The sequence below is a fragment of the Pleurodeles waltl genome, chromosome 8 (genome assembly GCF_031143425.1).
Source record: "Pleurodeles waltl isolate 20211129_DDA chromosome 8, aPleWal1.hap1.20221129, whole genome shotgun sequence".
Classification (NCBI taxonomy): Eukaryota; Metazoa; Chordata; class Amphibia; order Caudata; family Salamandridae; genus Pleurodeles; species Pleurodeles waltl.
Genome location: NC_090447.1, coordinates 375,972,803 through 376,044,891, shown reverse-complemented (window position 1 = coordinate 376,044,891; position 72,089 = coordinate 375,972,803).

Sequence of the window (72,089 nt, the reverse complement as noted above, 5' to 3'; positions counted from 1 at the left end):
AAACACCTGGGGTCATAAATGTGACGTTAATTCTTGCCCTCACTGATTGCCAATTAAGTTAATGTAATACTGGAGTTGTGCAATCATACATTGTTTTTTTTAGCTGGAGCACATGCTGGCTATGAGAGATTTTAGATGCTCCACTAAGGAGGCTAGGGTCACAGTAGCTTGCATAACAGCATAGAAATGTATTTGATTTAGCTGGGATATTGATTTTAAGAAAACAGGATTTCATGTTACTTTTATTGTATCATAACATTTGGGACGGAAAAGTCATCCACGTGGTGGTGGACGTCCACCTCTGAGTGCCCCAACTGCCATGATATCTGGATCCCTTGTGCTGATTTTTGGTTATGGGTGAACACACGGAATGTGTGTGCACCTTGACTTTGGCATGTGCAGTCCTGTTTGACTGGGACTTGTGCACCAAGCATTACTCTCTGAGTGGTGGAGGGCTACTGCTCTTACCTGCAGTTGACATGAACATGTGGTGACAGCATACCCGGTGTGTAATTTTATGAATTTCAGTAGTGTGAATAGACCTTTTTACCTGCATCCCTAGAGCGGTACCTATCGGGTAGTCATATATAGTCATATATAGTTCTGTGGCTCTGCAACTAACTCACTCTTGGCCTGCATGGATTTTGTGTCGTGCAGGACAGTACATGATATTTGCATGTGCTGGCTGGATTTTGTAATCCTGATAATGGTACATACTATGGAGGCATATGGGTTCTATTTTGGGAGTCAAGAGCATGGAGAGGCTACTGAAGGTGAGTACTGTAATCCCCAGACAGTTAATGTGGATTGCTGACATTCCTGAGGTATGGAGTGCAAAAATACTCACTGGAAGAAGGGTCACTATGGGAAGCCGTTCCTGTCAAAATTACAACTCCCTATATAGGACACCTCCTGGAATGCATAGCGTGTTGCAAAATGAATATGACATACACCAGAATGAATGTACTATGTGTCAAAATAAATATGATACCTGGCAGAGTGAATCTGACTTGAACCAAAACAAATATGAAACCAGGCAAAGTGAATATGCTACTTAGTGATTATTATGAATAGCTCACACTCAGAATTGAATAAGAGATATACTGAAATATATATCAATCGTACTGAAATAAATATGGCCCTCACTGTAAATAATAAAGCAATCACTGAAACACATACAATTTTTGTCAAAGAGTATGAGACATTTCTTGAAATGACTGACATATGCCAAGAAGAATATGACACACATTGGAATGAATATGACAGCTTGAAATGAATATAAGGTACTGAAATGAAAATGCATTATTCTGAAAGGAATATAATGTGCAATGAACATTACATTTATAAAAAAATTAATATGGTTTGCATTAAAAGTAATATGATACACATTGACATGATGATAATATGTGTTGCAATTCGTATGAGTCATGTTAAAATCAATATCATGTGTTAATGTGAATGAGACATCTATTGAAAGGAATATGACACATGCTAAGATGAATATGACATGAAATGAATATGAGCCCTTTTGAAATAATTCAACATGCCTTAAACTGAATATGACCAATGCTGACATTAAAATGAAACTTGTCAAAATGAATGTTATGCTTTGAAATCAATATGATACACAGCGACATGAATATTGCATATTTTGAAATGAGTTTGACCTATGTTGAAATGGATATGACCCATATTAAAATCATAATGTCAGGTGTTAAGATGAATATGACATCCACTGACACGAATATGCCATTCATTTAAAGCAGTATGACACATGTTAAGATTTATATGAACCATTTTCAAATGAATATGATATCTGATGAAGTTGATATGACCCATTTCAAAATTAATATGACATTCATTAAAATTAATATGACACTTATTGAAATGGATATGAAACTATATGCGATAAATATAGCATGCTTTGAAATGAATAAAGCACATATCGAAATAAACACAAGCCATGTGTAAATTAAAATGCTCACTGTTTAAATATGGCTTACCTTGAATCGATGTTGATTTGCTTTAGAATTAGCAATACATATTGAAATTAATATTACATAATCTGAAAGGATATGGTATAAACACAAATTAATTAACTAAAATAAATATATGTTTTCAACTATGTGCTACATTTAGTTTTTGCTGGCTTTTGGACCCTGAGCACTTTACCACTGCTGACCAGTGCTAAAGTGCAAGTGCTCTCTGTCTAAATTGACCTGATGATTGGTTTATCCATGATTGGCATAGTTGTTTTACCAGTAAGTCCCTAGTATAGTGCAACATGTTTGCCCAGGACCTGTAAACCAAATGCTACTATTGGGCCTGCAGCACTGATTGTGCCAGCCACATCAGTAGCCCTGTCAACATGTTTCAGACCTGCTACTGCAGCGTCTGTGTGTGCAGTTTTAAACTGCCATTTCAACCTGGCAAGTGCACCCACTTGCCAGGCCCAAAGATTCCCTTTTACTACATGTAAGGTACCCCTAAGGTAGGCCCAAGGCAGCCCCATGGGCAGGGTGCAGTGTATTTAAAAGGTTGGACATATACTGGGGTATTTTACATGTCCTGTTAATGAAATACTGCTGTAAGAAAGTACCATCTTCCTTGGCATGTTACCCCCATTTTTACCTGTATGTCAGTATGTTTTTGCCTGTCTCACTGGGATCCTGCTGGTCAGGACCCCAAAGCTCATAGTTTATGGCCTAATGTGTGTGCCTGTATAGTGCTTGACTGTGTCACTGAGGCTCTGCTAACCAGAACCCCAGTGCTTATGCTCTCTCTGCTTTTAAATGTGTCACTGTATGCTAGTGACTTCATTTACCAATTTCAGTTGGCACACTGGACCCCCATAATAAGTCCCCAGTCCTAGGTACCCAGGGCGTTGGGGTTACAGGAGATCCATATGGGCTGAAACATTTCTTTTGTCACCCATAGGGAGCTCAGACAAACTCTTGCACAGGCCTGCCATTGCAGCCTGCGTGAAATAGTGCATACACTATTTCACAGCCATTTTCACTGCACTTAAGTAACTTACAAGTCACCAATATGTCTAACCCTCACTTGCTGAAGGTTAGGTGTAAAGTTTCTAAGTGAGAGGGAACCCTTGCACTAGCAAAGGTGCCCCCACATAGTTCCGGGCCATTTCCTGGGACTTTGTGAGTTCGGGGACGCCATTACACGCGTGCACTACATATAGGTCAATATTTATAGGTAGCTTCACAATGGTAGCTCCAAATATGGCTATGTAACATGTCTAAGATCATGGAATTGTCCCCTCATTCCAAATCTGGTATTGGGGAGCCAATTCCATACATCCTGGGGGTTCCAGCATGGACCCCCAGTACTGCCAAACCAGCTCTCCGAGGCCTGCACTGCAGCTACAGCTGCTGCCACCTCACAGACAGGGCCCTGCCCTCCTGGGGTCTGAGCAACTCAGTCCCAGGAAGGCAGAACAAAGCATTTCCTCTGAGAGCATGGTGTTACACCCTCTCCCTTTTGAAATAGGTGTAACAGGCTTGGGAGGGGTAGCCTCCCCCAGCCCCTGGAAATGCTTTGAAGGGCACAGATGGTGCCCTCCTTGCATAAACCAGTCTACACCGGTTCAGGGACCCCTTGTCCCCTGCTCTTGCGTGAAACTGGACAAAGGAAAGGGGAGTGACCACTACCCTGTCCATCACCACCCCAGGGGTGGTGCCCAGAGCTCCTCCAGTGTGTTCCAGACTTCCGCCATCTTGCTTTGCAAGGTGTGGGGGCACTCTGGAGGGCTCTGAGTATCCAGTGCCAGCAGGTGACGTCAGAGACTCCTCCTGATAGGTCCTTACCTGATGAAGTAGCCAATCCCCTTCTCAGGGCTATTTATGGTCTCTCCTGTGGGTTCTCTTCAGATTCTGCTTGCAGGTTTTCTTCAGCAATCCTATGCAACTACTTCTTCACCCTCTGACCTCGGATCAACCGCAGCCTGCTCCAGGAACTGCTGTAACAGCAACAAAGTATTCACAAGGGATACTTTTCTTCTGCAACTTCAGCTCCAGCCAGCAACTGCAACAGCTTCCATGGTGTGCACGCTCTGGGGACTTCCTGTCTTCATCCTGCACAAGAAGGACCGAAGAAATCCTCTGTGGGATGACAGAGTCACTCCCCTGCTCACGCAGGCACCTTCCAAGATGACGACCAATACCCTTGGACTCCTCTCACAACGACAAGGCTGCTCCTAAGGACACAGAGGGTGGACCCCATTGACATAGGCTGTCCTGAGGTCCTGCTGATGCAATTTGGAGGAGGTATGACCTTGCCTTCCCTAAGAGTGACGGTACCCCTGTGTACTGCATCTTCTTAACCTCCTGAGGCCTCTGTGCACTATTTGCAGAATTCTTTCGTGCACAGCCTGGCCCAGGTCCCCAACACTCCATCCTGTGACGCTCAACTTGCTGAGTTGTTCTCTTTGTAGGTTAGAAACATATGTTTAAAGGAGTGTTTTGTGGTACAGGTACATACCACAGAAACCTACTCTGAAGTTAAATGAGTCTGCATTTGCTAGGCCACATGTCCACACATGCACAGGGAGTATACTTTCCGTGCCCACCATGCCAGCCCTTTCATTGTCACTCAAGTGTAAGGGTGAAGTCTGTACTATGATAGTTGCCTGTTGGGACTGTATGCATTGAGTCAGTGTTGCAGACTGCAAATGTGTTTGTCCAGTCAGGCCTAACCACATTGCTGTGTGGTGTTTCATTGTGGCTCACATCACAGTACATGTTGCTGGAGCATCGAATACCTGATGTCATTAGGCTTGCTTAGTCATTGTAGGGCTTGAGCAGGGTAGTGGGTTAGTCTGCAGATGAATCCAAAAGTGTGTAGTCATGTCTCTATACTTATTGGCATGTGCTTCACACTTGTGGTGTGTTGACAAATTGCCCATTTTATGCTTGGTGTTTCTGACATGTGTCACGCAACCATTTGAGCAAAAACTTGTGTTTGTAATCGCTTGATTTGTCTCTTGTATCCATATAGGTAAACACCCATCAAAAGAAGGAGATTTGGACAGCCATTGCCCAGGAGGTTCAGACCCTGGGGTTCCATAGCTGGCAGGGTGCCCACTGTTGCAAGAGGTGGAAGGACCTGAGGTGCTGGGCCAGAAGATCACAGAGATTCAGATAGGGCTGTCCTCCCAACGTGGGCGGGCACACCTCAAAGCATATTAAGCAAAATACCAGGGCACTCCATAAGGTAGTCCAAGCAATAAGGTAACAAAGTCCATAAAGATTTTTTTTTCTTCTTCTTCCAATGAATAACCTTTATTTCTGGTAAGTATACACAATGCACAAAACAGCCAACACGTGTTTCGTCCAAAGGACTTTTTCAAGGCAAAATATAATGAATGAAGATGAGATCGTACATGAGAGGACTGAGATGTCAGAGTCCATTGAAGAGAAAGTGGCGTTCACAGGTGAAAATGGAACAGCAAATCACTGTAACGTGGTTTATCAGGAAAAATCTCAGGGCATCAAGTAGAAAATATCATGATGGAATGTAAAAGGCCATGAAAAGCCCAGAAGGAGTGGTGTGAAGCAAAGTCGGTCCGAGTAATCCGACTTTCAACCAGCGTATGTCATGTAAACGAGCAAAAGGCACCTCAACACTGTATTTTGGACTCACCAGCCTTTCATCATAACTACGGATGTGCGGATTCTATAGCATCAACCATCTGTTACACCTTGAAGCATGATCCCCCTAGGGGCTCGCATTCTGGCAGTAGCATACCCGGACCTTGATGGGCATTTGCAGGGAGCACAGCAGCCACAATGAGTACAGGACATATTACTGCCTGTCACACAGCCAAGTTAATGTGTTAGGTGCTGACATCTCCTCCTGATGACTGGGGATGGACCATGTGTGACACACAAGATGAGTAACTGTTTGTGTAGATATGTAATTTGGTGCATATTGATGTGCCTTGCCTAGTAGCCCAGGGACCTAGATCACAGCTGAATACAATCCACAAAACAATTGCTCTCTGAGGACAACACATTGCTTTGTACAGTAATCAATCAAGGAAGGTTTGTTGTTGTAGTGGGTCCAAATTCTACGCAACAGACCACTACTCCTCAGTGTTACAGTCCAAAGAAAAAGAAGTGATGGATCATTGTCCTCAGCCATGTGTCTGGTTAAGTGAGTAAATTGGCATCTGCTCCCAAGAGGCCACTTGTTTACAGTGTGTGATGAGTGCTGGTACCTCACTACTGTCTGACATGTGAAGGTGGCATCACACATGTGACAGAGCATACATTGTTCTTTGGGTGCAGCCACAGATCAAAACTTTCCCTTGGTAAGTGGGGAATGTCCATTGACATGATTTATGTCACTGTTTCACTGTTGCCAAAATTCCTTGTGCTGACATGTTAGCATATGTCCCATTCTCTTTTAACAAAATGAGTACACTGTTGTTTCATGCTTCGTCTATCTGTATTCACAGGAAGATTTCTGTATTCCCTCACATATAGTTGCATACCAACCTGTCTTTGGAATTGGACATATGCAATTGGGCTACATATTATGTGGTGCCCCCGACAGGAGTGTGTCACCATTGATTGTTGGCTCACACATACTCTCACCCGTCATTGCATGTCATTTGGCATGTACAACTTCAGTAGCAATGAGAGATATGACATGTAGGACTAGAGTTTTTACATACAATGTCCATTTCCATGCCATTGATGTGGCATCAAGTGGCAAAGTGCACTGCGCATGTTAAATGGGAAAGATTTGTTGCCTGACTGTTAGCACATATCCTGGAGTGACTTGCAGTTTGGTTGGAATCACATGTGGTTGGGTAGAACCATTCATCCACGGACATCTAGGTTTGCAGGACCAAAATGGAGACAGTGATGTAGCTTCCCATTGGGCAACATGTCCAGGGCCTTCTACAAGTTCTTGAAAATCCCTGTGCCACTCCAATATACAAATAACTAATGGCTTCTACTGATGCAATCAGAGTTTGTCATTGTAAGGGGTGCCATATAGTAGTGGTGATTTTCCGGGGGCTAGCTGTTTCATTGTGTTATGTATTTCAGCAACATATCTTCCTGTCAATTTGCACATTTTGACTACAGTGTACATTTCCATGCCAAATATGTAGTATATCTGAGCAACATTAGTACTACCTCCATGACTCAATTAGGACAATTTACACATGGTGAAGTGTGCATTGTTGACATGTTTCCAGTGTGACGTGAGTATTTCCATGTCACCTTCTTCAGGATACTGTACTGCTGTCAGCAACATGGCAGGATTTGGAGCATCATTTCTTATTGTTGTGTTATTGAGTATGTGACAAGTAGATGTCTGCATGACATTATGTGGGATCTGTTGGAATAAACTTGGCATTGGCCTACTGTAAGGAAATGCCTCCTTGGCATGGTTGCCCCCTGACTTTTTGCCTTTGCTGATGCTATGTTTACAATTGAAAGTGTGCTGAGGCCTGCTAACCAGGCCCCAGCACCAGTGTTCTTTCCCTAACCTGAACTTTTGTATCCACAATTGGCAGACCCTGGCATCCAGATAAGTCCCTTGTAACTGGTACTTCTAGTACCAAGGGCCCTGATACCAAGGAAGGTCTCTAAGGGCTGCAGCATGTCTTATGCCACCCTGGAGACCTCTCACTCAGCACAGACACACTGCTTGCCAGCTTGTGTGTGCTAGTGAGGACAAAACGAGTAAGTCGACATGGCACTCCCCTCAGGGTGCCATGCCAGCCTCTCACTGCCTATGCAGTATAGGTAAGACACCCCTCTAGCAGGCCTTACAGCCCTAAGGCAGGGTGCACTATACCATAGGTGAGGGTACCAGTGCATGAGCATGGTACCCCTACAGTGTCTAAATAAAACCTTAGACATTGTAAGTGCAGGGTAGCCATAAGAGTATATGGTCTGGGAGTCTGTCAAACACGAACTCCACAGCACCATAATGGCTACACTGAAAACTGGGAAGTTTGGTATCAAACTTCTCAGCACAATAAATGCACACTGATGCCAGTGCGCATTTTATTGTAAAATACACCACAGAGGGCACCTTAGAGGTGCCCCCTGAAACTTAACCGACTATCTGTGTAGGCTGACTAGTTTTAGCAGCCTGCCACAAACCGAGACATGTTGCTGGCCCCATGGGGAGAGTGCCTTTGTCACTCTGAGGCCAGTAACAAAGCCTGCACTGGGTGGAGATGCTAACACCTCTCCCAGGCAGGAATTGTCACACCTGGCGGTGAGCCTCAAAGGCTCACCTCCTTTGTGCCAACCCAGCAGGACACTCCAGCTAGTGGAGTTGCCCGCCCCCTCCGGCCAGGCCCCACTTTTGGCGGCAAGGCCGGAGAAAATAATGAGAATAACAAGGAGGAGTCACTGGCCAGTCAGGACAGCCCCTAAGGTGTCCTGAGCTGAGGTGACTCTAACTTTTAGAAATCCTCCATCTTGCAGATGGAGGATTCCCCCAATAGGGTTAGGATTGTGACCCCCTCCCCTTGGGAGGAGGCACAAAGAGGGTGTACCCACCCTCAGGGCTAGTAGCCATTGGCTACTAACCCCCCAGACCTAAACACGCCCTTAAATTTAGTATTTAAGGGCTACCCTGAACCCTAGAAAATTAGATTCCTGCAACTACAAGAAGAAGGACTGCCTAGCTGAAAAACCCCTGCAGAGGAAGACCAGAAGACGACAACTGCCTTGGCTCCAGAAACTCACCGGCCTGTCTCCTGCCTTCCAAAGATCCTGCTCCAGCGACGCCTTCCAAAGGGACCAGCGACCTCGACATCCTCTGAGGACTGCCCCTGCTTCGAAAAGACAAGAAACTCCCGAGGACAGCGGACCTGCTCCAAAGAAAAGCTGCAACTTTGTTTCCAGCAGCTTTAAAGAACCCTGCAAGCTCCCCGCAAGAAGCGTGAGACTTGCCACACTGCACCCGGCGACCCCGACTCGGCTGGTGGCGATCCAACACCTCAGGAGGGACCCCAGGACTACTCTGATACTGTGAGTACCAAAACCTGTCCCCCCTGAGCCCCCACAGCGCCGCCTGCAGAGGGAATCCCGAGGCTTCCCCTGACCGCGACTCTTTGAACCTAAAGTCCCGACGCCTGGGAGAGACCCTGCACCCGCAGCCCCCAGGACCTGAAGGACCGGACTTTCACTGGAGGAGTGACCCCCAGGAGTCCCTCTCCCTCGCCCAAGTGGAGGTTTCCCCGAGGAATCCCCCCCTTGCCTGCCTGCAGCGCTGAAGAGATCCCTAGATCTCCCATTGACTTCCATTACAAACCCGACGCTTGTTTCTACACTGCACCCGGCCGCCCCCGCGCTGCTGAGGGTGAAATTTCTGTGTGGACTTGTGTCCCCCCCGGTGCCCTACAAAACCCCCCTGGTCTGCCCTCCGAAGACGCGGGTACTCACCTGCAAGCAGACCGGAACCGGGGCACCCCCTTCTCTCCATTCTAGCCTATGTGTTTTGGGCACCCCTTTGAACTCTGCACCTGACCGGCCCTGAGCTGCTGGTGTGGTGACTTTGGGGTTGCTCTGAACCCCCAACGGTGGGCTACCTTGGACCAAGAACTAAGCCCTGTAAGTGCCTTACTTACCTGGTAAAACTAACAAATACTTACCTCCCCTAGGAACTGTGAAAATTGCACTGTGTCCACTTTTAAAACAGCTATTTGTGAATAACTTGAAAAGTATACATGCAATTTTGATGATTTGAAGTTCCTAAAGTACTTACCTGCAATACCTTTCGAAGGAGATATTACATGTAGAATTTGAACCTGTGGTTCTTAAAATAAACTAAGAAAAGATATTTTTCTATATAAAAACCTATTGGCTGGATTTGTCTCTGAGTGTGTGTACCTCATTTATTGTCTATGTGTATGTACAACAAATGCTTAACACTACTCCTTGGATAAGCCTACTGCTCGACCACACTACCACAAAATAGAGCATTGGTATTATCTATTTTTACCACTATTTTACCTCTAAGGGGAACCCTTGGACTCTGTGCATGCTATTCCTTACTTTGAAATAGCACATACAGAGCCAACTTCCTACATTGGTGGATCAGCGGTGGGGTACAAGACTTTGCATTTGCTGGACTACTCAGCCAATACCTGATCACACGACAAAGTCCAAAATTGTCATTAGAAATTGATTTTTGCAATTTGAAAAGTTTTCTAAATTCTTAAAAGACCTGCTAGGGCCTTGTGTTAGATCCTGTTTAGCATTTCTTTTAGAGTTTAAAAGTTTGTTAAAAGTTTGAATTAGATTCTAGAATCAGTTTTAGTCTCTTAAAAAGTATTCCAACTTTTAGAAGCATAATGTCTAGCACAGATGTGAATGTGGTGGAACTCGACACCACACCTTACCTCCATCTACAGATGAGAGAGCTAAGGTCACTCTGTAAACTAAAGAAAATAACAATGGGCCCCAAACCTACCAAAATACAGCTCCAGGAGCTTTTGGCAGAGTTTGAAAAGGCCAACCCCTCTGAGGGTGGCAACTCAGAGGAAGAGGATAGTGACTTGGAGGACAATTCCCCCCTACCAGTCCTATCTAGGGAGAACAGGGTCCCTCAAACCCTGACTCCTAAAATAATAGTCAGAGATGCTGGTTCCCTCACAGGAGAGACCAACACCTCTGAAATCACTGAGGATAGCCCCAGTGAAGAGGACATCCAGTTAGCCAGGATGGCCAAAAGATTGGCTTTGGAAAGACAGATCCTAGCCATAGAGAGGGAAAGACAAGAGATGGGCCTAGGACCCATCAATGGTGGCAGCAACATAAATAGGGTCAGAGATTCTCCTGACATGTTGAAAATCCCCAAAGGGATTGTAACTAAATATGAAGATGGTGATGACATCACCAAATGGTTCACAGCTTTTGAGAGGGCTTGTGTAACCAGAAAAGTGAACAGATCTCACTGGGGTGCTCTCCTTTGGGAAATGTTCACAGGAAAGTGTAGGGATAGACTCCTCACACTCTCTGGACAAGATGCCGAATCTTATGACCTCATGAAGGGTACCCTGATTGAGGGCTTTGGATTCTCCACTGAGGAGTATAGGATTAGATTCAGGGGGGCTCAAAAATCCTCGAGCCAGACCTGGGTTGACTTTGTAGACTACTCAGTGAAAACACTAGATGGTTGGATTCAAGGCAGTGGTGTAAGTAATTATGATGGGCTGTACAATTTATTTGTGAAAGAACACCTGTTAAGTAATTGTTTCAATGATAAACTGCATCAGCATCTGGTAGACCTAGGACCAATTTCTCCCCAAGAATTGGGAAAGAAGGCGGACCATTGGGTCAAGACAAGGGTGTCCAAGACTTCAACAGGGGGTGACCAAAAGAAAGGGGTCACAAAGACTCCCCAGGGGAAGGGTGATGAGACAACCAAAACTAAAAATAGTAAAGAGTCTTCTACAGGCCCCCAAAAACCTGCACAGGAGGGTGGGCCCAGAGCCTCTTCACAAAACAATGGGTACAAGGGTAAAAACTTTGATCCCAAAAAGGCCTGGTGTCATAGCTGTAAACAGCATGGACACCAAACTGGAGACAAGGCCTGTCCCAAGAAAGGTTCCACTCCAAACTCCCATCCAGGTAACACTGGTATGGCTAGTCTCCAAGTGGGATCAACAGTGTGCCCAGAGCAAATCAGGGTCCACACTGAAGCTACTCTAGTTTCTGAGGGTGGGGTGGATTTAGCCACACTAGCTGTCTGGCCGCCTAACATGCAAAAATACAGACAGCAACTCTTAATTAATGGGACTAGAATAGAGGGCCTGAGGGATACAGGTGCCAGTGTCACCATGGTGACAGAGAAACTGGTTTCCCCTGGCCAATACCTGACTGGAAAAACTTACACAGTCACCAACGCTGACAATCAGAGAAAAGTACATCCCATGGCAATGGTTACTTTAGAATGGGGAGGGGTCAATGGCCTGAAACAGGTGGTGGTCTCCTCAAATATCCCAGTGGACTGTCTGCTTGGAAATGACCTGGAGTCCTCAGCATGGGCTGAGGTAGAACTAAAAACCCATGCAGCAATGCTGGGTATCCCTGAACTGGTGTGTGTGAAAACAAGAGCACAATGCAAGGCACAGGGTGAACAAGTAGAGCTGGAGTCTGGAAGAATGGCCCAGCCTACCAAGAGGAAAGGAAAGTCAGTTGGGAAACCAACTGCAACACAGCAAAAGAAAGGGAACCTCTCTTCTCAGGAAGATGTTCTGCCCTCTGAGGGAACTGAGCCTTTGGAGCTTGAACCTTACCAGGTTGAGCTCTTAGGCCCAGGGGGACCCTCAAGGGAAGAGCTGTGTAAGGGACAAGAAACCTGTCCCTCTCTTGAAGGCCTTAGGCAGCAAGCTGCTGAAGAGTCCAAAGGCAAGAAAAATGGAACACATAGGGTCTATTGGGAAGATGGGCTCCTGTACACTGAGGCCAGAGACCCCAAACCTGGTGCCACTAGGAGAGTGGTAGTGCCTCAGCTGTTCAGAGAGTTCATCCTAACATTGGCCCATGACATTCCCCTTGCTGGACATTTGGGACAAACCAAGACGTGGGAGAGGTTAGTCAACCACTTCTACTGGCCCAATATGTCCAACATGGTTAAGGAGTTTTGCCTCTCCTGCCCCACCTGTCAAGCCAGTGGTAAGACAGGTGGGCATCCAAAGGCCCCCCTCATTCCACTTCCAGTGGTGGGGGTGCCCTTTGAAAGAGTGGGTGTGGACATAGTTGGTCCACTGGAACCTCCCACAGCCTCAGGAAATATGTATATCCTGGTAGTAGTGGATCATGCTACCAGGTATCCTGAAGCTATTCCCCTTAGGTCGACTACTGCCCCTGCAGTAGCCAAGGCCCTCATTGGTATCTTTACCAGAGTGGGTTTCCCTAAGGAGGTGGTGTCTGACAGAGGTACCAACTTCATGTCAGCATACCTAAAACACATGTGGAATGAGTGTGGAGTGACTTATAAATTCACTACACCATACCATCCACAAACTAATGGCTTGGTTGAGAGATTCAACAAGACATTAAAAGGCATGATCATGGGGCTCCCAGAAAAACTCAAAAGGAGATGGGATGTCCTCCTGCCATGTCTGCTTTTCGCTTACAGGGAGGTACCACAGAAGGGAGTAGGGTTCTCACCCTTTGAACTTCTGTTTGGTCATCCTGTAAGGGGACCACTTGCCCTTGTTAAAGAAGGCTGGGAGAGACCTCTCCATGAGCCTAAACAGGACATAGTGGACTATGTACTTGGCCTTCGCTCTAGAATGGCAGAGTACATGGAAAAGGCAACCAAAAACCTTGAGGCCAGCCAACAGCTCCAGAAGTTTTGGTATGACCAAAAGGCTGCACTGGTTGAGTTCCAACCAGGGCAGAAAGTCTGGGTTCTGGAGCCTGTGGCTCCCAGGGCACTCCAGGACAAATGGAGTGGCCCTTACCCAGTACTAGAGAGGAAGAGTCAGGTCACCTACTTGGTGGACCTGGGCACAAGCAGGAGCCCCAAGAGGGTGATCCATGTAAACCGCCTTAAGCTCTTCCACGACAGGGCTGATGTCAATCTGTTGATGGTAACAGATGAGGATCAGGAGGCAGAGAGTGAACCTCTCCCTGATCTTCTGTCATCAGACCCAAAAGATGGTACAGTAGATGGAGTGATCTACTCAGACACCCTCTCTGGCCAACAGCAAGCTGATTGTAGGAGAGTCCTACAACAGTTTCCTGAACTCTTCTCCTTAACCCCTGGTCAGACACACCTGTGTACCCATGAGGTGGACACAGGAGACAGCATGCCTGTCAAGAACAAAATCTTTAGACAGTCTGACCATGTTAAGGAAAGCATCAAGGTGGAAGTCCACAAGATGCTGGAATTGGGAGTAATTGAGCGCTCTGACAGCCCCTGGGCTAGCCCAGTGGTCTTAGTCCCCAAACCTCACACCAAAGATGGAAAGAAAGAGATGAGGTTTTGTGTGGACTACAGAGGGCTCAATTCTGTCACCAAGACAGATGCCCATCCAATTCCAAGAGCTGATGAGCTCATTGACAAATTAGGTGCTGCCAAATTTCTAAGTACCTTTGACTTGACAGCAGGGTACTGGCAAATAAAAATGGCACCTGGAGCAAAAGAAAAGACAGCATTCTCCACACCTGATGGGCATTATCAGTTTACTGTTATGCCCTTTGGTTTAAAGAATGCCCCTGCCACCTTCCAAAGGTTGGTGAATCAAGTCCTTGCTGGCTTGGAGTCCTTTAGCACAGCTTATCTTGATGATATTGCTGTCTTTAGCTCCACCTGGCAGGATCACCTGGTCCACCTGAGGAAGGTTTTGAAGGCTCTGCAATCTGCAGGCCTCTCTATCAAGGCATCCAAATGCCAGATAGGGCAGGGAACTGTGGTTTACTTGGGACACCTTGTAGGTGGAGGCCAAGTTCAGCCACTCCAACCCAAGATCCAGACTATTCTGGACTGGGTAGCTCCAAAAACCCAGACTCAAGTCAGGGCATTCCTTGGCTTGACTGGGTACTACAGGAGGTTTGTGAAGGGATATGGATCCATTGTGACAGCCCTCACTGAACTCACCTCCAAGAAAATGCCCAAGAAAGTAAACTGGACTGTGGACTGCCAACAGGCCTTTGACACCCTGAAACAGGCAATGTGCTCAGCACCAGTTCTCAAAGCTCCAGATTATTCTAAGCAGTTCATTGTGCAGACTGATGCCTCTGAACATGGGATAGGGGCAGTTTTGTCCCAAACAAATGATGATGGCCTTGACCAGCCTGTTGCTTTCATTAGCAGGAGGTTACTCCCCAGGGAGCAGCGTTGGAGTGCCATTGAGAGGGAGGCCTTTGCTGTGGTTTGGTCCCTGAAGAAGCTGAGACCATACCTCTTTGGGACTCACTTCCTAGTTCAAACTGACCACAGACCTCTCAAATGGCTGATGCAAATGAAAGGTGAAAATCCTAAACTGTTGAGGTGGTCCATCTCCCTACAGGGAATGGACTTTATAGTGGAACACAGACCTGGGACTGCCCATGCCAATGCAGATGGCCTTTCCAGGTTCTTCCACTTAGAAAATGAAGACTCTCTTGGGAAAGGTTAGTCTCATCCTCTTTCGTTTGGGGGGGGGTTGTGTAAGGAAATGCCTCCTTGGCATGGTTGCCCCCTGACTTTTTGCCTTTGCTGATGCTATGTTTACAATTGAAAGTGTGCTGAGGCCTGCTAACCAGGCCCCAGCACCAGTGTTCTTTCCCTAACCTGAACTTTTGTATCCACAATTGGCAGACCCTGGCATCCAGATAAGTCCCTTGTAACTGGTACTTCTAGTACCAAGGGCCCTGATACCAAGGAAGGTCTCTAAGGGCTGCAGCATGTCTTATGCCACCCTGGAGACCTCTCACTCAGCACAGACACACTGCTTGCCAGCTTGTGTGTGCTAGTGAGGACAAAACGAGTAAGTCGACATGGCACTCCCCTCAGGGTGCCATGCCAGCCTCTCACTGCCTATGCAGTATAGGTAAGACACCCCTCTAGCAGGCCTTACAGCCCTAAGGCAGGGTGCACTATACCATAGGTGAGGGTACCAGTGCATGAGCATGGTACCCCTACAGTGTCTAAATAAAACCTTAGACATTGTAAGTGCAGGGTAGCCATAAGAGTATATGGTCTGGGAGTCTGTCAAACACGAACTCCACAGCACCATAATGGCTACACTGAAAACTGGGAAGTTTGGTATCAAACTTCTCAGCACAATAAATGCACACTGATGCCAGTGCGCATTTTATTGTAAAATACACCACAGAGGGCACCTTAGAGGTGCCCCCTGAAACTTAACCGACTATCTGTGTAGGCTGACTAGTTTTAGCAGCCTGCCACAAACCGAGACATGTTGCTGGCCCCATGGGGAGAGTGCCTTTGTCACTCTGAGGCCAGTAACAAAGCCTGCACTGGGTGGAGATGCTAACACCTCTCCCAGGCAGGAATTGTCACACCTGGCGGTGAGCCTCAAAGGCTCACCTCCTTTGTGCCAACCCAGCAGGACACTCCAGCTAGTGGAGTTGCCCGCCCCCTCCGGCCAGGCCCCACTTTTGGCGGCAAGGCCGGAGAAAATAATGAGAATAACAAGGAGGAGTCACTGGCCAGTCAGGACAGCCCCTAAGGTGTCCTGAGCTGAGGTGACTCTAACTTTTAGAAATCCTCCATCTTGCAGATGGAGGATTCCCCCAATAGGGTTAGGATTGTGACCCCCTCCCCTTGGGAGGAGGCACAAAGAGGGTGTACCCACCCTCAGGGCTAGTAGCCATTGGCTACTAACCCCCCAGACCTAAACACGCCCTTAAATTTAGTATTTAAGGGCTACCCTGAACCCTAGAAAATTAGATTCCTGCAACTACAAGAAGAAGGACTGCCTAGCTGAAAAACCCCTGCAGAGGAAGACCAGAAGACGACAACTGCCTTGGCTCCAGAAACTCACCGGCCTGTCTCCTGCCTTCCAAAGATCCTGCTCCAGCGACGCCTTCCAAAGGGACCAGCGACCTCGACATCCTCTGAGGACTGCCCCTGCTTCGAAAAGACAAGAAACTCCCGAGGACAGCGGACCTGCTCCAAAGAAAAGCTGCAACTTTGTTTCCAGCAGCTTTAAAGAACCCTGCAAGCTCCCCGCAAGAAGCGTGAGACTTGCCACACTGCACCCGGCGACCCCGACTCGGCTGGTGGCGATCCAACACCTCAGGAGGGACCCCAGGACTACTCTGATACTGTGAGTACCAAAACCTGTCCCCCCTGAGCCCCCACAGCGCCGCCTGCAGAGGGAATCCCGAGGCTTCCCCTGACCGCGACTCTTTGAACCTAAAGTCCCGACGCCTGGGAGAGACCCTGCACCCGCAGCCCCCAGGACCTGAAGGACCGGACTTTCACTGGAGGAGTGACCCCCAGGAGTCCCTCTCCCTCGCCCAAGTGGAGGTTTCCCCGAGGAATCCCCCCCTTGCCTGCCTGCAGCGCTGAAGAGATCCCTAGATCTCCCATTGACTTCCATTACAAACCCGACGCTTGTTTCTACACTGCACCCGGCCGCCCCCGCGCTGCTGAGGGTGAAATTTCTGTGTGGACTTGTGTCCCCCCCGGTGCCCTACAAAACCCCCCTGGTCTGCCCTCCGAAGACGCGGGTACTCACCTGCAAGCAGACCGGAACCGGGGCACCCCCTTCTCTCCATTCTAGCCTATGTGTTTTGGGCACCCCTTTGAACTCTGCACCTGACCGGCCCTGAGCTGCTGGTGTGGTGACTTTGGGGTTGCTCTGAACCCCCAACGGTGGGCTACCTTGGACCAAGAACTAAGCCCTGTAAGTGCCTTACTTACCTGGTAAAACTAACAAATACTTACCTCCCCTAGGAACTGTGAAAATTGCACTAAGTGTCCACTTTTAAAACAGCTATTTGTGAATAACTTGAAAAGTATACATGCAATTTTGATGATTTGAAGTTCCTAAAGTACTTACCTGCAATACCTTTCGAAGGAGATATTACATGTAGAATTTGAACCTGTGGTTCTTAAAATAAACTAAGAAAAGATATTTTTCTATATAAAAACCTATTGGCTGGATTTGTCTCTGAGTGTGTGTACCTCATTTATTGTCTATGTGTATGTACAACAAATGCTTAACACTACTCCTTGGATAAGCCTACTGCTCGACCACACTACCACAAAATAGAGCATTGGTATTATCTATTTTTACCACTATTTTACCTCTAAGGGGAACCCTTGGACTCTGTGCATGCTATTCCTTACTTTGAAATAGCACATACAGAGCCAACTTCCTACACCTACTATTGTAAGACAACAGGTAACAGGTATGCTCCATGAGTCAAAGCATTGAAGGTGATATGGTCTTCTACATGACCAATTGTTATTATGATTGCACAACTTCACCCATGCAATTGGAGATCTGAGACCTGATTTTTCTGTGGGCAACTGTTGACAGCTCATATGACATACATGCATATGTATGATTCATGTAGGAGCCACCTTGAAGTCGTTTTTTGCTGGGGCCTACTTTACATCATGGTACTGTTTGTAAATCATAGCTTTTGTTCAGGTGTGATCAGGAACATGTAGAGACCCTTTTCCCCTTTGTATTTGGAGCATCATCCCAGGCAAGTGAAGGAGACAGGACAAAACAAGGTGGGGAAGCATCTGGCCACGGTACCTCCAGTCATGACACCACCGACACGGAGGGACCCAGTGGCCGGGAAGGTGAGGGAAGTGCCACCGAGGACACAGGATCAACCTCGTCATCTTTAGATTCTACCTCCAGTGGCCACTCCCTAGTGGTGGGGGACCCATCAGGACCTGTTCCTGTACCATCCTTGTCCGCCACCACCAGTACTAGCACCACCCTTCCTCTTTGCTCCCCACACAGTTGGCCATGCCCACTCACCTAAGAGGGTGGGCATCTCCTTTGCCCTAGGAACCTCAGTGCCAGCCCCTGTTACTTCTGCTGCCCTGAGTGAGAAGGCTATTGACCTCCTGAGGAGTATCAGGAGGTCAGTTGCCTTCTGTGGGGCAGACTGCCATTGTGATTACCATTTAGGGGTTGGTAAGCCAACTTCAGACAAATGCTTTCCTGGAAGACATTCATAGTGACATGTCAATCAATCAATCCATCAATCAGGAATTTTTAAAGTGCACTACTCACCCGTGAGGGTCTCAAGGCACTGAGGAGGGGGAAGGAGAAAGGGGGAGTGTTCCTACTGCTCAAACAGCCAGGTCTTGAGAGGTTTCCTGAAGGTTAGGAGGTCTTTGGTCTGGTGCAGGAGGGTTGTAAGAGTGTTCCAGGTTTTGGTGGCGAGGTGCAAGAATGATCTACCGCTGGTTGTAGTTCTGCGGACGCGTGGGAAACTAGCGAGGGCGAGGTCGGCAGAGCGGAGATGCCGGGTCGGGGTGTAGAAGGAGAGCCGTCCGTTGAGGTATTGTGGTCAAATTTATTGTAGGCCATTTCTGTCCCCCCTGGGGCCGGCTGAGCTAGAGGCCAAAAGCTACAGATAGGCACTTTGCAAAAAACACCTCTGTTTTCTGTCAAAAAATGGGATGTGTCCACGTTGTGTTTTGGGCCATTTCCTTTTGTGGGCGCTAGGCCTACCCACACAAGTGAGGTACCATTTTTATCGGGAGACTTGGGGGAACGCTGGGTGAAAGGAAATTTGTGGCTCCTCTCAGATTCCAGAACTTTCTGTCACCGAAATGTGACGAAACTGTGTTTTTTTAGCCAAAGTGTGAGGTTTGCAAAGGATTCTGGGTAACAGAACCTGGTCAGAGCCCCACAAGTCACCCCATCTTGGATTCCCCTAGGTGTCTAGTTTTCAAAAATGTGCTGGTTTGCTAGGTTTCCCCAGGTTCCAGCTGAGCTAGAGGCCAAAATCCACAAGTAGGCACTGTTTTCTGTGAAAAAATGTGATGTGTCCACGTTGTGTTTTGGGCCATTCCTTTCGTGGGCGCTAGGCCTACCCACACAAGTGAGGTACCATTTTTATCGGGAGACTTGGGGGAACGCTGGGTGGAAATTTGTGGCTCCTCTCAGATTCCAGAACTTTCTGTCACTGAAATGTGAGGAAAATGTGTTTTTTTAGCCCAGTTTTGAGGTTTGCAAAGGATTCTGGGTAACAGAACCTGGTCAGAGCCCCACAAGTCACCCCATCTTAGATTCCCCTAGGTCTCTAGTTTAAAAAAATGCACAGGTTTGGTGGGTTTCCCTAGGTGCCGGCTGAGCTAGAGGCCAAAAGCTACAGGTAGGCACTTTGCAAAAAACACCTCTGTTTTCTGTCAAAAAATGGGATGTGTCCACGTTGTGTTTTGGGCCATTTCCTTTCGTGGGCGCTAGGCCTACCCACACAAGTGAGGTACCATTTTTATCGGGAGACTTGGGGGAGCGCTGGGTGGAAGGAAATTTGTGGCTCCTCTCAGATTCCAGAACTTTCTGTCAACGAAATTTGAGGAAAATTTGTTTTTTTAGCCCAATTTTGAGGTTTGCAAAGGATTCTGGGTAACAGAACCTGGTCAGAGCCCCACAAGTCACCCCATCTTAGATTCCCCTAGGTCTCTAGTTTAAAAAAATGCACAGGTTTGGTGGGTTTCCCTAGGTGCCGGCTGAGCTAGAGGCCAAAAGCTACAGGTAGGCACTTTGCAAAAAACACCTCTGTTTTCTGTCAAAAAATGGGATGTGTCCACGTTGTGTTTTGGGCCATTTCCTTTCGTGGGCGCTAGGCCTACCCACACAAGTGAGGTACCATTTTTATCGGGAGACTTGGGGGAGCGCTGGGTGGAAGGAAATTTGTGGCTCCTCTCAGATTCCAGAACTTTCTGTCAACGAAATTTGAGGAAAATGTGTTTTTTTAGCCCAATTTTGAGGTTTGCAAAGGATTCTGGGTAACAGAACCTGGTCAGAGCCCCACAAGTCACCCCATCTTATATTCCCCTAGGTCTCTAGTTTTAAAAAATGCACAGGTTTGGTGGGTTTCCCTAGGTGCCGGCTGAGCTAGAGGCCAAAAGCTACAGGTAGGCACTTTGCAAAAAACACCTCTGTTTTCTGTCAAAAAATGGGATGTGTCCACGTTGTGTTTTGGGCCATTTCCTTTTGTGGGCGCTAGGCCTACCCACACAAGTGAGGTACCATTTTTATCGGGAGACTTGGGGGAACGCTGGGTGAAAGGAAATTTGTGGCTCCTCCCAGATTCCAGAACTTTCTGTCACCGAAATGTGACGAAACTGTGTTTTTTTAGCCAAAGTGTGAGGTTTGCAAAGGATTCTGGGTAACAGAACCTGGTCAGAGCCCCACAAGTCACCCCATCTTGGATTCCCCTAGGTGTCTAGTTTTCAAAAATGTGCTGGTTTTGTAGGTTTCCCCAGGTTCCGGCTGAGCTAGAGGCCAAAATCCACAGGTAGGCACTGTTTTCTGTGAAAAAATGTGATGTGTCCATATTGTGTTTTGGGCCATTCCTTTCGTGGGCGCTAGGCCTACCCACACAAGTGAGGTACCATTTTTATCGGGAGACTTGGGGGAACACTGGGTGGAAATTTGTGGCTCCTCTCAGATTCCAGAACTTTCTGTCACTGAAATGTGAGGAAAATGTGTTTTTTTAACCCAGTTTTGAGGTTTGCAAAGGATTCTGGGTAACAGAACCTGGTCAGAGCCCCACAAGTCACCCCATCTTGGATTCCTCTAGGTCTCTAGTTTTCACAAATGCACAGGTTTGGTGGGTTTCCCTAGGTGCCGGCTGAGCTAGGGGCCAAAATCTACAGGTAGGCACTTTGCAAAAAACACCTCTGTTTTCTTTCAAAAAATGGGATGTGTCCACGTTGTGTTTTGGGCCATTTCCTTTCGTGGGCGCTAGGCCTACCCACACAAGTGAGGTACCATTTTTATAGGAAGACTGGCGGGAACGCTGGGTGGAAGGAAATTTGTGGCTCCTCTCAGATTCCAAAACTTTCTGTCACCGAAATGTGACGAAACTGTGTTTTTTTAGCCAAAGTTTGAGGTTTGCAAAGGATTCTGGGTAACAGAACCTGGTCAGAGCCCCACAAGTCACCCCATCTTGGATTCCTCTCGGTCTCTAGTTTTCAAAAATGCACAGGTTTGGTGGGTTTCCCTAGGTGCCGGCTGAGCTAGAGGCCAAAATCCACAGGTAGGCACTTTGCCAAAAACACCTCTATTTTCTGTCAAAAAATGGGATGTGTCCACGTTGTGTTTTGGGGCATTTCCTGTTGCAGGTGCTAAGCCTACCCCGACAAGTGAGGTATCATTTTTATCAGGAGACGTGGGGGAACGCTGGGTGAAAGGAAATTTGTGGCTCCTCTCAGATTCAAGAACTTTCTGTCACCGAAATGTGAGGAAAATGTGTTTTTTAGCCAAATTTTGAGGTTTGCAAAGGATTCTGGGTAACAGAACCTGGTTAGAGCCCCACAAGTCACCCCATCTTGGATTTCCATAGGTCTCTAGTTTTAAAAAATGCACAGGTTTGGTACGTTTCCCTAGAGGCCAAAATCTACAGGTAGGCACTTTGCAAAAAAACACCTCTGTTTTCTGTAAAAAAATGTGATGTGTCCGCGTTGTGTTTTGGGCCATTTCCTTTCATGAGCTCTAGGCCTACCCACACAAGTGAGGTACCATTTTTATCGGGAGACTTGGGGGAACATAGAATAGCAAAACAAGTGTTATTGCCCCTTGTCTTTCTCTACATTTTTTCCTTCCAAATATAAGAGAGTATGTAAAAAAGACGTCTATTTGAGAAATGCCCTGTAATTCACATGCTAGTATGGTCACCCCGGAATTCAGAGATGTGCAAATAACCACTGCTCCTCAACACCTTATCTTGTGCCCATTTTGGAAATATAAAGGTTTTCTTGATAGCTATTTTTTACTCTTTATATTTCAGCAAATGAATTGCTGTATACCCGGTATATAATGAAAACCCACTGCAGGGTGCAGGTCATTTATTGGCTCTGAGTTCTTGATGAACCTACAAGCCCTATATATCCCCGCAACCAGAAGAGTCTAGCAGACGTAACGGTATATTGCTTTCAAAAATCTGACATTGCAGGAAAAAGTTACAGAGTAAAACATAGAGAAAAATTGCAGTTTTTTTCACCTCAATTTCAACATTCTTTTTTTGCAGTTGTTATTTTCTGGAGAAAACCCTTGTAGGATCTACACAAATTACCCCTTGCTGAATTCAGAATTTTGTCTACTTTTCAGAAATGTTTCGGTTTCTGGGATTCAGCATTGGCTTCACACCCATTTCTGTCACTGACTGGAAGGAGGCTGAAAGCACAAAAAAACGTAAAAATGGGGTATGTCCCAGTAAAATGCCAAAATTGGGTTGAAAAATTGGGTTTTCTGATTCAAGTCTGCCTGTTCCTGAAAGCTGGGAAGCTGGTGATTTTAGCACCACAAACCCTTTGTTGATGCCATTTTCAGGGAAAACACCACAAGCCTTCTTCTGCAGCCCCTTTTTTCCAATTTGTTTGGAAAAAAATGAAATTTTCACTGTATTTTGGCTAATTTCTTGGCCTCCTTCTGGGGAACCCACAAAGTCTGAGTACCTCTAGAATCCCTAGGATGTTGGAAATAAAGGACGCAAATTTGGCGTGGGTAGCTTATGTGAACAAAAAGTTATGAGGGCCTAAGCGCGAACTGCCCCAAATAGCCAAAAAAAGGCTCACCACAGGAGGGGGAAAAGGCCTGGCAGTGAAGGGGTTATAAGTCCCTAGAATATGGTACCTAGGTACCCAGGGCATTGGGGTTCCAGGAGATCCTTATAGGCAGCAGTATTTATTTTGCCACCCATAAGGAGCTCAGACAAACCATTTCACAGGACAGCCACTGCAGCCTGAATAAAATAGTGCGCACACTATTTCTCAGCCATTTTCACTGCACTTAAGTAACTTATCAGTCACCTATACGTCTAACCTTCATTTACTGAAGGCTAGGTGCAAAGTTACTAAGTGTGAGGGCACCATTGCACTAGCAAAGGTGCCCCCACGCAGTCCAGGGCCAAATCCCCAGACTTCGTGAGTGCGGGGCCACCATTACACACGTGCACTACATATAGGTCAACAACTATATGTAGCTTCAAAATTCTAACTCCGAATATGGCCATGTAAGGTGTCTAGGATCATTGAATTGTCCCCCCATCTCACATCTGGTATTGGGGGGCCAATCCCATGCATCCTGTGGGCTCCACCATGGACCCCCAGTACTGCCAAACCAGCTCTCTGAGGCTTGCACTGCAGCTATACCTGCTGCCACCTCACAGACAGGGTTCCTGAGAAGCCCAGTCCCAGGAGGCAGAACAGAGCATTTCCTTTGGGAGGAGGGTGTTACGCCCTCTTCCTTTGGAAATAGGTGTTACAGGCTTGGGAGGGGTAGCCTTCCAGAGCCTCTGGAAATGCTTTACAGGGCACAGATGGTGCCCTCCTTGCATATGCCAGTCTACACCAGTTCAGGGACCCCCTGTCCCTGCTCTGGCGCGAAACTGGACAGTGGGAAGAGGAGTCACTACACCCCTGTCAATCACCACTCCTGGGGTGGTGCCCAGATCTCCTGCATTGTGTCCCTTGCGTAAGCCATCTTTTTATCCAAGGTGTGGGGACACTCTGGAGATCTCTGAGTGGCCAGTGCCAACAGGTGACGTCAGAGACCCCTCCTGATAGGTGCATACCTGGGTAGGTAGCCAATCCCCCTCTCAGGGCTACTTAGGGTCTCTCCTGTGGGTTCCTCTTCAGATTTGGCTTGCACGTTTCCATCAGGAATCCTCTGCAACTCCTGCTTCATCCTCTGACCTCAGATCAACTGCAGACTGCTCCAGGAACCGCTGTAACTGCAACAAAGTATCCAGAAAGGCTACTGCGACTCTACAACTTCAGATCCAGCCAGCAACTGCAACAGTTTCCATGGTGTGCACACTCTGGGGACTCCCTGTCTTCACCCTGCACTAGAAGGACCGAAGAAATTTCACGTTGAGTGACTGAGTCACTTCCCTGCTCCAGCAGGCACCTTCTAAGACAATGACAGGTTCTCTGGGACAGACTGTCCTAAGGTCCAGCTGTTAGAATTTGGAGGAGGTAAGAGCTTGCCTTCCCCATTTGCAATTTCACCCCTGTGCACCACGTCATCTTCACCTCCTGAGGCCTCTGTGCACTATTTGCAAGAATCCTTCATGCACAGCCTGGCCCAGGCCCTCAGCACTCTATCCTGTGATGCTCAACTCGCTGAGTTGTTCTCCGGTGGGGTGGGACCTTCTTTTTGTAGTGCTGCAGCAACCAGAATTTGCACCTTCTTTGTCCCTGTGTCCTGGGACCTCTGTGAGTGCTACCTGGTCATCTGTGGGTTCCCTCCAGGGTTGGGAGCCCCCTCTGCCTCCTCAGTCTGAGTTGAGGTCCCTCCTGGGTCCAGGCAGCGCCATTTTGACACAATCCACGACATTGCTTGAACCAAGGCTTGTTGGACTAATCCAGCGCTACAACTCCCCTGCATCCAACATCTCCATGTGGGACATCCTTTGCATCATGCAGGAACCCACAGCCATCTTCTTTGATACTCTTCTGCAGACTTCTTCCAACCGGAGAATCCTCTTTTGCACCATCTTTCTAGATTGTCAGGGCTCCTGTCCTTCCTGGAATCTTCTGCGACTTCTGGACTCTGTATCCTCTCTTTACAGGTCTTCAGGTCCAGGAATCCACCATTTGTTGCTTGCAGTCTTGCTTGGTTCTTGCACGACTTTTAGTGTGTCCTAAGGAAACTTGCAGTACTTTACTCCTACTTTCCTGGGCTCTGGGGTGGGGTATTTTACCAACCTTTGTGGTTTTCTTACACTCCCAGTGCCCCTCTACACACTACACTTGCCTAGGGGGGAATTTGTGATTCGCATTCCACTTTCTTAGTATATGGTTTGTGTTGCCCCAAGGCCTATTTCTTCCTATTGCATTCTATGGTATTTTCTATTGTTTGCACTATCCTATGGCTATTACCTTACCTGATTTTGGTGTCTAGTGTATATATTGTGTATGATACTTACCTCCAGAAAGAGTATTCCCTCTAAGATCATTTTGGTCTTGTGTCACTAAAATAAAGTACATTTAATTTTGGTAACACTGAGTATTGTCTTTTATTGTGTATAAGTACTGTGTAACTGTAAGTGGTATTGCAGGAGCTTTGCATGTTTCCTAGTTCAGCCTAAGCTGCTCTGTTACAGCTACCTCGATCAGCCTAAGTTTCTAGAACACTACTACATTTCACTAATAAGGGATAACTGGACCTGGTATAAGGTGTAAGTACCTATGGTACCCGCTACAAGCCAGGTCAGCCTCCTACAACAGTTCACAACCCACAGCCCCACACACCTCAGTCACCATACCCCCAGACACCACCACAACACCCACAGACACATCCACCACATTTGCTGTTGTTTTTTAATATCTGACTTTGTGGGAAGTGTTGGTCACCCAAGACAAGGGTAGGTGTTCACAGTATGGATATGTGGGTTTTGATCCAATTGGGGTGTCATTGCATTGTGTTATGCTTGCTAGGGTACGTATTTCATCTTGTGTTGGCCAATGTCAGCATGTATGGTGTAGATTTGTCCCCTGATATAGATTGTACTTTTGTCTCATATGCGGGAGCTAGAGGTTTGTTTGTCCACACATGGAGGATGTTAAATTATGGTAGCTTCCTTTGGATTTGACTGACCATGTGTCCACTTTGATGTGTTTACCTTACAGCTACATCATCTAGATGTCTGGACCATGCTGTTGCATTTGTATGTGCTTTCTTGACTTGCACTTACACATTTGGCAGCTAGGCATATCACGTGGCTCAAATATTGTTTGTCCCTGAGATACATGAAGGGTCAGTTCCTATGCAAATGCTGTTTTAGGGGCATGTGCAAAGTGAAATGTGTCCATGAATGCTCCTGATGTCGCCATCGCTATTATGCAGGTATTGCTTGCATTGTGAGCTTTGGATATTCGTTTCACAACCTATTGTGCATCCCATTGACCTTCCATTGTGTTGCAATGTGGGTGCTGTGTAGGTCCATTGATGAGCAGCACTTGCGGCGGACGTGTGTGTGATGGGCTCCATGGCGACACAGGTCATGTAACACTGCCTGCAGGTGAGTTGCTTCCTTTATGCTTTCCGTTTCCACCTGCTGGGATGTGGTGGTTGGACTGCGACGGTCACGCTGGCGGTAGGCAACATCATAATGTTTCCATCCGAAACACCGGCTCCGTCGGCCTTTTTGGCCTACCTCGCCACCGCGGTGGTCTGCGCTGCCTGGTGGTGCTGGTGGGACTGCAGCAGTCTTTTCATATGGGACTGCCAGCATTGTAATACTGTGGTCTGACTGCCAAGCAGATGGCAGTCACACCGCCGCCATGGTGGTGCACAAATCGCCAAACTTGTAATGCAACCCTTTGAGAATATGTAACATTAATTTCAATATGTAATATTAATTTTAAAGCAAATCCACATAAGTTCAGAGCAAGCCATATTAATTTAAACAGCAGTCATATTCATTTAAACATGGCATGGTGTTAATTTCAATATTTGCCTAATTCATTTGAAAGCATGTTACATTTATCTCACAGTTTCATTTTCATTTAAAAAAGTGTGATTTTCATGTTACAGAATGTCATATAACTTTTGATGTGGGCCATATTAATTTCATCAGGTGTCATATTCATTTCAAAGTGGCTCATATTCATCTTAATATGTGTCATATTCCTTTCTATGAATGTCATTAATTTCAATGGATGTCATATTCACCTTAACACCTGTCATAATCATTTTAACATGGGTCATTTCCATTTCAAAATATGCAGTATTTATTTTGCTGTGTATCATATCAATTTCAAAGCACAACATATTCATTTTGACAAGTTTCATTTTAATTTCAGCATTGGTCATATTCAGTTTAAGACATGTTGAATTCATTTAGGTGGAGCTCATATTTGTTTCAATTCATGTCAAATTCATCTTAGCATGCGTCATATTTCTTTCAATGGATGCTTCATTCATATTAACACATCTTAATTTTAACATGAATCATATCCATTGCAATATATATCGTAATCATGTCAATGTATATCATTTCACTTTCAGTGCAAGCCATATTCATTGTGATAAATGTCATGATCATTTTAACGTTACTCGTATTAATTTTAAAACATGTCAAATTCATTTCAATGAAGGTCATATTCATTTCAACGTAGGTCATGTTCATTTTAACATGTGCTATATTCTTTTCAATCAATGTTAAGTTTATTTCAATGGATGTCATATTCATATTAACACCTGTCATATTAATTTTAAGATGCAACTTATCAATTTTAACATATATCATATTAATTTGAATATGTATCATATCAGTTTGAATATGTGTCATATTAATTTCAAGGCGTGCCATATTCATTTTAACAAGTCTCATGTGAATTTCAGCTGTGGTCATTCTCATTTGAAGACCTGTCAACTTCAATTCAATGGGCTTGCATTCATTTCAACACAAGCCATATTCATTTTCAAACATCTCTTATTCATTTCTGTGTGTCTCATATTAATTTCAACACAATTCAAATTCATTGCAACATGTTTAATGTTCATTTTAATGTACATTGTATTAGTTTCAATGTGCATTGTTTTCTTTTCAGAATATAATATATTAATTTCAATGCTTTATATTATTTTCAATCTGCCATATTCATTTCAATGTATGTCATATTTCTCTTGGCATAAGTCAATCATTTCAAGAAATGCCCTATTCTATTTGGTGAATATTGTATTCGTTTCAGTGATTGCTTTATTGCTTACAGTGAGGGCCATATTAATTTCAGTATGATTTCTATATATTTCAGTATATTTCTTATTCAATTTGGTGTGTGTGTTATTCATATTAATCACTAAGGAGCATATTCATTCTGCCAGTTTTCATATTTGTTTTCGTTCAATTCAGATTCACTCTGCCAGGTATCATAATTATTTTGACACATAGTACATTCATTCTGGTGTGTGTCATATTCATTTTGCAGGATGCTATGCATTTCAGGAGGTGTCCAATATGGGGAGCTGTAATTTTGACATGAACGGCTTCCCATAGGTCACTGAGTATTCTCTGCACAAATCAGACAGATCTCTTGAATCCAGTAAGAGTTACTGGTCAATGGCGCTTGTGCTCATTGCCAGATAGATGGTGAAACTGAAACAATTAGTACTGTGGACCAGGGTAACTGAATACAGAAGATGACTCAGTCCTTTGTACCTTTATGAGGTGTATTTCATTGGAGGCTGACAGCCATGTGTGATCCCTGGTTACTCCCTTTGTTGTGGGTCAATTAGATTCGAACTTCTCCTGCTGCGCCAGACCATCGCTTGGTAAATGACAGGGCAGAGGAGAGAGAGAGCACTTCAAAGAAGCTGACATCCACAATCTGAATCTCAAAGGCTCAGGCACTAAATCACATGTCTGGACTTGAACTATAAAGAGGGTAGCCTGAGTCCCTCACTTTGTTCAACAGCACTGTTCCCTTGGAGAAAGGTGACCAAGGCTTCACTCAGGACCTAGGTTTGCCAGTCTCCCTGCTAGCTGAGGGCCAACACTCAGGAAGCCAATAACTCTTGCCCTGTACCTGGGCAGCACTTGTGATGGCTCCTCTAAAGATCCACCAGTGACAGCCTTGCTAACATGGGATAGGAAGGGGGAGATAGCCCACGAGTGGAACATGGCCCAGATCAGCACTAGGGTGCCAGCCTTGAGAGATATACTTTGTCACTTACTCAGTGTGCTCTGTTTGCATGCATTATAAATTCTTCTTTTGTTGCTAAAAGAAAATATCGCACTGAAAATGTATTTTATTGTGGTCACTATGTGTATTTTTCATTATGATTCTACATATACCTTGCACCTTCCTTCCCATGAAGATACGTGGATTGCTCAACCCGCACTACTACTGGAAGTCAAAGCCTGAAGGGGTAGTACATGGTCAAGTTAGTCAGGGCCCATAGTATGTAGGTCCCTGGGACAGCAGGAGTGAAAGGCCACAACCCCCACATTAGGGCCCCGGAACCCCTGCTTGAATGTGGCCCTCTGAATGGAGATCTGATAATAACCATATCATTGCTTTGACTGAGCGTTCTTTAGAGTTTGCATGGGCATGTTTAGGCCAATGAGAAATCTGATTTTTTTTCCACATGATTCAGAGAAAATATATCAAATTGCAGTACAGTATAAGAACCTAAAGTGCCTGCCCTCACACAATGCAGTCTCCAACCTCCTGGTGAGTGTCTGGGGCCTGGCCTGGGCAAGGCAGGATTTCACATTCAAGAGAGACTTTACTTTGAAGTGGGCCTACTTCAAAGGATAAATTGGGTATTGGGTATAAGAAGGGCACCCAGAACCACAGACTTTAGAACACTTCTGGAAACCAAGAGGAACCTCTGCCTGAGGAAGAAGAGCTGCCCTGCCTGTGACTGTGCTTTGTGGAGCTATCCTGCAGTTGCTGCTTCTGTCAGAGTAAGAGAGCAAAGACTGGACTTTGAGTGCCTTCCATCTTGTGAGGATCTCCAAGGGCTTGATTTAGAGCTTGCCTCCTGTTGTTTGAAGTCTCAGGGACAGCAAAGACTTCTCTCTGCCAGCACCTGGAGTCTCTGGAGAGATTCCTACTCTGCCCTGTGGTGCCCATCCAGTTCCTGGGACCCTGAAAGGAGAAGCTGGCAGCCTAAGAGGAAGAAATCCACGCACAGAACGCTGTGCGGGAAAAAGATCGACGCAACTCCGATCTGCGGCTGAAAAATTGGCGCGCCGCTGGCTTTGCGACTGAAAATCGACGCTCGCCTGCAATGCGACAGGAGAATCAACACACAGAGCTGGAGAAACGACGCACAGCATCACTGACGGGGGCTGGGAGATCGCAACCTGCGCTGCGTGGTTTTCGGATCATCGTGCGGCTGGATTTCCAACGCAAACACCACTGGGCGTGTAAAAACAACGCAAGGCCTGCCCGGACCCGAGAGTGCTGACCAGATCAACGCATCACTCTCCTGCAGAGAGAAGAAACGACGCGCCCGACCCAACGAAAGAAGAAATGACTCAAGGTCTTGCTCGTCATCGCAAGCCCTTTTTGACGCACACTCGCCCGTGGGGGGTTATTTTTGACTCACCCAAGGTACATTTTCATGCTAACAGTGTGAGTGTGTGTTTTGTAATTGATAACTTGACTTGTGTATTGTGGATTTTTGTTGTTTTGGTCTTGTTTTGTTCAGATAAATATTTTCAATTTTTCTAAACCTGTGTTGTGTCATTTTGTAGTGTTTTCATTAAGTTACTGTGTGTGTTGGTACAAATACTTTACACCTAGCACTCTGAAGTTAAGCCTACTGCTCATTCCGAGCTACTAAGGGGGTAAGCAGGGGTTAGCTGAAGGTGATTCTCTTTTACCCTGACTAGAGTGAGTGTCCTTGCTTGGACAGGGGGTAACCTGAACCAAAGAGCCCATTTCTAACATATATATATATATATATATATATATATATATATATATATATATATATATATACACAGAGTCATAGTTAGAACCTAGTTTTCATGGAAAGAGTTTTTTTTGATTTACCAATAACTTTGGCGCCACTTGACGAATCATCATGAAATTTCCAAAACGTATTCTTTGGTCAGTTTAGCTGCTCTCTTGAAAGTTTTGGGGTGATCTGTCAAGCGGGGGCTGAGAAAAAGGCGGGGTCCCAAGACACATTGTTCCTATGCATTTTGCCATATGGATTTTGAACTAAACTACAGCCCGAACCTCTGGACGTAATTACTCCAAATATAACAGAAAGCTAGCTCTTGGTCCAGAAAGCGTGCTTTTTGTGGTTTGATGTAAATCCATTCAGTAGTTTGAGTAATTAAAGAAAAAACAAATTAGTATATCTAGAGATGAAGAGGCTCCGTGGATCCCAGGGATTTCATGATCTTCAACCAGAAAGTGTTGGCAGCCATTTTGGAACTCTGACTCAGCTGAGTCTCCAAACAAAAGTAAAAAAAAAAAGAAAAGGGGGCAGGATAGGAATACCTTGACCCCCTAGCCCAGGTGCTGCGGTCCCCTAGAGACCGTTTCAGAGGAAAATATATATATATATTTTTAATTGTCATTAAAATTCATGGAGGATCCATAAATCCAGTGAAAATTCAAAATAAAAACCATGCATGGACTCCCGCACTTGGTTACAATATAGCCCCCAGTGAACCAGGTCCTTGGGGCTTGCACTACTAAAAAACAGAAGGAGGGGGTGCACGAGTCCCACCTCCTAAGGCTCTTTGGAGCCCTGGAGACCACCACATACCCAGGGCTTTTTGAAAATAGTAGAGAGGTGCTACATGGATTCCCCTTCCATTGGGAATTTATGAGCCCCAGGGACCACCATCTCCCTGGAGCTTGATTGTTATGTACGTGGGGGGACTCAAGGACCCCCTCCTGTGGCTTTTTTAAAGCCCCAGGGACCACCACATCCCTGGGGAGAAATTAAAAAAAAATTCATGGGGTCCAAGAGGACCCCCTAGGCCTCAGGGACCACCATCTCCATGGGGCCAGTCATATAATTAAAATTGGGAGGGGTGCCTGGTGGACCCCCTACTGGGCCATGTAAAGCCCCAGGAACCACCACCTACCCGGGCCAGCCCTTGAAAACTAAAGGAGTGGGGCCACGTGGCCCCTCTTGTGGACCTATTAATGGTCCTGGGGACTCTCATCCCCCAGGGCTGGCTGTTGCTATCTCCTGAGGTGCCTACTGTCAGGAGATAGCAGTTTGCTTTCGCTTGGCGTAGCTTTGACAGTTCACGCCAAGTCAGAGCAAAAAATAACTCTGCTCCCAAAAAGCGGGAGCTGGAAAAACTGCTCCTGCTGAATGGGAGCAGAGGTTTTCTCTGTTTCCCTCCCACTGTCATGCAGGCAGGGAAACGGGATGAAAGGGTTGCTCCTACATATAGGAAGCTGAATTTCTTGCAGCTTCCTGAGTGCATAAGCAATGCCGGCTCCTGCAGGAGGCCGGGAGCCAGCTGAGACCGTGGCGGCATTCAGGTTCCCCCCGGTCCCCATCAATGCACCCTGGGTGGGGCAAGGGCACCCAGTATAAGTGGCTGGGCCCTTGGGGATGGAGTCCCCAGGGCTGAAATCGACATGAGAGGGGGCCTACGTGGCACCCTTCCCCCTTTTAATGATGACTAGACCCCTGGGGATAGGTTCCACGGAGCCTAAATCAGCCTGGGGAGGAGGCCACACAGCCCCTCTCTTCTTCTAATAATCAGCTGTGCCTCCAGGGATGATATTCTCAGGGCCAAAGTTGGCCTGGGGAGGGCCCTCCTCCCTCTTTCAATAATTGACTTGGCCCTGGAGGATGGGGGACCTGGGGCTCAAATCGGGCATATTTATATATATGTATAAATAAATACCCTTTTTATATGTATTCACACATTAGTGATATGAGGGGTGGTGTGCCAAACTCTATCACATTTTCTTTAAACATCATTCCCAGAACACACACCACCAGACCTGTCACAGTTGTGCTTATTCAGACAGATGCACACCATCATATAAAGCATATTTCAGTCACCAAGAAGGAGAATTATTGTTTCTTCTGTCTAGATGGGGTGTAACCTATGCCTCTGTAATCTACTAGAATATGTGACACTCATCCTTTGCCTCAATGCAATCAATAAACCAAGCTGCTGCTTAAGCTGGGATCGAGAAAAGAATAATTTTTTTCCCATCCTCACACTCCCCTACAGCCTTCCAGAAAGAAACACTACTATAGGACTGACAGTAATGTAGGTTGGGTGGTAAGGACCGCCCCTTCCTTCATTCTGATGTGTGCCCCTGACCTACAGGGCACATAGAGAGGGCAGCAACATTTTGACCTACACCACTAAGACCAGATGACTACAGGGTCATAATATCCCACAGCCCTTTTCCTTTTTAACTTTGTCTTAGGGAGACACAAATAAAGAATTATATTGCTGAGCACTATGCACTTTTACACTGGGTGATCTCACTCATAGGTAAAAATATTTACCTAGCATACTAAAATTACCCATTGTTAAACTCTAAAAGCAAACTATATCAAGACATAAACCTTACGGGGAACCCACTTTTCAATGTCTGTTCCTGGTTTGGAATGAATCGTTATGCCAAAACATGCCACACATTGTGGGTAAGGAGGTTGCTTCCTTTTTATAACAATTTTGGACATCTACATAGGATTTACACATACTAAATGCTTTATGTCCGCAGGACCCTGTTATTGGTAATGTCTGGAGGTAGGGTAATAGTGGATTCTTCATATTGCCAAGGTAGGGCATACTGTAAACCCTATATTACCACTCACTGCCCTCTGTAGTTGACCACAAGATATTGTGACAATGGTGTTGCAGGGCCATGGGCAGTGGATGGCAGCTATGAAGAAAGGACAAGCTACCCTTCTTCACACACGTCAGGAGACAGCAGTGTCAATCTTTCAACTGACAGAGGTCTTCAACACCTTCAGAGAGCATGCACAAGTTCTGCAGTATGAGGCCAGGTTAACAGAGAGGCATAGGACTCAATGAAGGTGCATGGACAGGTCTGGGGTGTAGCAGAGATGGGGTGAATGCTCCATCTTCCCTCAGGCACTGAACAGTCTCACTTTCTCTACTAGCTGACAAATGGCTAAGGGACATCTTATATCACTCTCTGTTCCCAACTGAGCACCTACAAACCTTGGACAGCAGTTCTACTCCATCACTGACCCTCCACCACTACTACCCAATCCTCCTAGGTTTTCCCATCCTGGTATGGCTGAACTTATCTCACGCTGCTCTTCTCTCTCCTTTAGAGGATACATAGCCACTTTATATTGTTTTTTAGGTTTCCTTGGCAGGTAGGATACAAAATGTCCTCTATCAAATAGGCTGTAAAATGTAGCTGACTTTGCTTTTTAATGAAATTAGTCTCAATATGTTGTGAATAGCATATAGTATTCTCTTTGCTGAAAATGTATGTTTTTTCTGAAACCCTTTGTATTTTCTGAGGTACAGATTCAGTATTTTTGGGATTTATATTACACTTTTTTTGCTAAGGCACGTAAACATAATAAGGATTTGAGGTATTCTGAACTTAAACCTCATCCAACTCCAACCCCTTCAGCCTGAAATCTCAGCACCTTTTTTAACTCTGCTGTCATTTGCCACTCAGATTAAAGAAATCTTATCAGTCAATTTCATAAAAATGAAAATCCTAAAGAGGTTTCTTAATCCCTTCCATGTTGTGGATGGCTCAGAGCCATCCCCAGCCATGGTGCTCGTGTGCTGAGGATGGGTCTTGGCCATCCTCTCACACAAGTCAGGAAATCTCTCTGGTGCGGGCACTTGAGGGATTTCCTTTCTGCTAACACAACCTTGGGAGGCTCCTGAGGCTATTTTGGGTTTTAACTCAAATGATGATCAGCGTGCAGCATGCTGATGTAATTTCACTGAAAACTAAAATGAAATTAGCTGATCGGCTCATTTCACTTTCCTTGTGTCAGTGCTCAGGGGGCTATCTCATCCTACCGAGCACTGAGGCAGGTGGGAGAGGTATCATTGGAAAGGGGAAAATCTCTCTTTCCCAATGGTACCCCATCCAAGTGGATCACTGCTTGGGGATCACCCAAGGAGGGCAATCCACTCACTAGGTGCCAGGGAGAGAACGGCCCCTTGGGCAAAGACTTTTGCTCCTCCCACCAATTTAGAATCCCCTAGATATTGGAAAAAATGGTGAGGTGTGGATAGCTTATGTGAATGGTTATGGGGCCTAAGCGTGAACTGCCCCAAATACCAAAAAAGAGGTTTGGCAGTAAAGGGGTTAATTTGGTTCCTGAGGAGAGTAGTAAAACTGTAGTTCATTCAGCTGTCACGTCTCAGCGGGACTACTTGAACAGTCTCTACTTTGGCGTCCCTGCATATCTGATACGCAGACTACATATAATTCAGAACGCAGTGGCTAAACTTATCAGTACAGTCCCCCATCACCATCACATCTCTTACATCTGAAACATCTGCACTGGCTCCCGGTGGAACAGGACATTACATTTAAATTTTTGAAGCTGTCTTTCAGACCTTTTCATGGAGATGCCCATTGCTCCTACTTGAACACACTGGCCCCATATATTCAAGAGAGAGTACTTAGCTCTAATAATAGTTGCTTCTACAGATTCCAAAACTCTCAAAGTTATGCCTTGTCAGTAGCTCTTTTATTGTTCCGCTGGATTATGGAACAGCCTACCCCTAACCTGCATTGGGCTGAGTCATTGGCCACTTTCAGAAGGAAACTTAAGACTTGGCTATTTGACACTGTTTAGCTTTCACGATTTCTCAGCTAACTTCCATTGTCTGCTTGTATGTTGGAATGCTTGTGTTTGAAGCAGCTGCACGCTTTAGTGCTGATTGATTGGCGGTATTTTGGAAAACACTCCAATAAACCTGATTTTCTGCATAGGGTTGGGATGAGAACATGAACATTTCAGGGGGAGGAGCAAAAGAGTGGCTACTGGCAGTGGTGGCACCACTGTCCGGGGGTGGCGGGGAGGGGTGTATGAAATGAAAACAAAGTAAGAAAAAAACACACATACCTCTTTCCTATGGACAGAGACCGGTTTGTGTCCTCTGTTCTCTTCCTAGAAGCACAAGGCTTTAAGACTCCCCTCCAATCACACTGCTGCTTTCACCAGCATGACAGCAGTGCAGTGACTGGTGTGAGCGCCCTGCTTCGGCTTCGGCGCTCACAGAGGGAGTGTCACCCTGTCTACTTTCTCCTTCAGGCTGTTTAGTACAGCCAGGAGGAGAAATACAAAGTGTGCATTTCAGTTTGGCCAGCCCAACATGGCCGGCCAAACACATGCGCACATTTATGGTGCACCAACTACTCCTCCCTCCAATCCCCTCCAGCCCCGCCAAACTCTAACCTGGCTCACCGAAAAATAAAATGATAATAACACTTGATTATTATCATTTTATTTGTCCTTCCCCTTCTGCTGAAAGCAAGGGGGTGATGCTCCTCTGCCTTAGCAGAGGGGCTGCCCCTGGCTACTGGTAACGCAGTGAGCACACACAAATACTTAACTTGTAGGTGTTCATAATGGCAATGTCATTTCACTACTAATTTCAGCACCATATATTTGTGGCAAAACATGTGGAAATACATTTGGAAATCCGCGTTTAAAGGGTCCAGAATTACTTCACATTTTTAGGCATCCGTTGAAGAGTGGACACATATTTTAATGTGGATTAAAAAAAAGGTTAAAATACACTCAAACCCAAATTGGTGAAAATATCTACAAATAAATGACTCATAACTGCAATTCCTTGACTCCTAAAGTTGCTAATTTGTAGTCAGTCTACCTCATAAGCAGTTGGTCCTTTTTTGAATGAATTTCAGGACCTGTTCAAATGTAATAGTAGCTAACATTTGCCACAGTGAATCATAAAGTCCTCAACCATGTGGCATTGCATTCTAACCTTTACATGGCTCATATGTTTCCTTACCCTATGTTTTATTTTTTACCAGTCACATACATCAATCCAAGTTCCTTCCTTTCTAGTACCACTTCTATCAACTTTGATCAAACCAAGGATGTCCTTCCTGCCTTGTGCCACCCCAGCCCAAATCTAGGATCGCAAACACTTCGATAGGTAGATTACACCAAAACATATCTCATACTCCAGAAGGGACAGGGTGGAAATCATCAATACAATCTAAAAAACCAGCACTGGGTGAATAGAATGTCTCTTCCTGACTAGCTGTCGAACTGGGGCTGGGGGCGGAGGTGTTAAGATGGCTTATAGGCCCTGTGAATTCTGCATCTTTCTTCAGCAGGTTCCATGAGCGCACCTCTAGTACCACATGTGGCTCACCTGCAATATTTACTGTCACTTTCCATGTACCTATTGCCCCATTTTACTTCAAGGTGGCAGCAATGCCTCTTATAATCATTCATTCACAAACTCCCTGAAATGAGTAAGTTCGAATGATGTCACAAAATGTGATGTACAAGTTGGATTTATTGGCAGCATCTAGTAATTCATCTTTTTCTTACTGCAGAATTCAGCCAACTCTGCCACAAGATCATTTTCTTCATTGCCACATTGTTCAGTGACCTTCAGTATAAACTACCCATAGCCACCTGAGAACCGAAAATTGAGTGACTAGTTCACTCTGAAGTGAATGAAAGTAGCCTAGAAAGAGAATCAAAATGGCGGGGTCAATATAAAATGATGCACTGCACTTGTTGCTTCCTGCAACGCCCAATGGTTTTTAAAAGGGTGACAATTGCAAAGGTCAGTTACCTGAAGGGCACATGATACCTTAAACAGTCTTTCTCTTACCTCTGAATTTACTAATTGTGTTCTGGGTGTAGAGAAAGCTTGTCTTCAGCACATACAGGGCCATATTTATACTCCGTTTGCGCCGAAATTGCGTCGTTTTTTTTGACGCAATTTCGACGCAAAACTAACGCCAACTAACGCCATATTTATACTATGGCGTTAGAGGCGAATAGCGCCAAAGTTCCCGGAATGTGCGTCATTTTTTAGCGTGAACCCCTTCCTTGCGTTAATGATATGCAAGGGAGGCGTTCCCGTCTAAAAAATGACTCCCAGGCCTTTACGTGGTATTTATACTCCCGGGCAAAAGAGACGCCCGGGAGTTGGCGTGGCTAAAAACGGCGCATTTGCGCCGCTTTTTAACGCCTGGGTCAGGCATGGCGTTAAGGGACAAGTGGGCTCAAAATGAGCCCAGAGTGCCCTCCCCTGCCCCCAGGGACCCCCCCTGCCACCCTTGCCCACCCCAGGAGGACACCCAAGGCTGGAGGGACCCACCCCAGGGACATTCAGGTAAGTTCAGGTAAGTATTTTTTTATTTTTTTTTAATAATATTTTGTGGCATAGGGGGGCCTGATTTGTGCCCCCCTACATGCCACTATGCCCAATGACCATGCCCAGGGGACAGAAGTCCCCTGGGCATGGCCATTGGGCAAGGGGGCATGACTCCTATCTTTACAATGATAGGAGTCATGTTGATGGGGGATGGGCGTCGTTAAAAAATGGCGCAAGTCGGGTTAAGACGATTTTTTCGACGTAACCTGACTTGCCCCATTTTAAGACGCCCATGCGCCATTTTCCCCCTACGCCGGCGCTGTCTGGTCTACGTGGTTTTTTCCCACGCAAACCAGGCAGCGCCGGTCTGATTGCGCCGTCTAACGCCATTCCATAAATACGGCGCCCGCATGGCGCTTCAGAATGGCGTTAGACGGCGCTAAACTTTTTGACGCTAAACTGCGTTAGCGCAGTTTAGCGTCAAAAAGTATAAATATGGGCCACAATCTCTGGCCTTTCTTCTGCCTCTACTGTATGAATGACGTCCTCATACCACTGATATCCCATTGTATTACATACATATGTATGTTACTTTTACCATATAGAAATATCGTTTAATACACATATGCATGCCAGAAATGTCAAGAAAGTGGATTAGTTAAGAAAGAGTGTAAGGAAAAGAAATTTGAACACATGTATATTTTTCCTAAACTTTATTATGTTATACTTACTTATTCCTTCCAGCACTTTTTCCTATGATTGTACATGATGGAGTCCTTATAATAGGCTGCAATGCAGCTATAAGTTTGAAAGCCACGTCTTCAGCTTTCTCGGGATGCACCTTAAGGATTTTCTGTAATAGACGTCCATTGGTTGTAAAGTTCATATCTCTATGTATGTGTCAAAAGACAGTGGAATTGTCAATGTGACTCACAGCGGGTTATAGGTAGTGCTTTCTACATGTCTGAACTATAGTTAAGGGAAACGCGCACAATACAGGTAAATGCTGCATTTTCACGAATGAGTTTGTGAGTCCTACAATTTTAGATACATAAATATGACTTAAGCAAATGTATTTCTTGCAGCCCCAATCAAGATAAAAGACAAAATAAAAAGTAAATCAGGCAGGATTTTAGAAAAGTGAAAGCGGTAAGGATGTCAAGCAGATTAGATTCCACGATCCTGTCTTCTTCCTAAAGGATATATTAAACCCTTCGCTGCCAGGCCTTTTCCCTCTCAGGTGCCAAGCCTTTTTTTGGCAGTTTGGGGCAGTTTGAGCTTAGGCCCTCCTAACTTTTTGTTCACATAAGCTACCCACAGCAAATTTGCGACTTTTTTTCCAACATCCTAGGGATTTTAGAGGTACCCAGATTTGAGGGTTCCCCTGAAGGAGACCAAGAAATTAGCCAAAATACAGCAAAAATGTCGTTTTTTCCAAACAAATGGGAAACAAGGGCTGCAGAAGAAAGCTTGTGGTTTGTCCCCTAAAAATGGCTTCAACAAAGGGTTTATGGTGCTAAAATCACCATCTTACCAGTTTCAGGAACAGGCAGACTTGAATCAGAAAACCACTTTTTTCAACACAATTTTGGCATTTTACTTGGACATACCCCATTTTTAATATTTTTTGTGCTTTTAGCCTCCTTGCAGTTAGTGACAGAAATGGGTGTGAAACCAATGCTGGATCCTGGAAAGCTAAACATTTCTGGAAAGTAGACAAAATTCTGAATTCAGCAAGGGGTAATTTGTATAGATCCTACAAGGTTTCCTACAGAAAATAACAGCTGAAATAAAAAAATATTGAAATTGAGGTAAAAAAACAGTCATTTTTGTTCCACATTTTACTCTGTAACTTTTTCCTGCAATGTCAGATTTTTGAAAGCAATATACTGTTACGTCTGCTGGATTCTTCAGTTTGCAGAGATATGTAGGGCTTGTAGGTTCATCAAGATCCCTACGTACCCAGAACAATAAATGAGATGCACCTTGCAATAGGTTTTCATTCTATACCGGGTATACAGCAATTCATTTGCTGAAATATAAAGAGTGAAAAATAGGTATCAAGAAAACTTTGCATTTCCAAAATGGGCACAAGAAAGGTGTTGAGAAGCAGTGGTAATTTGCACATCTCTGAATTCCAGGGTGCCCATACTAGCATGTGAATTACAGTGCATTTCTCAAATAGACGTCTTTTTAAAACACTGTCTTACATTTGGAAGGACATAATGTAGAGAAAGACAAGGGGCAATAACACTTGTTTTGCTATTCTGTGTTCCCCCAAGTCTCCGAATACAAATGGTACCTCACTTGCGTGGATAGGCCTAATGCTCGTAACAGGAAACGCAACATGGACACATCACATTTTTACATTGAAATCTGATGTTTTGTGCAAAGTGCTAGCTGTAGATTTTGGCCTCTAGCTCAGCTGGCACCTAGGGAAACCTACCAAACCTGCACATTTTAGAAAACTAGACACCTAGGGAAATCCAAGATGACGTGACTTGTGGGGCTCTCAGCAGGTTCTGTTATCCAACATTTGTCCAAAAAAACACTTTTTCCTCACATTTCGGTGACAGAAAGTTCTGGAATCTGAAAGGAGCCACACATTTCCTTCCACCCAGCATTCCCCCAAATCTCCCAATAAAAATGGTCCCTCAATTGTGTGGTTAGGCCTAGCGCCCGTGACTGGAAATGCCCCAAAACACAACGTGGACATGTCATATTTTCCCAAAGAAAACAGCTGTTTTTTTAAAGTGCCTAGCTGTGGAATTGGGCCTCTAGCTCAGCCGGCACCTAGGGAAACCTACAAAACCTGTGCATTTTTTAAAGCTAGACACCTAGGGGAATCGAAGATGGGGTGACTTGTGGGGCTATCGCCAGGTTCTGTGTCCCAGAATCCTTTGCAACCCTCAAAATTTGGCCAAAAAAACACTTTTTCCTCACATTTCGGTGACAGAAAGTTGTGGAATCTGAGAGGAGCCACAAATTTCCTCCCACCCAGCGTTCCCCCAAGTCTCCCAATAAAAATGGTACCTCACTTGAGTGGGTAGGCCTAGCGCCCGCAACAGGAAATGGCCCAAAACACAACATGGACACATCACATTTTCCCAAAGAAAATAGCGCTGTTTTTGCAAAGTGCCTAGCTGTGGAATTGGACCTCTAGCTCAGCCGGCAACTAGGGAAACCTACCAAACCTGCCCATTTAAAAAAAATGTACAGCTAGGGAAATCCAACGTGGGGTGACTTGTGGGGCTCTCACTAGGTTCTGTTACCCAGAATCCTCTGCAAACCTCAAAATTTAGCCAAAAAAACAAATTTTCCTCACATTTCGGTGACTGAAAGTTCTGGAATCTGAGAGGAGCCACAAATTTCCTTCCACCCAGCGTTCCCCTAAGTCTCCCGATAAAAATGGTACCGCACTTGTGTGGGTAGGCCAGGCGCCCGTGACAGGAAATGCCCCAAAACACAACATGGACACATCACATTTTCCCAAACAAAACAGAGCTGTTTTTTGCAAAGTGCCTAGCTCTGGATTTTGGCCTCTAGCTCAGCTGGCACCTAGGGAAACCTACCAAACCTGCACATTTTTTGAAAAGTAGACACCTAGGGGAATCATCCAAGATGGAGTGACTTGTGGGGCTCTCACCAGGTTCTGTTACACAGAATCCTTTGCAAACCTCAAAATTTGGTCAATAAAACACTTTTTCCTCAAATTTCGGATAGAGAAAGTTCTGGAATCTGAGAGGACCCACAAACTTCCTTCCACCCAGCGTTCCCCTAAGTCTCCTGATAAAAATGGTACTGCACTTGTGTGGGTAGGCCAGGTGCCCGTGACAAGAAATGCCCCAAAGCACAACATGGACACATCACATTTTCCCAAAGAAAACAGAGCTGTTTTTTGCAACGTGCCTAGCTGTGGATTTTGGCCTCCAGCTCAGCCGGCACCTAGGGAAACCTATAAAACCTGCACATTTTTTAAAGCTAGACACCTAGGGGAATCCAAGATGGGATGACTTGTTGGGCTTTCCCCAGGTTCTGTTACCCAGAATCCTTTGCAAACCTCTAAATCTGGACACAAAACCACTTTTTCCTCACATTTCGGTGACAGAAAGTTCTGGAATCTGAGAGGACCTACAAACTTCCTTCCACCCAGCGTTCCCCTAAGTCTCCTGATAAAAATGGTACCGCACTTGTGTGGGTAGGCCAGGCGCCTGTGACAGGAAATGTCCCAAAACACAACATGGACACATCACATTTTCCCAAAGAAAACAGAGCTGTTTTTTGCAAAGTGCCTAGCTGTGGATTTTGGCCTCTAGCTCAGCCGGCACCTAGGGAAACCTATAAAACCTGCACATTTTTTAAAGCTAGACACCTAGGGGAATCCAAGATGGGATGACTTGTGGGGCTTTCACCAGGTTCTGTTACCCAGAATCCTTTGCAAACCCCAAAATCTGGACAAAAAAACACTTTTTCCTCACATTTCGGTGACAGAAAGTTCTGGAATCTGAGAGGACCCACAAATTTCCTTCCACCCAGCATTCCCCAAGTCTCCCAATAAAAATGGTACCTCACTTGTGTGGATAGGCCTAGCGCCCGAACAGCAAATGCCCCAAAACACAACGTGGACACATCACATTTTCCCAAAGAAAAAAGAGCTGTTTTTTGCAAAGTGCCTAGCTGTGGAATTGGGCCTCTAGCTCAGCCGGCACGTATGGAAACCTACCAAACCTATGCATTTTTTAAACCTAGACACCTAGGGAATCCAAATTGAGGGGACTTGTGGGGTTCTCACCAGGTTCTGTTACCCAGAATCCTTTGCAAACCTCAAAGTTTGGCCAAAGAAACACTTTTTCCTCACATTTCTGTGACAAAAAAGTTCTGGAATCTGAGAGGAACCACAAATTTCCTTCCACTCAGCGTTCCCCCAAGTCTACCAATAAATATGGTACCTCACTTTTGTGGGTAGGCCTAGTGCCCGTGAAAGGAAATGCCCCGAAACACTATCTGGACACATCAAAATTACCAAATTCAAAACTACCTGTTTTTGCGGGGGCACCTATGTTTGTGGTCCTGGGCTCAGCAGCCATCTAGGGAAACCTACCAAATCCAGACATTTCTGAAAACTAGACACCCGAGGGAGTCCAGGGAGGTCTTACTTGCGTGGATCCCCCAGCGTTTTCTGATCCAGAATCCTCAGCAAACCTCAAATTTATCTAAAAGAACTTTTCTGTGAGGAATCACCGCACCAGGACCAATTTCCTGCCGCTCAACATTCCCCTCAGTCTCCTGGTAAAAATGATACCTCACTTGTATAGGTGGGCCAAGTGCCTGTGACAGGGAAGAGCCAAAAACATGTAGAAATTGGGAGGGAACAAAAATGGGTCCAAAAGGGCAGTTTGAAAAAAAACACTTTTAGGCTGACAAGTGCAGCCGAATTTTTATCGGTATAGATGAGACAATGCTGGGTGTTAGGAATGTTGTGGATTCCTGCATATTCTGGAAGATTCCATTACAATAATGTGGGGAAAATGTGTGATTTCCAGCAAAGTTGGAGGTTTGCTGGGCATTGTGGGTAAGAAAATGGTGCAGGGTGCATATGAAGCACACAACCCTGGAATCACCCAGATGTTCAGTTTTCAGATGTGTCTAGGTCTTGTGGATTTTTCTACATGGTAGCGTCCCAAAGTCCAAAAAGTGCAGCCCTCACCATTCCAAGCCGGGCGATTTTGAGAGTTAGCCAAGCTCTGATAGCCAAAATGTAAAACCGAAACCAAAAATAATCAAATGTCCTCTTGCTTGCTGTGGGATAAGATGTTTTAGTGTGCGGGGGGAGAGCTGAAAGACTGTTACCCCCTTCAGTTGGGGTGGGGGCATAACCAGGCCCAAACTGGTTGGTAGCCACCACCCCACTATTTATTATTCCCTGGCATCCAGTAGACTTTCTGCCCCCCCCCCCGGTGTGTGGACGTGGTGAGCAGAACAACTTTGGCCCCATTTATTTGGGGTGGTGGTATGGCCATACCCCCACCCTCTTATTTTGAAACAAAATCTTCCCTGGTCTCTGGTGGGCTTTCTGCCCCCTTTGGGAGCAAATGGGCCTTCTAAAAATATGCCGATCTGCCCCCAAATGGGGCAGAGATGGGTAACAGTAATGTACCCCATGGGGAGCGACCCTTGCCAAAGGGGCAGCCCCCCCAATCAAAACACACACATGCACACTCCCCAATCCCTGGTGCCTACGTGGTCTCTGTCCCCCCGGGGGCAGATTGGCCTAATAGAAATAGGCCGATCTACCTCCAAGGGGAGCAGAAATGGCCTAAAATAAATTTGCCTCCGCAGGGGAGAAACCCTTGTCTAAGGGGTTGCTCCCCATGCGGGAAATTGGCGCAAAAAAAAAATCCTTGTTGCCTTGTAGTTTCTGCCCCCCCTTGGGGGCATATTGGCCCAACAAAAATAGGCCAATCTGTCCCCAAGGGTGGCAGAAATGGCCTGAATACAATTTGCCATCCAGGGGAGTGACCCTTGCCTAAGGGGTTGCTCCCCATATATAAAAAAGAAAAGTAAACACAAAAAAAAAAATATCCCTGGTGTCTAGTGGTTTCTGCCCCCCCCCGAGGCAGATTGGCCTAATTATAACAGGCCGATATGCCCCCGGGGGGCAGAAAAGGCCTAAAACTATCCCCCCGGGGAGTGGCCCCTGCCCAAGGGGCTGCTCCCCTAATTCAATCATATATAAAAATACAATTCCCTGGTGTCTAGTGGTCTAATAAAAATAGGCTGATCTGTCCCCAAGGGGGGCAGAAATGGCCTAAAAGTAAGTAATTTTGACCCCCAGGGAGCGACCCTTTCCTAAGGGGTCGCTCCTCACATATAAAAATAAATAAATAAACAAAATAAATATCTCTGGTGTCTAGGGGGTTTCTGCCCCCCCCGGGTCCTAATTATATTAGGCTGATCTGCCCCCAGGGATGGGTAGAAATGGCCTAACAATAATTTGGCTCCCTGGGGAGTGATCCCTGCCCAAGAGGCAGCTTCCCCATGTCAATAATAAAAAAAAAATCCCTGGTGTCTAGCAGATCGGCATAATTATATTAGACCGATCTGCCCCTAAGGGGGGCAGAAATGGCCTAAAAGTAATTTAGTCACTCTGGGAGCGACCCTTGCCTAAGGGGTCACTCCCCACACATCAAAATCAAACAGAAACAAAAAAAAAAGTATCCCTGGTGTCTAGGGTGTTTCTGTCTCCCCTGGGGGCAGAAATGGCCTAACAATAATTTGCCCCCCTGTGGAATGTCCCTTGACCAAGGGGCCGCTCCCCCATGTCAATAACAAAAAAAACCTCCCTGGTGTCTAGCAGATTGGCATAATTATATTAGGCTGATCTGCCCCCAGGGGGGACAGAAATGGCCTAAAAATAATTTGGCCCCCTGGGGAGCGGCCCTTGCCAAGGGGCCACTCCCCTCATGTAAAAAACAAAAACAAAAAAAATACTCCCTGGTGTCCAGTGGGCTTTCTTAGCAGAAATGCTGAGAAAGACATCAAAGGAAAGGAAAGGACTTTCCTTTCCTTTGATGCCTTTCTCGGCACCTCCACATGATTGGAGTAGAAATGCTTTTGCATTTCTCCTCCGATCCGTGTTGGGAGCTGAGCTTCCTGCACGGAGGGGCAGGCCTCTGATGAGGCCAGCGTGCGATCTCGTGCTGATGTCATCGGATGGCACCGGGGGGCAGGGGTGGAAGGGGAAGCTATTCCCCTTCCATCCCTGTAGTGGGGGCGCTGAGGCAAGGCAAGCCGGTCCCAGGACGTAACGGTTACGTCCTTTGCTCCTCAGCGCCGCAGCCAAGGACATAACCGTTACGTCCTTGGCTGTGAAAGGGTTAAGGGATGCTAAAATGTATGCAATACCACCCAAACAAATACCAATTTTTTTTACGTACTACTACATGCCTTTGTGAATTGGCGCCAAAACATCTAAAATGGGTATCAAAGAAGAATATTCAGGGAATATTTATATTCAGTTAGTATAAGTAGAAAGGACTGTGTCGTTTTTGCACTTTTACTAATGAGTTGAACCAAAAAAAAAGAATGATCTTTAGAGTTGTACTGTGGTCATAGAGTACTAGTCTGTTGCATGAGTTCTGGGTGCACACTTCAAGGCCAATTAACAAACAAATCAATAACCATGGGAAGTAGTACTGCTAGAGAACTTTTCCCTGCACTCGCGGGCCTTTGTGAAGGTTGGGATGGAAAAGTCCTTTGCACAGCAATGGATGTGCACCCCTGCCCTGGTTGCCAAACTATACTGATGTCTGGATCCCTAATGATGATTTTTGTTGTCATTGGCAAACACAGATGATGCGTTCCCACCATGCCATAGGCCTGTCTCACGGGTCGCATTCTTGTTTGACCAGTAGATTTCCCCAATGTTCTACCGTAATAGTGGTGAGAGGCTACTGCCTTAATCAGGAGTAAAGCAGCATGAGTGTGGTGGTCTCTGCATACTGTGTAGTGATTAGAAGGAGTGAATGGGCCCTTTTAAGGTTTTACCTGCACAATGCTTACACTGTGCTTGTGAAATCTCTTGTATTAAAACAAAAAACTTGGGACTTGGAGCCCGCCTGTTACTTACCTTTACTTACCTTTACTTTTCATTAGCTGGCTCTTATGTCACTCTTGTTTCCTTATTTCCTACTGGTCAGCGCCTCCTCCTCACATCCATCCTTCTCCTGGGCTTTGATTGTTGGTCCTGTGTGGAGCCTGGACCAAGTACTGCTTCCTGTGGCCAGTGTCCTTCCACTGCAGGCTCCTGCAGTTACTCAGTTTAAAAAAAAAAACTTTTCAGGCCCTCTCCTTCACCCCCACCCTCCTCTCTCTCACTGGTGCTTTTAAAACCCACCTCCCTTCTCCTACTCTCAGCTGTTTTTAAACCTATCTAAGCCCTCCCCTGATGTCTGTTATTTTTAAACTCCCCTGCTCGCAATTGGTCTTTTAAAGAACCCACACCTACCTCCACCTCGCTCTTTGTTGTTTTTTTTTAAACCCTGTCCGGCTTCAGGTATTTTTAAACCCACACTCTGCAAGCTCTGTTTTTTTTAAATCCCACTCGCTTGAGGTTATTCTCTTAAAAAACACCTCTGCCTTCCTCCTGCTCTCCATTGTTTTTTCAAAACCCACTTTGGCCTTCTGTTATATTTTATTTGGCCTCCCACCCCGGCAATGTTTTCAATCTTTTTCTCAGAGGCGTTTGTTTCCCATCCTCCTCCCTCTTTTTGCTTTTATCCCCCAAGATTTATATAGCGCAAACGCAACATGGAGTTATTTGAGTGCTTTACATGAGCACCAGTTACATTTAACAAGGACATGTTCATTTGTTTTTTGGGGACAAGGAAATTAAGGGGGTCATTCTGACCCTGGCGGTCATGGACCGCCAGGGCCAACGACCGCGGAAGCACCGCCAACAGGCTGGTGGTGCTTCTGGGGCCATTCTGACCGTGGCGGTACAGCCGCGGTCAGAAAAGGGAAACCGGCGGTTTCCCGCCGGTCTCCCGCGGCCCCAGGGAATCCTCCACGGCAGCGCTGCAAGCAGCGCCGCCATGGGGATTCCGACCCCCTTCCCGCCATCCTGTTTCTGGCGGTTTTCACCGCCAGAAACAGGATGGCAGGAACGGGTGTCGTGGGGCCCCTGGGGGCCCCTGCAGTGCCCATGCCTCTGGCATGGGCACTGCAGGGGCCCCCTAACAGGGCCCCACATTGATTTTCAGTGTCTGCTTGGCAGACACTGAAAATCGCGACGGGTGCAACTGCACCCGTAGCACACCAGCAACTCCGCCGGCTCCATTCGGAGCCGGCATCCTCGTTGCTGGTGCTTTCCCGCTGGGCGGACGGGCGGCCTTTTGGCGGTCGCCCGCCAGCCCAACGGGAAAGCCAGAATGACCGCCGCAGTCTTTTGACCGCGGTGCGGTCTTCTGGCGGCGGAACTTTGGCGGGCGGCCTCCGCCGCCCGCCAAAGTTGGAATGACCCCCTAAGTGATTTGCAGAAAATCACAGGATGCAGAGCTGATGCCAGTTCCACAGGTGCTAGTTGGCCAATTCTCGTGTTGGCACGATTCTGAGCCAGTGTAATGGAAGTGGCTCTCTCGGTTGCAGATGGCCCGTAAATATGTGTGTGAGGGTTTTCTCTCTTACTGGATTAGGTTTTGCCTACACAGCATTTATGCTGCTCTTGCAAAATATCTTGTAAATAAAACAAGTGTTGGCAAAGCCAACAGGTTGTGCCTCTGCAAAATCTATTGGTTTTGACAATGTATTTTTAGACATGTTGCACAGCAGCACAAGCTGCTGTGCAACATAGCTTCAAGTTAAAAAGAAAAGCACTATTACACACCCACCAGTAACCACGTCATACCACTTTTTTCTATTAAGTCATGTTGCACAGCAACTTATCCTGCTGTGCCACCTGTCTAAAAATACATTAACAAAACCAAATAATTTTGGAGAGGCAAAAACTATGACTTTTAAAATGGGGGTTAACCTGTGTCACTGGAGTGAGACCTACAGGCTCACTCATTTTTAAAGTTTTGCTGGTGTGTGTTTAACGCACCCTTGGCCTACATCAGATTGGTGTATAGTGCCTGATGCATTTGTTCCTGGGAAGGGTAAAATACAAGTACAATGCAGTACTGAGCAGTGTATGCATGGTGAGTGTATGTGTGCCTATGAGTGTCACAATACATGGAAGATGTAGTGCTATGCAATGAGTGCATGTTAAATGTATGTGGTGGATAAATGTGAGTGGTACAGTACATGAAGAATACAGTACTGTGCAGTGTATTTAAGTTATATACATGCAATGAAGTAGAGGAATCCCCCAGGAATATTTGTGTATTGTTGCATTCCTATAACCTGGGTGGGATACACACTAGAGAAGGAAGAGCCAAACTTCCCTGGTACACTTCAAGGGTGCTCTTGGTTCAGTGAGAGGTCATAAGGAAGGGGACTGGGAAAATCTGAGGAAGGAGATGGGGCTGATAAGGGAATCAGAAAGAGTAGGGCTGGGTCCCTGGTTTAACCTTTTGATAAGCCCATTACTGTGGCTGACATCCAGGTGTAAACTCTGGTCACCCCCATTGACACTGCCCTTGGTCTATCAGCTTTGGAGTTGTTCCTGTTGTGACAGACTGCTTTTAAGGGGAAAAGAGGACAGAGGAGTGGGTACATCAAAAGGAGAAGACCCCCAACATGAACTTTAAAGGCTCTAAATCACATTTGGATTCTGGAAAAAGAGTAGAAGAAGGGCCCTAAAACGTATCCTCTGCCATGTAGCCAGATGGGCTGTGTGAGGAGGGGAAGCTCTGCATGACTTCTGCTTGTGACCAGAACTGGAGGCCAAAGCCTGCTAGTCTCACAGCTAGGTGAGAGAACTTCACCCACGGAATCCTGCTGTGGAGCCTGTAGCACCAGCGCTTGCCTACTTGCCAAGACCAATGTGTCATGTGAGGTGGAGGCGAGTGTTGAAGGGAGCAAAGTCCAGTTGGTAGCCCTGTTGAGTGTACTCGCTTAGCGACATATGAGAAGATGGCTGCAGCAATGATCGAGTCATTGTTGGTGTGCAGAATGAAGTTGGGGGCCCTAATAATCCAGAGGAGGGCTGCTGTGAATTGAGACTTGTGTATTGAGTCACTGACCAGGCTGGAGCCCATGCTTAGTGGGGAGCAGAAACCTTGTATACCATGAGCAGACACAGTGAGAAGACTGCTGTGTGGCCTGGGCTTTAGCCAGTGTGTGATAGTGGGCCATTATCCCTTATGTCAGGAGGGGCTGCTGCTGAGTACTTTACAGTGCTGATTGGGCCAGACCCCATGTACCACAAGGATAGGGTGACCCCCGTTTGCACGAGGGAATCACCGGGACCACAAAGTCATGTGACCTAGTTAGAGTCATTGCTGAGAGGAGTGAGGCTGCTATGGGACCCTATACACATGTCTAGGATGAAGAATTCAAACCTGGGGCTTTGCATCACCACTGTTCCCCCATCGTGGGAGGGACTAGAGAATTACACTGCAAAAAGGAGCCATGGAGGCACTACTATGCGCAAAAACTCTCCGACTGCTGAGTGCAAACTGCTTTGGCTGCCTGAAACAAACTCACTTGAAATGGCTGCCGCTGCTCCAGCACCGGTGGAAGGGGTGCACTCAAGAATTTGCTTCATTCCTGCAAGGTGTGAGAAATGCTGATTTCAGGCCAGTTAGCCCTTAGGGAACTTGCTGCTAATTGGCGCTACTGCACTGGAGCACTGTTTACTTTGAAATAGTGTCATAGTGGACTTTGACACTCAGACAACTAGTGGGGTTTACCCTGAATGTTGCCTATAGTGAATGAAGAATAACCACTACCGCTAGAAGCAAGGAGGGAGTGAGACCAGGGTGACCGCCTAACAAAACATTAGCGCAATGACCTTGGGGGGCTGTCTAGTTCTTTGTTTGGATAGCGATATGAATAAAATACTAATCTTTTTCATAAAAGTGAGTATTTTGCTGAACAATTATTAATTTCTTCTGCTGTGCTCTGGGAGTTCACTCCCCCTGTGGACACCCCCTCGTACTGAGGAACTGTAGAATGCTCTCCCGCTTTACTACTGACTGTTAAATGTAGAGGGGTACTTAGCCCAGTTGCTCGGAATCCATAGGAGGTTAGGCCCCAGGACTACAGGACTAACCCCCATGATTAGTCCCAGTAACCCTTGCTTGTCCGGAAGCCCTCCGAAAGATGTTATGACAGTGAACTGGCCCCAAAATGTCCAGTTCCCTTTTAGAAAAAACTTAAAAGAGGGCACATTCATTTCTTTAAACATTAATTGTATTTAAATATTATCTGAATGTTCCTATTTTAGGTATGTTGGGGCCAATTCACAAACGTATGTATGAGTACCTACAGGAGTACTCCTGCAACTCTGCTCCCAGTATTCATGAATGCTTTTCCGAAAAGGCCCACAGTTCTTTTAAGAGTATTTTAGCAAGCCAGAATGCTGCATGTGAATTTATAGGGCTTATAATGCACATGTCATTTAGAAGTAGTCGTTAACTATTACAGTTGCATGTCATCATTAATTTTTTTCATAACTGTTTCACTTTTACCTGGGGAGTCAATATCAAACTCAAACAGAAAACATATGGTTTCATGTACAAGCCTCTTGCGCTGCTGCTGCGTCATTTTATTTTTTACGCAATGACGGCACTAGCAGTGGACTACACTGCTCCATACTTACAAACTAATGCATTGGGCACAATGTATCAGTCTGTAAAGCCCTGCATCACATTATAACTCTGCCAGGTATAATGTATGCAGGGTTGGCAGTCCCACTGATGCAGTGAAATTTATAACTTTTCACTGCGTCACTCTATGACTTCACTACTTCAGTATTTTACACCTACTCAGACCAGGCATGAAATTGAACCCAAGGCTTTTCCCAATGGGACTCCATGCATTGCTGGAGTTTCATCAGTTTAATGACGCAACTCCAGCAATGTGTCACTTTAGCACCAACAGATGCGTCAGAATTTCTGACGCATCTGTGAAAACATGCACAGAGGAGCTCTGTATTGTAAATACAGTGCATCCATGGCTTCATTAGGAGATGTGCGGCAGGTGCAAGAAATCTGACGCACTCATGACGATGAATTTCTTGTAAATGAGGCCCTAAGTCCCTGATTCGAAGTTGCGAGTTCCAGTCCAATCTCTGCACAATGGGAGTTTGCAGTAAGACTGAAATTCTAATTGATATGAAAACTATCGCATCCTGCAGATTTTCACTGACTTTCGTTGTGAGCAAACTCCTGGCGAAACTAATTGGGAGCAAAATGCCTGGCAAAAAGACAAAACATGTAATTCAGTGTTGTTCACAACATTTCTGCAAATCATACTTAATTCCCATATCACAAACACTGAATAGGAGGTATTTGCTGCTTCTGTTAAACGTCCCATCCCAGAGTAACAGTAACCCCCCTATTCCATAGAGCTCAAAATCGTGGTTAAAGTATCAAATTAAAACTCAGTCAATAGCCCCATTTTTTAATACCCCCATTGTTAGAAATGGAGTCTTTGGTTGGCAGTGAGGTTACCCCCTGTCCAAGCAAGGACCCTCAGTCTAGTCAGGGTAAGTCACACACAATCCAAATTATAACACAGTATAACACCCCAAAAATACACCACACAGGGGTTAGAATAATTTAGAATTTTTATCTGGTTAAATGCAGGTCAAAACGATCAAGATTCAATAAATACATGTTGAAATATCACTTAGAAAATGATAAAAAGGTGTCTTTAGTCCTTAAAAAGCAACAAGTGTCTCTTGCAAGCACAAAGGACCTGGTTTGCGTTCAAATTCTCCACAAGGGACCGCAGAGGAGGAGATGCGTGGAAAATGGGGAGGTGTGCGTCGGTGTCTCCGGGCGCACACAGATGATGCATCAATACTTTTCCATGCAGGGAAGGCTTTGCGTCGATTTCTGGTGCACTGACCTGCATCCTCTTGGGGTTGCGGGGTTTTCAGACACCCTGGGGACGATGCAGAGAAATCCTGGGTGTGCAGGACGAAGTCACAGGAGCTGCGTCGATCCGGTGGGCGATTGTGGGGAAATTTCAGTCGCACGGCAGGCGTTGAGTCGATTTTTCTTGCAGGAAGTCGGGCTGCATCATTCCGGCTCGGCTATGTGATGATCTAGTGGGCCGTGCGTCAAACTCCTCTCGGGAGCCAGGCTGCATCGTTCCGGTTCGGTGTGCAGTGATTTTCTCACTGCGGTGCAGGCGGTGAGTCGTTTCTGGCAGGCTGTGTGTCAAATTTTCACCGCACAAGGAGTTTTTTGCAGGAGGAAGTCTTTTGGGTCATAAGACTTCAAGGAACAGGAGGCAAGCTCTATGCAAGCCCTTGGAGAGCATTTCTCAGCAGAGCCAGAGGGCAGCAGGGCAACAGCAGGGCAGCAGTCCTTTGCAGAAAAGCAGTCAGGTGAGTCCTTTGGCAGCCAGGAAGTTCCTCTTGGTAGGTTGCAGGGTCTTGTTCAGAGTTTCTTCACCAGTGGTATCTTGTTCAGAAGTGTCTGAGTGAAATGCACAAGGGAGCTGTCAAGTAACCTAGCCAGACGTAGATTGTAAGGCACAGAAGGATTTAAGTGCAGAGAAAAGCTCACTTTCTAAAAGTGGCATTTCTAAAATAGTAATATTAAATCCAGCTTCAACAGTCAGCATGATTCTGTATTACCATTCTGGCCATACTAAATATGACCTTGTTACTCCTTTCAGATCAGAATCTACCACTCAAACAGTATATGAGGGTAGCCCTAATGTTAGCCTATGAAAGGAGCAGGCCTCACATCAGTGTAAAAACAAATTTAGAGGTTTTACACTACCAGGACATATAAACTGCACAGGTACAGGTCCTGCCTTTTATCTACATAGCACCCTGCCCTGGGGTTACATAGGGCCAACCTTAGTGGTGACCTATATGTAGAAAAGGGGGAGTTTAAGGCTTGGCAAGTACTTGTAAATGCTAAGTCGAAGTGGCAGTGAAACTGCACACACGGGTCTTGCAATGGCAGGCCTGAGGCAAGGTTAAGAGGCTACTTATGTGGGTGGTACAATCAGTGCTGCAGGCCCACTAGTAGCATTTACTCTACAGGGCCTGGGCACATGTAGTGCACTTTACTGGTGTCTCACAAGTAGATTAAATAAGCCAATTGGGTATGAACCAATGACACTATGTTTTAAGGGAGAGAGAATATGCACTTTAGCAATGGTTAGCAGGGGTAAAGTGCTAAATCCAGCAAAAACAGTGTCCAAAAAGTGGAGGGAGGCAGGCAAAAAGTTAGGGGTGACCACCCTAAGGCTGTCAGGTCTAACATGTGTCCCCCCAGCTGAAAGTGGGGAGAGCTACCCAACCTCCTGGGAGCGCTTATCGCTAAGGTAGAAATATCTGGAGAGACCATCAGCGTTGGCGTGATCAATCCCCGGGAAATACTCCACCGGAAAGTCCATCCCCTGTAGGGAAATGGACCACCTCAAGAGTTTAGGATTTTCGCCCCTCATCTGCATGAGTCATATGAGGGGCCTGTGGTCTGTCTGAACCCAGAAGTTAGTTCCAAACAGGTATCGTCTCAGCTTCTTTAGTGCTCAGGCCACAGCAAATGCTTCTCTCGCAATAGCTCTCCACCTCTGTTCCCAAGTTAATATTCTTCTGCTAATAAAGACTACTGGTTGGTCTAGGCCCTCCTCATTTAGCTGTGCTAGAGCTTCCCCTATGCCCTGCTCTGAAGCATCCATCTGCACAATAAATTCCTGTAGTAGTTAGGTGCCTTGAGCACGGGCCGTGCACATGGCTTACTTCAGGGAGTCAAAGGCTTTCTGACAAGCCTCTGTCCACTTTATCGACCTCGGTTGCGAGTTCTGTCAAGGGTGACACAATGGTTCCATACCCCTTGACGAACCTACGGTAATAATCAGTGAGGCTCAAAAAGGCCCTCACCTCGGTTTTGGTTCTAGATGGTTGCCAGGCCTTGATGGTTTTAATCTTGTCCTGGAGGGGCTGCACCTTGCTACGACCTAGTAGGTGTCCCAAGTACACCACAGAACTCTGCCCAATCTGGCACTTACTGGCCTTGATGGTCAGGCCTGCCTGTTGCAGGGTCTGAAGCACCTCCTTGAGGTGGAGCAGGTGTTCCTCCCAGCTGGAACTATAGACGGCAAAGTCATCTAGGTAGGCTGCGCAGAAGGCATCCTTGCCAGCTAGGACCCCATTAACCAACCGTTGGAAGGTAGCGGGGCATTTTTCAATTCAAAGGGCGTTATATTGAGCTGGTAAGGGCCCTCAGGAGTAGAGAAAGTGGATCTCTCTTGAGCCCCTTTAGTCAAGGCGATCTGCCAGTACCCTGACGTGAGGTCAAAGGTACTAAGGAACTTGGCAGCACTTAGCCTGTCTACGAGCTCATCAGCTCTGGGGTGAGCATTTTTCTTCGTGACAGATTTGAGACACCGGGAGTCCACACAGAACCTAAGTTCTGGCTTGGCACCAGGAGCAGTATCCTTGGGAACCAACACCACTGGGCTTGACCAGGGACTGCTGGACCTCTCTATCACCCCAAGAGCCAGCATCTTGGAAACTTCATCCTTGATGCTGGACCTCACTTTGTCTGACACCCTTACATTTAATTCTTTACAGGTGGACTGTCTCCTGTGTCAACGTTGTGGACACACAAGTGTGTGAGTCCAGGAGTGAGGGAGAACAGGGAAGAAAACTGCTCCAACAACTCGTAGCAGTCTACCCTCTGATTTAGATTTAGGGAGTCAGAGAGAGTAACACACTGACCCATCACCTTCTTTGGTAGAGAGGAGGTCGGGGAGAGGCTAACTCTCTTCTTCCGTGCCCTCATCTGTCACAAGAAGCATACTGACATCAGTCCGCTCAAAATGAGGCTTCAGTCTGTTGTGGTTGAGGACCCTCCGGGGGTTTCTAGTGGTCTTGAGGTCCACTAGATAAGTGGCCTCCCCCTTCTGCTCCTTGATCTCAAATGGGCCAGTCCAGCTTTCCTGGAGCGCTGTAGGCTCTACTGGCTCTATCACCCATACCTTGTCTCCAGGTGAGAATTCTACCAGAGTGGCCTTCTGGTCATACCACTCCTTCATCACTTCTTGACTAGCCTCGAGGTTGCTCTTGGCCTGTTTCCAGAAACGCTATGTCTGGATGTGGAGGGCCAGCATGTAACTGACCACATTCTGGGGAGGTTTCTTGGGAGCTTTGTCCCACCCCTCCTTTACTATGCTTAGTGGTCCCCTGACAGGATGACCATAGAGAGGTTCTAAGGGGCTGAACACCACTCCTTTCTGGGGCACCTCCCTATAAGCAAAAAAAAGGCATGACAAGAGGATGTCCCACTTATGCCTCATGGCCTCAGGCAGGCCAGTGATCATGCCTTTCAGGGTCTTGTTGAATTGTTCAACAAGCCCATTGATCTGAGGATGATCAGGGGTGGTAAACCGGTAGGTTACCCCACACTCATCCCAAATGGACTTCATGTACGCTGACATGAAGTTTGTGCCTCTGCCAGACACAACCTCCTTTGGGAACCCCACACAAGTAAATATACTCATCAGAGCTCTGGTCACCATCGATGCAGTCACTGTCTTCAGAGGGATTGCCTCTGGGTAGCGGCTGGCATGGTTCACTAAAACAAGGATAAACCTGTTGCCTAGGGCGGTTTTGGGGACCAACGGACCAATGACGTTGATGCCCACCCTTTCAAAGAGGGTGCCATTGATGGAGAGTGGGATCAGGGGGGCTCAAGCCTTTTCCCTGTCTTCCCAATAGCCTGGCAGGTTGGTCAGGCCCTACAGAAATTATCTGAGGCTACCTGCATTCTAGGCCAATGGAAGTGGGTGACAAGCCTGGCAAAGGTCTTGTCTTGCCCCAAATGTCCTGCTAGGGGGATGTTGTGACCAGGCACAGCAGGAAGGCCCGGTAACACTGGGGGACCACCAGCACACGTGCTGCCCCAGCAAGCGGTACCTTAGGCTCACTGTGGAGGAGATCATTCTCCCAATATATGTGGTGATCGCCAGAGGTTTTACCTGCCGATTGGGCTGAGGCCTGTTGCCTCAGACCCTCAAGAATGGGGCACTCCGTCTGCGCTTTGTAGAACTCCTCCCTGGTTGGCCCGCTCTCCATTTGCCAGACAGCAAGGTCAGGCAGCTTACCCAGGATGGCAATATCCTCCCCAATTGGCTCAGGGGCCTCCTCCTCTGGGACTCCATCAACCACCGCGGGAATATCTGGGGCTGGTTTCCTGCACCCCTTGCCCTTCCTCCATTGTTCCAGGCTCCAGACGCCCTAGACTCCCTTCCCGGGCAGCCATGGACCGTGTGGTCATGCAGGCCCATTCAGGCAAACAGATCTGAGCTATACCTCTTTCCAGGCAGTGTGCTCAAGATCATTGCCTAACAGACAATTTACAGGCATGGCAGGACTCACAGCTACTTTCAGAGTACCAGAGACCCCCCCCACTCAAAGGGAACCAGAGCTACCATTAGGTGGCACTCACGATTGTCAGCGACTATGACCTGGTTGAATGTACTAGGGATGACCTGCTCTGCTGCCACCAGCTGACCCCTGACAGTAGTCATACTGGCTCCTGTGTCACACAGAGCCTCCACCCTTTGCCCATCAATGGTGACCCAGTGCCTATACTTGGAAGTATTGGCAGGCATGTGGGCTTTTGGCATCATTTCCTTATCTCCCAGGGATACTAGTGACACCTCTATCTGTTCCCCAAAACTAACGGGGACTACCTCCACCCAAGCGCTACACTAGCCAACCCAGATCTATGTCCTCCAGTGGAGGGCTGTGCCCTCTTGGGGCACTGGGGGTCACCCTTATAGTGTCCAAACTTGAAGCACTCTAAGCATTTGGAGATAAACGTCCCTTTCTGCTTGTCAAAGTACCCTGGCTCCCTGTCAGATTCAGGTGGGGACTGGCCAACACTCCCCCCCCCCAGAATTGCTTTGTGGGCCTTTTGAGAACTCCTTATTTTTAAGTTTTTCTCTCCCCTCTTTCTTCTGCTGGGAACCCTGACCACCTTTGTGGGTGTCCCCCCCAGGTACCTTATAGGACACTTTGATGTTAACCCAGAGGTCCCCCTCCTCAGCAAACTTTCTAAGATTAGTCAGCTTACTGTCAACTAGGTGCTGGCCAACTCTGTAAAGCAAACACTGAACATATGCTCTTTCGGGGTCAAATTATATAACCCCAAACTTCCTTTCCCCTGCTTTAGGTCCTGCATTTTATTTTGTTTTCTGATGTTGCTTTGTGCTTCCTAAGTGGCAGGGTTATGCCCAGACGTGGGTCCCTTGCTCGCTGCACCACTGGATTCAAGCTAGCCTGGCTGATGAAGGGGGATACTCTGAAACTGGTCCCAGGATGCTTGTTTCCTGTCCAGGGAGGACCTGGCTTAGCAGTTTGGGCTGGACTGTTCCCATGGGGAACAGGGTCAAGACTGATTTGCATATGGCTGGGTCTAAACTGGGGTGACGTGGTGAGCAAAATAATGATGGATTAACCCTAGATCTGTGACTGGGGGTGAGTGTTTGAAAAGTTTCAATACTCCATCCATCATTTGATTTTGTTTTGTGATGTTGCTTTGTGTGCCCTAAGTGGCAGGGGTATGCCCAGACGTGGGTCCCTTGCTCGCTGCGCCACTGGATTCAAGTTAGCCTGGCTGATGAAGGGTGATACCCTGAAACCGGTCCCAGGATGCTTGTTTCCTGTCCAGGGAGGATCTGGCTTAGCAGTTCGGGCTGGACTGTTCCCATGGGGAACAGGGTCAAGACTGATTTGCATATGGCTGGGTCTAAACTGGGGTGACGTGGTGAGCAAAATAATGATGGATTAACCCTAGATCTGTGACTGGGGGTGAGTGTTTGAAAAGTTTCAATACTCCATCCATCATTTGATTTTGTTTTGTGATGTTGCTTTGTGTGCCCTAAGTGTCAGGGGTATGCCCAGACATGGGTCCCTTGCTCGCTGCGCCACTGGATTCAAGTTAGCCTGGCTGATGAAGGGTGATACCCTAAAACCGGTCCCAGGATGCTTGTTTCCTGTCCAGGGAGGATCTGGCTTAGCAGTTCGGGCTGGACTGTTCCCATGGGGAACAGGGTCAAGACTGATTTGCACATGGCTGGGTCTAAACTGGGGTGATGTGGTGAGCAAAATAACGATGGATTAAACCCACATCTGTGACTGGGGATGAGTGTTTGAAAAGTTTCATTACTCCGTCCATCATTTTGTTTTGTTTTTTGATGTTGCGTTGGTTCCTACTTGTATGCTGCCATCATCACTGCCAGACTCAGACTGCCTCACCTTGATATCCAGCTCTTTGAGACTCAGTTAATGAGCCAAAAAAAGTTTATTTTCAGCCAAGGCTCTCTCAGCTGCAGCCTCAGCTCTCTCAGCTTCAGCTTGTTTGGCTGCTCTCTCAGCCTTTCTCTCTGATTTCCTCTCCTCTGCTTCCATGTTTAACGTTGCCATTTGAAGTTCAAATTCTCTCTCCTCCCTCCTTTCCTCTGCGGTCAGGCCATGGCTAAAGACACTGCTCCGTGGTTTACTAGGGGGCACAATTCCAGGGGTAACATCTCCCACTACTGGCAAAAAATCCTCTGAGGGGCCATCCTCTGGACCCTCCTCCTCAACATTTTCATCTGAATGGGCTTCTGCCCATGTCCTCAGCGCCTTTTGGTATTCCTCCTTTCTGGAGGCACCCTGGGTAGGTACTCCCATCCCCTTGCAGAACCCCTTCATCTATTTAACAGTGTATGTCTCCAGCTTGGCTAGGTCAAAATATTCAGCTCCTGCTTGAGACCCAGCCAGAGGAATGTTGAATGAGAATTTAGTTAAAAGCTGTCAGGCAGAAACCGAAATTGTAGAAACAGATTAAAAAATCAAGTTGACCTTTAACTGTGGGTGGGTAGTTCACACTTATCTATTGTATGTCACTGCACAATTACAAGTCCTGTCCTCACCGCTGATCACCAATGTTAGAAATGGGGTCGTTAGTTGGAAGTCAGTTTACCCCCTGTCCAAGCAAGGACCCTCATTCTAGTCAGGGTAAGTCACACACAATCCAAATTATCCTGTTCACACCCTCTGGTAGCTTGGCACTGAGCAGTCATGCTTAACTTAGAAGGCAATGTGTAAAGTATTTGTGCAATAAATCATGCTATAACACAGTATCACACCCCAAAAATACACCACACAGTGTTTTTAAAAATATATAATATTTATCTGGTTAAATGCAGGTCAAAATGATCAAGATTCAATAAGTACACGTTGAAATATCACATTGAAAATGATAAAAAGGAGTCTTTAGTGCTTAAAAAGCAACAAGTGTCTCTTGCAAGCACAAAGTACCTGGTTTGCGTTAAAATTCTCCTCAAGGGACCGCAGAGGAGGAGATGCATGGAAAACGGGTAGGGGTGCGGTTGGATTCTCTGGATGCACACAAACGATGTGTCGAACATTTCCATGCATGGAAGGCTTTGCATCGATTTCCGGCACGCTGACTTGGATGCTCTTCGAGTTGCAGGATTTTCAGACGCCCTGGGGATGATGCGGAAAAATCCTGGGCGTGCAGGACAAAGTCAGGACAAAGTCACAGGAGCTGCGTCAATCTGGTGGGCGATTGTGGGGAAATTTCAGTTGCATGGCAGGCGCTACGTTGAGTCTTCTCGCAGAAAGTCGGGATGCATTGTTCCGGCTCGACTATACGTCAATCTAGTGAGCCATGCTTCGAAGTTCCAGTCACAACGATGGTGCTGCATCGATCTTCTCTCGGGGAGCCAGGCTGCATCATTCCGGTTTGGCGTGCGGTGATTTTCTCACCGTGATGCAGGCTGTGCATCATTTCTAGCAGGCTGTGCATTGGATTTTCACCGCAGGAGTTCTTTGCAGGAGGAAGTCATTTTGGTTGTGAGACTTCAAGGAACAGGAGGAAAGCTCTATCCAAGCCCTTGTAGAGCACTTCTCAGCAGAGCTAAAGGGCAGCAAGGCAGCAGGGCAACAGAAGGGCAGCAGTCCTTTGCAAAAAAGCAGTCAGGTGAGTCCTTTGGCCAGCAAGGCAGTTCCTCTTGGTAGGTTGCAGGGTCTGGTTCAGAGTTTCTTCACCAGTGGTATCTTGTCCAGATGTGTCTGAGTGAAAAGCACAAGGGAGCTGTCAAATAACCTAGCCAGACATGGATTGTAAGGCACAGATGGATGTAAGTGCAGAGAAATGCTCACTTTCTAAAAGTGGCATTTCTAAAATAATAATATTAAATCCAACTTCACCACTCAGCAGGATTCTGTATTACCATTCTGGCCATACTAAATATGACCTTGTTACTCCTTTCAGATCAGAATCTACCACTCAAACAGTATATGCGGTAGCCCTAATGTTAGCCTATGAAAAGGAACAGGACTCACAGCAGTGTAAAAACAAATTTAGGAGTTTTACACTTCCAGGACATATAAACTGCACAGGTACATGTCCTGCCTTTCATCTACATAGCACCCTGCCTAGGGTTTACCTAGGGCCTACCGTAGGGGTGATATATGTAGAAAAAGGGGAGTTTATTGCTTGGAAAGTACTTTTAAATGCCAATTAGATGTGGCAGTGAAACTGCACACACAGGCCTTGCAATGGCAGGCCTGAGGCATGGTTAAGAGGCTACTTATGTGGGTGGCCCACTAGTGGCATTTATTCTACAGGCCTTGGACACATGTAGTGCACTTTACTGGGTTCTTACAAGTAGATTAAATAAGCCAATTGGGGATGAACCAATGTCACCATGCTTCAAGGGGGAGAGCATATGCCCTTTAGCACTGGTTAGCATGGGTAAAGTGTGCAGAGTCCTAAAACCAGTAAAAACAGTGTCCAAAAAGTGGAGGGAGGAAGGCAAAAAGTTAGGGGTGACCACCCTAATGCTGTCAGGTCTAACACCCGTCATCCTGCATGCAACCTGTTGCCCAAAATAACCCCATATATTCTGGTATCCCCAAGAACCTCATTAGTTCATTACTGAACAGAAATGTTATCTTTTCCCACACTCATTTTCTCGATTACAGGAGATTTATTTTCTATAGCAAAGTTCTTGTGAGATTTGTTTTTCGTTAGCGCATACTGTAAGCTTAATTTTCTATGAGCGCACGTGATTGTGTATCACCGTTTGATCTCGATAAAGCCCCGCAATAATGGCAGCTGTGAAGGCAAGGGTCTGCTGAATGCTGACAAATAGCAGTGTCATTGTGAGGCGACCCAATGTGACATTGAAGTGCTAATGAGCATGGCCTCTTCTGGAACTATGAACATGCTTTCATTTACTGCACATTTCTCACAGACGGATTATTTTGATTTCATTTACGTTTTCTGTTGGCAACAAAGCATTTACACATTCTGTACTGTGGGAATTGCTTTGCATGGTTTGTATCGTTTGGCGACTTCTTCATGCACCCCAAAATAAAACTTTATTTTGCTACTTTCTGTATTGAGGTGTTTTAGCGCAGTGGCGCATTTAATTAATGTAGGTGAAACATTTTGTGTAGGGATGCTTGAGAATCCTACATCGTAAGAGGTCACAAGCAGAAGAGACCCCTCTTTCTTTCTTTGTCCAGTCTGCCAGTCGCAGAGCATCAATTAAAATGGTCAAAGTCCATTCTTGCCGAACTCGGAACTGATGTCCACAGACCACTTGTGCAACCTGGCAAGCAGATGACGAGGTCTGTTCTCAATGGCACTTAGTAGTGCGTAAAGTAGTACTCGGTTTGTGTTGTTTTACATACTCCTATATGCCATTGTGAATGGTCTCAAAATATCTAAAACGGGAATAAAATTGGCATATTCAAACAATAGTCATATACAAAGTATACAAATAGAAAGGGCTGTTTCCTCTCTGCACTTTCAGTAGGAGGTAATGGTTTTTCTAAGCTGATTTACAAAGGCAGGTAGTAATTAAACGTGTACTCCTGTAGTATTGCTTCTAAATGGTTTTGTGAATTGGCGCTATTGTCTCTTTTTTGGCAGGACAGGGTAATCGTAATATATGTTTGCCTAATCATTCTACAAAACACAGACGTTGGGCACAAGGATCCAAGGTTCGTATTTGTCAAACTGGTAAATATAATGTTGCTTTCAGTATGCAGAGCATCTCATGCAGCCACCCTGTCCAGTTAGACCACATCAATGTTTTTTGTCGTGGGGATATCATCATAGCTTTGACCCCACAAGTAGGGTTCTAATATATGTTTCTAATGGTCTAGATCCTAGCTCTTCCTTACAAATGAACCATAAAGGAAGTGTGTTCCAGAGCTTCTCTTGTTTCTCATGCAGAGTCACAGACTGTGTTCATTGGACCGGCCCAGCAGGCATACATTGTGACTAAAATCTGTGATTAGCATTGCAGTCTGATCAACACAGGTTTTTTTTAATAAATGTAGTTCGTGTTCCCCAGAATAAGGGCTTGGATATGTCAACAAATGAAAGTTTTTAAAAGATGTAAATATTCTTTAAAAAAAGATGTAATATAAAAAACAATATTTAAAAGAAAAAAACACATTTTAGAAATGTAGCTGTTCACTCGAAAATACACAGTCGCGTATGCGTGCCTATATGCACTTACATTAAAAAAAACTGATGGTGTCAGGTTCCATATTGCTTCCTCAAAGTAAGGCAAAAATGTAGGCAAATAAATAGCCGACCTTAATGGGAAAGTGAAAATTGCGTTCTTAACTTATGAAGTTACTCTTGTCTCTACATTAAAATTAAAAAACAAATCGTTTTCTATTTTTTGTCAAGATTAAAAGTTCAATGTTAACACTAGTCTAGTAATAAAAATATTATAATAAAATAGTCTTGGAGATCACAAAAACACAAAATAAATCACCGCTTTTGGTATTGCTAATCATTAGTTATGGGCAAAAAGTGCTACACAGATTGAGGGTAGATGTGAACCGAAGCTGGCACATATGGGCTCTTCAAGAGAAAACGTTTCTTATGATTTTTTGTTCCAGTTGCTCGTGATATGAGACCGATTCTGTTTTTTTGACATCAAAATTGAACTATAAACTTTCTTTTGAAAAATCAGGCTTAAGTATTATTTTGCCCACAAACTTTACAATGGACACTGTGGAATCACAATTTTACATCCATCCTCAACTTTCAGTTCACCCTCGCCAGTGTCTCTGGGAAGGCATAATTTGATGTTTGCATAGTTAGCACATTAATTAGCAATATTTGATCTACATTATTAAATTACATGTTTACATTCATGATGTAATTTGTAGTAGGTGACCAAACTTAGCTATAATAAGCAGCACTCGAGTTTACTCTTTGTAATAGTTTAAGTTAGCCTAATATTGATGCCATTTCGAATGTCACATTTACAAAATTTGGGTGAAAAGGCATGCACATTCCCCCTGCAGTTGTTTTTTATGTTATGATTTCCCCCCACTACAGATTCTGTGTTTTCCAGATATCTTCTACTAGTTAGTGAATAGTTGCTTGTTTTGTATTATACAACCAATGTTCCCTCTAATTGTTTTACTCTCTGTGCAGACGTGTAAGAACTCTGTGTGCTGCAGGCAAGTTTATGTGCGCAAAATAACTGATCATGCATTCAAGTGCAGCACACAGCTATGTAAATCTATGGCAATCAGCTCTCCAAACCTTTGTTTACAGCAGCGAAGAGATGATTCCACTCATGCAACCCCATTTAATAATAAGGTCTTGTGACAGTTTTGCAATGCAGATACACACCATCATGACATGAATTGTTCACTCTAGTGGCACCTATACCACAGGTTCAGAAAAAGACAGCACTCAGAAGATTGTACCATTGCAAGATTTTACTGAAGGTAAAATGAAGTCCTGTGACAATGGCCTGGAAAGGCTGGAGCTGGCTAATGCGGCCTGTATGGACTGGAATAGGGGGCTTGTGGTGGTGATGTGAGATTCACCAGCATGCAGCAAGAAAACATCCCTCAAAGTGAGCCTACTGGTGAACAAGTCATAAGGGACTAATATAGTGGGAGAGGGAGTGGTCATCTTAACTGGAAGAGCATGATCATCTTCTCCGTAAAGCTCTGGATCATGAAGGTGCTCATGGCCAGGTAGGAGTACAGACTCTTGTTGTGGCGATGTTTAACTTCCTACCTCCTTTCTTCATCCTTCTGACCTTGTCCTCTCCATGCCAGAGTTTGGTCTCCTTCCGCCCCTGAGCCCCCTCTTCCCAGGCTCTCCTCCTTCTCGGAATCCAGGACCTCCTCTGGTGGTACGTCTGTGGATCTTGATTTCCACCTTATCCACCTTCTTTTCTTAAACCTGTAACACCATCAGTGTCCCCTCACTCCTGAACAGACCCGCTATACCACTTTCCTCATTGGCATTGCTATCCGCGGATTTACTATAAAACTGCGATCACAAGTCAAAGTATTTGTCTCATCACACTAATGAGCACCAAATAAGGCAAAGTTTGTCTGTGATTGTTAGGCACTTTGAGAACTGCTTGACTTGGGCTGCCAAAGTCATGTTTAAAAAGGCACTGGAGCCTGACAGTGACAATATTGAGAGCTTTTGCTTGGAATCCTTGAAGCTAAAACTCACTTGGCCCTAAGTCGAAATCTTCATAAGACTCTTCTACTTGTGAGTTGATTTTGGGGTGAAATCCTACAAGAAGATGGGTGGGATAAAAATGGACTATGCAGTGTGTAGATAATCATAAGAAGTGTGTTGTTTTGTACACAACATTGCAGTGGATACATTTGTCATGTGTACCAGTACTCAGCATCTCACTGGGGTTGGATGCTAAATACAAATAATAAGAAATTGTAATGGTACCTCCCAACTACAAAAATACAATGTTAATTATGTCACTTTCAACTCAATGTGCTGTATCACATTGACATGATTTACAGCTGCCCTTGTTACATACACACATATATCTTTCCTACTGTGGGCTGGCCTAATGGAAAGTAGATTGTGTAAGAACGTTGCATTAATACAGACTGGCCTAGCCATCGAATGTCAATACCGACACCACAAGCTGACACTTTATATGCTGGGATTTTTTTTATTTGCTGGGGTTTTCTCATCCATGCGGGGTAAGGTTACAGGTGGGTGTTTACAAAGGGCCATGATAAGGAACTCTGGAGTTGAGGCTGATGTGTAAGATTCACACAGTGCCTTTCAGTGGATCAGAAAGGTGTTCATAATACTGTGCATCCAATTGTGGCCCCTGTGCAGAGCACAGACAGCAATGGTGCCATTGCAACTGTGAATATATGCAAAAGCATGAGAAGGAGGTATGTAGTGCCTTCAAACAGTGACAGGGCAAAAGTAAGTGCAAACGCAGTGATTACATATGCTCAGGTGACTGTGGCACTCTGAAAATCACTACACCTTCATCAAATCACTTTGACAGTTACACTTTTTTTTGCCATGCCTGTTTTAGAGTATCCCCCACCTTTTTCATCCCACATAAAGTCATGGTGACAAGATTTCTCCTTTCTCTGGCAGCACATTTGAAACATCATCAAATAGATTGAGGAGTAGATGCTCTGTGCCAAGGAAGTGGAGGGAGCACAAATTAACAACTGCCCACAGCTCACAGCAGAGCAGGGAGTGCATAGAGGTGGGCAAGCCAACAAATTACCAGGGAGAGCTGAACGAAGGATAGGCTCTGACTCTAAGTGTCCATGTGCAAGACAATCCCTCAAAATATTTGACATGTAAATCATGCAGCAAACATCATGTTAGCATATGATAAGTTGCCTTCAAAGTTCCAGAGATGGTAGTTCTTTAAAATGCAGAAGTGTTTTGCCTTAGCAGAAAAGTTTATTTCAAAACTTTTTATTAAAAGTGTGAGTTTTTAAATATGAACTGAGAAACATTCCTGCTACAGCCCTGAAGCCAAAGCTATAAGTGAGAAAAGAGGCAAGCCAGTTATCATGTATACATTATACATAAACTAAATTCTTATTAAAGATGTAATAACTTTATAGGCTAATAAATCAAACACACAGTTTTTACAGATGGCACATCTGAACTCAGATATTTGATGCTGCTCTCATATGGAATAATAACCAAAGAGGATGCTTGGTGACATAATGTATTTGGCTGGGATCACACAATTTGGTCAAGCAGGGAGTCACAGATTTCCCAGTTTCACGTTGTGCGAGTAGACCACTAGAATGATATATTTTTCTGCCATTGAAGGTTAATGCTTTGCACTTAAATGCTTTGTGCTTGATTCTTAAAGGATGTGATTAGGTTTTGGTGACAAGCGGAATCCAGAGATTATTTCGCGGAGCTTTACATAGAGCAAACCTTGGACAGTTTTACCCACCTCTTTATAACTGATATCATATGTGAAGTTTTATCACAGCCACTACCAACAATAGAGTGATGTGATTTCAGATCTCCGCAGCTCGCACCGCCAATGGTTTTCCGCCATAAAAGAACCGCTATGGTGATTTGTGGATCGTAATCTGATGGGAGGATTTTTGTCAGGCTGGCGGTGGGATCGCCTCTTTTCTACCCTTCAGTGTTTGGCGTTTTTGGTGGATTTCACAGTATGATTCCTAATACGGCGGTCGGTTTACCACCAAAAGTTTGGTCTTTTGGCAGCCGCCACCACAGCGATCTTCCCAAAAGACCACCAAATGTAATAACCCCCTAAATGTTTTGAACGCAATGATCAGAAGTGAAATACAATCTAAACTTTTTTCCACCTGCAACACAATTGATGTGACATGCACACTATGTTGTCCTTGCAATCCTATGTACTTCAGGCTGATGGCCAAGAAGATCAAAGCACAAAATCAATAGCATCAGAGCAGGACTAAATGAGGAATCATTAGAGCTCCTTTAGTTAAGAACTACGAGAGCACTACCAAACTAAAGGATATTCTTTTGAGTAGATGTGATGGCAGGTTGTCAAGCTGTTATCCCTAATCTCAGAGGAGGTAAATAGACAGCTATCCTAATCCTTCATGAACTAAAATCGTTTGATTCTGTGAAATCTATTTGTCAGGACTTGCACAAACTGGACGAAAGGGGGCAAGCAACTAATTCTGAGATTATGGTTTCCTTTGATTAGTGGTTTTGTATATATTGTAAGTCGTGTTGTGTTCTGTAATACCTCTACCTCAAGGGAGTGTTACTTGCTCCTAATGGATAAATAATATCCTTTCAAAAGTCTCATTCTATGTTCTTTCAGCAGACCACGTTTGTTACTTTGTCTTTAATTGTAATATAAAGACATAGAATTTCTCAAAGAAAATTATCTTCTCTTTTCAAATACTGTACATAAGTGGAAAATGGCTCGCTTATTAGGTGTTCAATGTCCATTTATTGTAAGGTGATGGAGGGAACAGTAAGCATTGTGTAGTTTCCGGTGTTAGGACAGCTGTAGGCCCATTTGTTTGAAATATTTGATTTTTAAAAGATTTAATCGTAGAACCAAGGTTTTGTTTTTTTTAAATATGTATTTTGCCTTCAATTGATGATACGTTTGGACCACATTTACCATTTTTGTTTCTTTTTTCAGTCTTATCATCTCATTGTAGTCTCTTTTTACGAACTGGTATTGGTCTGCTTGATAATTCTGTCATTTCCCATGATTTTAACATTTCACTAATATCCTTAGATGTTATGCTAAGTACATAAAATAAGAGAACAGTGATATTGGGATCTGGTCCACAGACATCTCTCAACTGCAATTCGATTTTCTTCTTTCTTTGTGGTCCAGATTAACAGTGGAAACCTCAACTTCCTTTTTAGTTATCCATAATATTTAAATAGTCTTGAAATAGGGAGGTTCCGATCCTTATGACAGAGGTACATTGGTTTTTGTATTTTTTCTTTTTATAAAAGCTCTGTTAAGCTCCTTTTTGCATTGGACCATGAGTGCGCACAACGGGTTCGTTTCTTTTAATGTGAGATGTATGTGCATTCTGTGTGTCCAAAGGCGTATCGAAAGGAAAAGGCAGTGATGGTGAGATTCTTTCTACTTCCTCTTGATGACACCAACTTATTTAGACAGGATCAGTGATGTTTATATATCAAATGTATTTTTGTTGCAAATATGTAAATATGATTTTTACTGACTCGTTTCATCTCTGAGAGGTGAGTGTACCTTTATTAAGTACAGCAATTACTCATGAAATTAATATTTCGCATAATTGGACTTCTGTTGCTAGGGCTATCAATAACTTACCTCTCAGCTTTTCATGCAAGATTTCCCTAGGTTGGAGGAAAGACAATTAGATCCACAATTTGATAAGGCAGTCCATCTCTCCTCATTCTAAATTATTAATGCCTCATAGGTTTTCCTATTCATGCAGATGTACCACCAAATAAAATATTTTTCCTGATTCCAGATACCGTTGGATTTGCATAGTAGTGTTATCTGACTTAAAACATGTTTTTTTCTGAGATAAGATACCTAACTTTTGGCAGAATAACTCATGCATAACTGAGTGTGTTAATGGGTAACAACGTCTTGTTAGAGTGTTGATTGCTACCAGTGTGTTGCCTGATGAATACACTCCACTTGATTGATGGGTCTAGAAACGCTGATTACTAAACCTGTTGGCTGGACATTTGAAGTGTAATCTATAAATCTGAACTAACATTGTGGTCATTGTTTGAAAAAAGAAAGGTACTTTTCTCTATAGGCTGCACTGCGGAGATCTGTGACTGGTAATTTATGTCTATGATTTGTAGGCTTCAATGAAGGATAGCAAAACATCTTTATCTGGATTCAGCTTTCAATTGCCATTGTCTGCTTGGGAGTGGGGTTGTTTTTCTTCCCTCTGTTCATATGTGGCTCATGGGTCAGAGTGAAACAGTGTATTTGATCCATACGTTTCTCTCAATACGTTTTTATAATATTACAAACATGCCTGGTTTACTTTAAGGACAATATTCTTTACACAGTTCCATGCCAATATGTTGTTCCTGATACATTAAAGTAATAGTTGAGACATCAGGAAAATGTGTTGCCATTTACTGCAAGCACTGAGTTTGGCTGCAGAACAGTCTATGTGAGAATGAAGTATTTAAAAGAAATGCATTAGTTACTTAAAAGTAATCTTCATTTCATGAGGTGTAGGCTTGTTACATCAGGCAGAGAATGGTGGGAATCAGTGTGGTGTAAATGGTGTGGAAGCAGCCCCTGCATTTATTGTGTATGCATTTGACTAAAAGATACAGGGTATTATGTGATTGGGTATATCCTCTTTCCAGTTACACACTCATCCTGCAGTGTCAAATCAATTGTCTAATTATGGATTAACTATTAATAGATTAGGGAGATTTCAATGACAAGTTCATTCATATTTAACTTTATGGCTTTCTCAATATTGTCACCTGTCTTCTTTGTTCTCATCTCTTGTAAAAATTGATCTTGATTTAGCCCCTTTCTCTTACCTATTTGCCCCATCACTTCCTCCACTTACCACTCATCACTCTTGCTGTGTTTTTTCTCTCCTTTTTGCCATTATTCCATATCTGCCAATGTTACTTTCTTCTACTTCCTCTGTTCTGTTTTCTTATTCATTATTCTTCTTCTTCCATTTTACCTCTTCCTGTCTTCTCTTTCTCCTTATCGCTCTCACCAGTCTTTATCTGTACTGGTATGATATATCCCAGTGCCCTTCCCCAATCTGACTATTCCCTTTTCATCTTTGAACTATTGATATTTGCATGCAGCCTTATTTCAATTGCTCTTACTTCATACCTTCATCAATTTCCATTTGTGTTCTCTCTCAATTTTGCTTTTCTTCTCCTCTCATCTACGTTATTTCTTCCCTTCCGATCTTCCATCCCTGAAGTGATTACCAGGGAGTAGCTATCAATAGTGTAGCAGATGCAGTGGCACCAGGTATGGTTGTTTTTAATTGCCAAACCGGCGGAGGGGAGACACTTTTCTGAATTACATTCGGGCCCTTACTAAGCTACTGCTGATTACAGGAGCAATACTTAATGACATCTTTTATTCTACTGACAATGTAAAAATCTAATCACTAGAGGATATGAGATCCAGAATCAGACTGTTAGATTATAACTACTATAAATTTAGTAAGATATCTCTAAAACTATAACAATGATGGAAGATCATTTTATCCCTGACTTAACATAATTAAAGTAGCATACGCCTCAGTGCTCAATTTGTGCTTGTTGTTTCCGTTGCTGAGCACTGGCACTTATTTTTGAGGGCCGGGGATTATACTCTTCTGCCTCAATCATTTGCTGTGAGCAAAAGACACATATGGGAAAGAGGGAGGAAGAGAAAAACGAAAAAGCGTCACAAAGGTAGAAAGTAGAAAGCTGCAAGAGCGAGCTGAAGGGACAGGGTGTGGCTCTAAATGGATTGAGGATGCCCGAGATGGCTTCAGGATTATGCTGCCTCTGTATTCCGTTTCCCACATTGAATTGCAGCAGCCGTGTGTTTAAGAGGAGGGCTTTGAGCACCGGCACGTTTTTATTGACAAATTAAGCACTGATACGCCTAGGCTGGTATTGCACGATAAGAGAGTGCTTCATGATGCACAAATATTCCTTCTAAGTGCTATTTTTTACACTAAGGTACATTATGCGGTGAACTCCTTCCATGCATTGCGTGAGCTGAGGGCATGTTCCTGTTATTGTAATTTATTGTTTCATTGTTGCCTTCAGTTTGCACTCTGCTAAATTTCCCACACGGTGCACAGGAAGCCGCTCTGCGGAGCTCGGCTTCCTTGGATTGATTCTCACATAAGCCGGGGCCTGCCTACCTCTGCGCGCATTGTGATCCGGCTGTGCAGAAACAAGTGCCAAAGCCGGCATTGAGACACTTCCTTCCTTGGACCTAATGCCGACCAGCCTAATCATGTCTGTTCCCATTTGATTTTCTCTCGCATAAGCCCTTGGGAAAATCTTACTCTTATCTTTGTTTGTGGAAGTGTCATTTCATTTCACAATAAATGTTTACCAGTTATTACGCCTGGACTGATAAAAATGAGATTCCCCAGCTGGGCACTGGGGCTCGGATTCAAGCTGTTAGCATTAAAAATCAACAGAGCATTACAACTCTCACTGAGAAACA